This window comes from Lathyrus oleraceus, chromosome 1 (genome assembly GCF_024323335.1).
Source record: "Lathyrus oleraceus cultivar Zhongwan6 chromosome 1, CAAS_Psat_ZW6_1.0, whole genome shotgun sequence".
Classification (NCBI taxonomy): domain Eukaryota; kingdom Viridiplantae; phylum Streptophyta; class Magnoliopsida; order Fabales; family Fabaceae; genus Lathyrus; species Lathyrus oleraceus.
The window spans coordinates 335986370-336058458 of record NC_066579.1 but is presented as its reverse complement, the minus strand read 5'-3'; the positions used below and the strand labels follow the sequence as shown (position 1 = coordinate 336058458).

General features: G+C 39.1%; 2 protein-coding genes across 3 annotated transcripts; one reads left to right on the top strand and one right to left on the bottom strand.

Moving 5' to 3' along the window:
* The first annotated feature begins 18801 nt into the window (after positions 1 to 18801).
* Positions 18802 to 19512, top strand: LOC127134614 (VQ motif-containing protein 17). Its single transcript, XM_051061813.1, has one exon. It carries the CDS (start codon positions 18879 to 18881, stop codon positions 19410 to 19412), a length of 534 nt encoding a protein of 177 aa, XP_050917770.1. The 5' UTR covers positions 18802 to 18878; the 3' UTR covers positions 19413 to 19512.
* Positions 19513 to 20999: 1487 nt separating this feature from the next.
* On the bottom strand, positions 21000 to 24617 carry LOC127134588 (GTP 3',8-cyclase, mitochondrial). 2 transcript variants are annotated; one of them, XM_051061812.1, is made up of 7 exons: positions 24390 to 24617; positions 23594 to 24006; positions 23014 to 23181; positions 22728 to 22919; positions 21875 to 21943; positions 21446 to 21530; positions 21000 to 21338 (listed from the first exon to the last, which is right to left on the bottom strand). In XM_051061812.1, exons 1-6 carry the CDS (start codon positions 24490 to 24492, stop codon positions 21447 to 21449), a joined length of 1029 nt encoding a protein of 342 aa, XP_050917769.1. In that variant the 5' UTR covers positions 24493 to 24617; the 3' UTR covers positions 21000 to 21338; position 21446. The 2 variants fall into 2 exon arrangements, with proteins under 2 accessions (XP_050917769.1, XP_050917768.1); XM_051061811.1 differs by having other exon boundaries at positions 23594 to 24199; positions 24390 to 24593.
* Positions 24618 to 72089: the final 47472 nt, after the last annotated feature.

Genomic DNA, 72089 nt, shown 5'->3' with positions numbered 1-72089 from the left:
CACACACTATATCCAGTCAAGTGAGGCTCAAACAAAGGGTGGACTGCCGAGGCAAGTCATCTGTACAGGGTAGTGTTCGCTCTTAACCCTGACATTGAGAGTCAGGGTGAAGCCGATGAAAGGTGAGTGAAGATGAGACTTCACAGCTCTTATCCCTGTCCAGGGAGAGCTTCAGACAAAGGAGCGTGGGTTCAGAAAGGAGGAACCCTTCTACGCTCAAGACTCTGACTCGACTGTACAAATGTACAAGATCTTGGGTTAATGTCCCAATGCATCAACACAGTGGTGTGAGCAGAGGGACGACTCAACAGAATAGCGGGAGATAGATTGCATATCTCTTTGATCCGCCAATTGCCTCATAGAGGTCTTTACCTGCTTGGGGACAAAAGTAAACAATCACAAACATCGCCTCTTAAGGAGGACTTCAGACAGTTGCCTGGCTAAATAACAAGCCAGGTCTTCCAGACTACATGGAGACAAGAGAGTCTACCTCAACTGGTTTATACAACCAAGCAGCAGCACAACAAGTTCTTAAAGAACTAAAGCGACTATGGTACCTGGAATCAATCAAGTACAGTCAGTATACCAGACAAACCAACAGTAAACAACAAAAGTTAACAATTAATCTGTACAGTCAACCAATGCAATGTGCAAAGCACAATCAACTCAAGCGAGCCAAGCATCCTACAAAATACACAATGTTAGTTTACAACAAACAACCAAACTCAATCTAATCAACTTTCATTTTTCTCCTTAAGGCCTTTGCATCTCAACCTGAAAATCCAAACCAAACATGAGAAACAAGACCACTAGGCCAAGCCTAGGGTCCAAAGGAGATGAAAAAATCAAAACAGCAAGTGAAAATTAATCAAAATCAAGATTTATCAAACAAGAAGAGAATCCAATTGGTCCCATGCTCATCTCATTCATTATCATCATTTCATAAACAAAATATCACAAAGCATGCCATTTGCAACTTCAAAAGACCAAACAGAATGATCACAATCAAATCAATATCAAAACAGCTCAATAAATTCCACAAAAATTCAAGTCTAAACAAAACACATTCAATGAGTAGCATATCAATGTTCAGCTCATTTGGATCAATGGAAGTATGGAAATTAAATTCATAAAGTTCAGACAAGTTCAAGCAAGCCAACACAAGGCATCAAAACAATCATCAACTTCCAATAATCATAAAACAGTGACAGTACATGATAAATGAATGGGATCAAAACCACAATGACCTATAATGTGTCTAGAATGCTCATGTCAAATTTCACATCCATCCAATTAACCATGAGAATTTCACAAATCAAATGCCAACATGTGTCACAAAAAATCACAAAATGACCCAACAGAAGAGAAAATTCCAATCAAATAGGAAATGCCATTAATAAATCCAGAAAAACTCACATGTTATCTCAACATACACATGCTCATTCATGCAAAAAATTAGCTCAATCCAATATTCACAAGCACCTCAAATAAAATCATGAAGTTCATCAAGCTTGGTGTGACACAAATTGTCACACCTCTTATCAAAAATTCATATCTCCTCAACCAAGTATCCAAAAATTACAAACTACATACCAAAATCACCATCAAAGAGTCCAGAATAAGCACAAAAAATTTCATCAATTTATTTGGAAGCATCATCATTTCATGAGTGATATGGCAAAACATGTACAAAATGAACACATTCTACCAAACCCTAGGCATTTTTAATTTTTACACGTGCACAAAAATATTAAAAATCATCATTAAAATCTACACATCCTAAGGAGCATGTTGAAAAAAACCTCACAAATTTTGTACTATTTTTGAATTAGATATGATTTTTTGAAGTGGTGGATCAAAATGAAATGGAAATTGAAAAAGAAATGAGAAATAATGAAAATAATATGTAATAATGGCATAAGCGTAATTTTTAATAACACAAGCAAAACGACGTCGTTGGCATTTAAACGCTGGCGCGTTCTGATTGGCTCTGAGGCGCGGGAAACAGGTTTTCAAACACAGGCCATGGCATTTGAAGATCAAACACGCGTATTTCATCATCTTCTTCGAACAAATTTCCAGAAAATTGGCCATGAACATTTCTTAACCAAAATCAACAAACTATATATCATTGGAACCGTATAATCATGCACATCACGAATATGTAATTGGTTTGACCTAATTCTTCCTAGGCTAAGCAAATCGAACGAAAATAGATTGCACATCAAAACTTCAATTCAAGATTTCTCATCCAATACTCAACCAAATCAAAAACCAAAAGCATCATGATAATCTACATCGCGAGATCTACCAGAACCATATCACGATTTAATCAATGAAGAATTTCGAATCCTAACCTTATGGAGGATGCAGTGATGAATTCTTGCTTTTCCAGGTGTAAGGAGGTGAAACAGATGAAGATTATTGTTGTGGAAAGTGATTGGAATGAATGCCCTAGCTCCACGATGTTCCAGATCCAAGATTCATCAATTTGCCATGGAAGTGTGAGGTTATGACAGTCACGATTCAGTAATCTTTTGGCCTTGATTTGATGAAACAGCTCCTCAATGATGCATGTAGAGGATGATCAATGCAAGAACCAGCACGATAGTTGATGAATTTAATGAGAAATGATGAAAAAGTGTAGAAAAAGTTTGAGAGAATTTGGAGATTTTGGAGGGAAATTCTGTTATGATCTTGGAGAATGTGAATGTAATTAGCAATTTCTGTTACAGTTAAGGCTTTATACCACTGCTTAATCAACTTCTTAATCCAAATTATCAAAATCAAAGTGATTAGCAAAAATGAGTTTTCAAGTGAAAGTCCAAAAAGTCCTTTTGCATTTTAGGCCAATATGACAGCAAATGACAGTTCACACAACTTCTAAATGGTATTTGTGATGTGTTAGAAAAGGCCTTGTGTGCAAAATCCTTGTATTTCACAAAGTCACTTATTTTCCCACCAAAAATGCTAAATAGTCCACTTGAAAAATGACTTTTTGCCATGACCATTTTTGATGAATTTTGACCATGCATCATGAAAGTACATGTGAAATATGGGTTTCTCAAAGAAAGATCACCCAAATTGGCCATTCCATGTGAAAGTTATGCCACTTTGAATTTAGGCATTTTTGGAAAATGATTGGATCATATCTTGCCAACCATACATGAGAAATTCAAGTTCTTGGACTTTTTGGAAAGGTGAGAGCAATATCTACAACTTTCATGTTGAACAAAATTTCATTTGAAGCATTTTTTGGACATGTAATTTTGTGGTGAAAAACTTTCCATTTTTGGAAACTTTCATTACAAGTCACTTTCTATTTTTGGAAACTTTTCTCCTGATTTTATTTTCTTCATTCTTGATGTTTGAAATGTAAAATGAAACTTGTTTAGACATGAATGAAGTGTATCCAACTCTCTCCCACCTCCAAATCCATAAAATCAAGCACAGTTGACCACAGTTGACTTTTTTCAATTGATAGATGAATTTGGCTATGCATTGATCAAGTTGAGCCTCAAACTCCTGATGAAATGGCTCAATGATGATACCCTAGCTTCCATAAGCTCAAAATAATCACATGATGATCCCCATATCCAATGTAGACCCCATCTCCATGCCATGCCCTGACTGGCCCAATGCAACTGATTAGGGTTGACCAATGGTCAAAACCCTAATCTCAAGGTATCTGATCAATCTTCTGAATCTCTAGATGATATCAAGACCATGATGATGATGATGTATCATTTCAACCAAGATGAAGACCAATCTCCTTGAGAAATCATGAAACCCTAATTTAGACCCCACATCCTCAGATGATTAACGATCAGTCCATTCAATCAATGAAACCATCAACTTGCATCATGACCTCTTCATCTTCTGATCAAGACTTAGGAGGATGACTTACATAATGTAACCACATGATATGCAATATGCAATGCCTAATGCTCTACGAATGCAATGCAATATGTTAAGCTAGTCCCAAGAGAGGAGGGCAAATTTTGAGGTGTTACAGTTGCCAACATCACCGCCAGTAGGTATCTGGGATTTAATGAAGCAAAGTTACCTCCTGAGGGAAAGGCCCACAACAAAGCACTACATATTTCGGTCACATTTACTGACTCTCTCTTATCCCGAGTCCTTGTTGATACTGGATCCTCGCTTAACGTACTGCCAAAGTCCACATTAAGCCAGTTACAGTTCAAGGGGCCTGAAATAAGAACAAGTGCATTGATCGTTAGAGCTTTTGACGGTTCCCAAAGGCAGGTAATTGGGGAGGTCGATTTGCCTATCTGTGTTGGGCCACACTAGTTTGACATCACATTCCAAGTCATGGACATCAATCCAGCCTACAGTTGTCTGTTGGGTAGACCATGGATTCATGCCGCTGCGACAGTCACTTCTACTTTGTACCAGATGCTGAAGTACTTAATAGATGACAAACTGGTAATTGTGTGTGGGGAAGAAGATTTGTTGGTCAGTGAGCTATCCTTCTTCAAATATGTTGAAACAGATGAGGGGATTGTCGAGGTTCCTCTCCACTGTTTAGAATTTGAAGATGTTAGTTCCGTCTCAGCCAACAACAATCAATCATCCGCTACCATCCTATCCTCAGCGAAGACTGCCAAGCAGACATTGGAGAAAGGCATGCTTCCCGGTTGGGGTAAGGTCGTCAATATGGCAGAAAAGCGCGACAGGTTTGGTATCAGTTATCACCCGACAACACGCAAGGTGGGTCCGAAGAAAAAGCAATTCAACCCGGTCAAGTTCAGCAGCGTCGGCTATCAAAGTGAGCATACCGTGGCAGTCATTGGAGAGTCCAGTGGTAACAAGCCAGGGGCACCCAGCCTCGTTCGCAGATTCAAGCTTCCCAATTGGACAACCACCGTGATCCCTATGGTGTACTCGGAAAAAACGTAATGCATTTTGTTTTCTACATCCCTCGCCCTCGCCCGAGGCGAGAGTATGGCTTGTAAGGCCCCCCATGTTTAAAAGTATTATGTGAATAAATAAAAAGTACTTTTTGCATGCAAAACTGGTGTTCCCTTTCTTTCAATTATTTTCCGTTTTCACTAAAAATAACGAAATGGTAAAAGATTTCTTTTTCTTTTTTCCACTTTTTCTAAAAAAAAAAGCATACTAAAATAAGCTCATCATATGCAGAGCAAATAAAACCATTGATTACGACATGGCTAAAATCAACTATGAATCTGGACTTCCAATCAACCAAGCTGAAGACGACAATGAGGAAGATTGCGAATTACCAGCTGAACTAGCACGACTCCTTGAGCACGAAGAGAAAGAGATTCATCCATACAAAGAACCAGTGGATGTCATTAACTTGGGTTCTGAAACTGACAAAAAAGAGGTAAATTTTGGGGCATCTCTTGCCAAGCATGTACACTCCGAGTTGGTAGAATTGTTACGTGAATATGTTGACGTCTTCGCTTGGTCGTATTAAGATATGCCAGGGTTAGACACCAACATTGTTGAACATCACCTACCTCTCAAGCCCGAATGTCCTCCAGTCAAGCAGAAGCTCAGAAGGACCAGACCCGATATGGCACTCAAGATCAAGGAAGAGGTTAAAAAGCAGCTAGATGTTGGCTTCTTAGCCATTTTCGAGTATCTGCAGTGGATTGCTAATATCGTTCCAGTTCCAAAGAAGGATGATAAAGTCAGAATGTCTGTAGACTATCGAGACCTCAATAGAGCCAGCCCAAAGGATGACTTCCCTTTGCCTCATATTGACGTTTTGGTCGACAACACAACTCAATTCTCCGTCTTTTCTTTCATGGATGGGTTCTCCAGGTACAATCAGATAAAGATGTCATCAGACGATATGCAGAAGAAAACTTTTATCACACCTTGGGGAACTTACTGCTACAAAGTCATGCCATTCGGCTTGAAGAATGCAGGGGCAACATATCAGCGCACCATGGTAACACTCTTTCACGACATGATTCATGAAGAGATTGAGGTTTATGTGGACGACATGATTTCCAAATCCAGAACTGAGGAAGATCACCTGGTAAATCTGAGAAAGTTGTTTGTCAGGCTCAGAAAGTTTAAACTGCGTCTGAATCCGGCTAAGTGTACTTTTGGGGTACGATCAAGTAAACTTTTGGGTTTTATAGTCAGTCAGAAGGGTATCGAGGTTGATCCCGACAAAGTTCGAGCCATCCAAGATATTCCAGCTCCCCGAACAGAAAAAGAAGTCTGAGGTTTCCTTGGGCGACTTAATTACATCTCCAGATTCATATCTCACCTGACGGCTACCTGCGAACCGATATTCAAATTGTTGAGAAAGAACCAATCGATTGTGTGTAATAATGATTGCCAAGCGACATTCGATAAAATAAAGAAATACTTGCAAGAACCACCAATCTTGGTACCACCGGTTCCTGGTAGACCACTCATTATGTACCTCACAGTGCTTGATGAATCCATGGGTTGCATTTTGGGTCAACACGACGACACAGGCAAGAAAGAACACGCCATCTACTATCTCAGCAAGAAATTCACTGAATGTGAGACCCGATACTCGCTTTTGGAGAAGACTTGTTGTGCTCTAACTTGGGATGCTCGATGCCTGAGACAATATATGATCTGCCACACTACTTTATTGATATCCAAGATGGATCCAATAAAGTATATATTTGAGAAGCCTGCTGTTACTGGTAGAATTGCCCGATGGCAAATGATGCTAACCGAGTATGATATACAGTACGTGACCCAGAAAGCAATAAAAGGGAGTGTTCTGTCTGACTATCTCGCTCACCTGCCTGTCGAAGGTTACCAACCGTTGAGGTTTGACTTCCCAGATGAGGATATCATGTTTATCAAAGATTTTACTATGCTAGGCTTCGAGGTAAGCCCTGAAGAAGACCCCGAACCAGGATCGCGATGAACGCTCGTATTCGACGGTGCTTCCAATGCCCGAGGTCATGTTATAAGTGTTGTTATCACTTCCCCAACTGGTTTCCACATTCCCTTTACCGCTAGATTGTGTTTTGACTGCACCAACAACATGGCAGAATATGAAGCATGTATCTACGGTTTAGAGGCGGCAATCGACTTGAGAATCAAAATACTTTAGGTGTTCGGTGATTCAGCTCTGGTAATCAGTCAGGTCAAAGGCGATTGAGAGACTCGGGATAGCAAATTGATACCCTACAAAGAGCACATCAGAAAACTGATGCCCTATTTTGATGAAATCTCTTTTCACCATATTTCTAGGGAAGAAAATCAGTTAGCAGACGCTCTAGCCACACTGGCATCTATGTTCAAAGTCAAATGGAAGAATGAAGCACCATCCATCCAGATTGACCACTTAGATAAACCAACACATTGTCTAGAAATTGAGGCCGATCCTGACGATAAGCCTTGGTTCTACGACATAAAGACATTTCTGGAGAAACAACAATATCCTGAGGGTATATCCATTACCGATAAGAAAGCTCTGAGAAGACTCTCTTCCAAGTTCTTCCTAAATGGTGATGTACTATACAAGAGGAATTATGATTCGGTACTGCTCAGATGCGTGGATAGACACGAAGCTAGTACAATCATGGAGTCCATACACGAGGGCTGCGAGAGCGTACATGCGAAGGGTCCTGCTATGGCCAAGAAGATTCTCTGGGCTGGTTATTATTGGACAACAATGAAGGTTGATTGCTACAACTTTGTGAAAAGATGCCATAAGTGCCAGATATATGGTGATAAAATATTTGTGCCACAAACTCCGGTGAATGTTCTAACTTCTCCATGGCCCTTTTCTATGTGGGGCATCGTTATGATTGGGATGATAGAGCCCAAAGCTTCCAATGGACATCGATTCATCCTGGTCGCTATCGATTACTTCATAAAATGGGTCGAGGTTGCTTCATATGCTAATATCATTCGACAAGTGGTTACCCGGTTTATCAAGAAAGAGATACTCTGCTGCTATGGAATACCTAGAAAGATCATCACTGACAATGCTAATAACCTCAACAACACTATGATGAGGGAGTTGTGCGAAGAATTTAAGATCAAGCCCCACAACTCTTCACCATATCGGCCCAAGATGAATGGCACCGTAGAAGCAGCTAACAAAAATATCAAGAGAATCGTCCAGAAGATGGTCAAGACATACAATGACTGGCATGAGATGTTACCTTTCGCTTTACACGGTTATAGAACCTCAATCCGCACATCCACTGGGGCAACTCCGTACTCTCTGGTCTATGGAATGGAGGCCGTCCTAACGATCGAAGTCGAGATTCCTTCACTCAGGTTCATCATGGAAGCAGATCTTGATGAAGCTGAATGGGTTCAATCTCGGTATGACCAGCTGAATCTAACTGAAGAGAAGCGTTTGACGGCCGTCTGTCATGGTCATTTATACCAAAGACGTCTCAAACAAGCTTTTGATAAGAAGGTTCTTCCTCATGCATACCACGTTGGAGACCTCGTGCTCAAGAGGTATTTTGCTATTCACTCAGACCCGCGAGGCAAATGGACTCCCAACTATGAAGGACCTTTCGTAGTCAAAAAGGCCTTCTCGGGCAGGTCTCTAATCCTCACAACAATGGATGGGGAGGATTTGCCTTCGCCAGTGAATGCAGACATAGTCAAAAAATATTATGCCTAAGAAGAAATGATGAAAGCCCGCTAGATTAACCTCCGCAAGGTGAACCTAAGCAAAAATGGATATCCCGATGGACCAAAAAATGATTTGTCCATGCAAAAGTTAGGGAACACATATAAAGCTCGCTAAGCTGAAAACCCGAAAGGGCGGCTTAGGAAAAAAGGAGCATCCCGGTGTACAAAAAGAATTGAAAGATCCAGGAAAAAGTTAGGGATAAAGGCATTGACTATGATCCTTGAGCCTACACGCTACAAGCTAGATATCAGAGGGTCAAGGACCGATCCAATCAGCGTCAGCCGAAGCAAGGTCTTGGGATTCAGATTATATGATAGACTAAGGCCAATGTTGTAATCAATGGAGAAAATCATACAAAAATATTTCCCATTGCCATTTCAATTATTTTTTCAATTTTTTGCAACGTCCTCATTAAGGGCGTTTGCACCCTTGTAGTCACCATGTGTACAGATTCTATATCAATAAAATTCAGTTTATTCATCAAACGTGTTTGTTCTATGTTTTGTATGCAAAATAACTGGCTTATCTTACTCACATAATGCTTTAAAATTCCGGGGAACAATAACAAGCTACATTAAAGAGAAACACTTTGCATTACCGGTAAAACCCGATAAACCTGATAGGTGATCGGTGACTCAACAGTGGTGTTACTTGGATACCTGTAATGTTCAATCAGCTGGGGCACCGTAGGGGACTCCAGCCTTTTAGTATTCCTTAACAGGCGGGGTTTCGTAATGGCAACATTGACACTAAATAAAACTTCTCGGCAATCATGACGAGTTGGAGTTCCCACCACAATAAAGACTCATCCCTACATACGACAAACAAAGAAAAAACATGCATCATGCACTGCATAAAACATCTTCCCCATGCCATTAATAAAGTCAACCATCCGGTCCGACAAATTTCGGGCACATAGGTATTTAATCCACTTCTACCTTGAATACGTGAAAAGCTTCCGCAATTCCTATATTCAGGTCCAAGAAGATTAAATAGGGGCATCTGTTGTACCCCTAAATTTGCCCTCCCCTTTCTCACCTATGCATCCAACCACTTGATCAGGAGATGACTTACATACATCCATAATTCATTAACATGCATCATTCAGCATGGATTCAAAAGAGACTTGGACCCATAAAGCTAGGGTCTACACAGATATCAAAGTCCAAAGGCATGGTTTGATCATATCATAAACACGGGGGATATAAACTCCCAATGATGGTGGTGAAGGTTTGATTTCAAAAAAGGTGTGACCAGACAGTCTAGGGCCTTCAAAACCCTAATTCCTTAAGGCATGACTGCATGGAGCTTCACCCAGGCCTTATCTTGGTCTCCAAAACCCTAATCAGGAGATGGTGAATCAGATGAATTTGGTAGCTTGACTGTGCATTCATGACCCCTCAATCTTCACCCATTGTCAACGTGCTTGACCTAACCTTGCTTGGAGCAGTGGTCTGGGTTCAAAGCCTTTGGTGCTATTCATTTGGTTATGGACACATCTTTGATCCTGGTCATTTAAACAACCAAACCCCTTGTGTTTCAGGCCACTTGCTAGTCATGCCATGGATTCATAAATGTCATAACAAACCCTAATCTATTGGTCTCATTTCATGGCCTTGTTCATGTACATTATAAGTCAAGTTATTTTCTTTCCAAAAGTCAAACATTCAAGTCATGATTAAATCAATTGCAAAAACAATTTCAATCACTTTTTAAATCATTTCAATTCATTCCATGACATCTTAAACCATTACATCCGATTCTACACTAGAAAATACAAATATTGACATTTTTAACCAATTATTGATTTTGGTCAACAATTGACTTTTTGGTCAACTTTGACCAAAACTCAACCCAAAACCTAATGCCTTAATTTTTCACCCTAATCATCAATCCATTGTCCATTTACAAGGAAAACACCAAAAAAAAAAATGAATTTTTGCAAATTGTTGACTTTGGTCAACAGGTGACTTTTAGGTCAACTTTGACCAAAGTCAACCCTAGGTCCTTGGTCACCCCTAATCACTAAATGACTAGTCCTAACTCTCATTTAATTCTCCATGTCCATGTTGACTTTGATTTAACCATTTGAACTTGAATTTCTTCACTTTGGTGCCAACATGCTTGGTCATGTCTTGAACACTTGAATTTCTTGCTTTGACAACCAACCTTCACCCTGCTGCACAGACTCTGCATTCACCACAAAATAGACACCCTAATCACATGGTAAAACATGGTATATGCATGGTTAATTCGACAAGGCAATGCACATGGATGTTGGTTTTGTACTCACTTTGACACACCTTGCAATCGTGGTACTGCAGCAGCCAAATCAAAGCATGAATTCCATAAGGTCATGACATGATGACTAAAATTGGAACAATGGTGTGAGCTAGGCCACACAACCATGAACCATGTGAAATAATGCCGCACCTGCATCAAGTCCTGCAATGATCAATCATTTGCCTAACCAAGTCTAACTTGACCTGCAACAATACAAAGTTGCAGCAAACACCACAAACCTTGGCCTAAGTCAATGCAGCAGCCAACAACATGTACACAGATACCTCAATGGACAATGTTGCCGAGTTAAAAGCTTCATTATGTGCCAAGGAAAACCATGATAGAGACAACATGACTACCATACCATGGGCAGACCAAGCCACCATATGGGACTTCAACCTAGCAGCTAACACAACCAATACCTGCAGTACACACAACACATTGCCAACTCAAAGCCATTTGCCCTGTTGTACCTTGCTGCAATGCTAAACATGCACATGTTCAAACCAAACCACAAGGAACTGTAACAAGCTGCACACAAGAATTTCAACTTAAGCCACAAAACATTATGTAAGCAGTCCTGCATATTTTCAAACCAAACCATGAATCCTGCAGACTGCAAGCACCCCATGTGGACCTACTTGCAAGGACCAAGATAAAATGCAAAACAAGCCATGGAACCAAGTCAAGGCTGAAACATAACAGGAGCAATGCATCACCTGAACCATTGGATCAAGGTTCAAGGAACAACAAACTTTCACAATGACAAACAGAGCCTGCTGCAAGCTTCATGACAAACTTACAAGACAAACCATGAACAAAGGCAATGCCTGTTGTACCTGCATCAACCACCAGTTGCAACAATATTGCACCAAACCTGCAACATCAAAATAATTTCATAGTAGAACCCTATCCATGTACATGTGTAAGCTCACATTCAACAGGTGCATTAAGACCAAAACTATCCAAAATCATGGATGCAAGCTGCAGCATAACACAAACATACATAACAGTCCAAGCCTTTGCAAGTTGGCATGATAACATTGAGAAATGCAAGCAGATGGAAGGATCATTACAAGAGGGTCATGGCAAGGCATATGCTAACAGAGATTTCACCAAGACATTCTATACCAGTTCTCTAACATTTGCTTTTCAACCAACCATAGCAGGAAAAGCAAATAACATCCACACATAAGATTTGCCTACAACCAAGCTAACTAAAAGAGAAACTTGTGCAGCCAGTCATTATGCAAACTTTTGGAGTGCAATTCTACTTAAATGCAACCTCCCATAGCCAGTCATTAATCAATTAACCTAAAACACTAAGTAGCTAAGTTCATTAACTAACGCTAACTAACTGAGTTATGCATAACCAACTGAGTTAACTATTAACTCAGTAAGTAAATGTTAACTAACTTCTAACCAAAGGCCAACTGAATTCAAACCTCATTCCAAGCCTACCAAAGCTCCAAGCCTCTTCTCTATTTAAACAACTTCACTATCATCATTTGAGGCTCTCAAACACTTTGCTCAGAAAATTCTCTCACTCTGCAATTCATTCCCTCACCCTCACTAGAGCTCTTTTTCTCTCTTTCAAAGAAGCCATTGAAGCTTCACATCGAAGCTTCAATTTCGCTTGAGCTAAACCACCACACTCTCACTTTGCATTGGTTCATTTCAGAAGAAGAAGAAAGGGACGAAAAGAAAAAGAAGAAGAAAGAATCAAGGTCCGAAAGCTTACCGGTGGATTCTCCGATCATCTTCTCCGATATGTCATCTATTATTCAGTACCATTTTCTTGCTCTGAGCTCACAAAGATGTAGTACCTAGGTTAGGGAGTGGAACCCCCATAGTATTGGGGATTTATCTCCACCGAGTGCCATTTAATTTGGCTTATAAGAGGTTAAGGTTCTTCAGCTTATCCGCGCGATTCAACGGATGCAAAGATCGTTTCCCCATTCTACTTCCATATTAATGCTTGGCTTGTCATGGTGCGTCGATTGATGGTGTAATTTTGGTTATAGGCCACTACCGGCGCCGGCGATGGACGTCGGCTAGGTGGCCCACGGTGGAGGAACGGTGAGACAGAGTTGAGAGTTTGAGTGCGCGGTGGAATCAGTTTGAATCTGTTGACTTGAACGAGTCAACAGGGTGGATGTAGTTGGGCTTACCACTTCAAGCCCATTGAATTTCGTTTAGTACACCAATATTTCTAATACACCCCCAGCGTTTACAAAGGAAAGTGAGTTTGGGCTTAACGTTTTAGGCCCATTGATTTACTCATTACGCTCATATTTTCACTACTACACCCCCTGGATGGAGTGTTGAGACGTTTTGGGGGTCAGAGACCCATTTCCCTTTTTGTACTGCGAACACCCCCTACTTTTGGGGTTTCTTTGGCTGACCAAAAACTTAGTTTGGGCTCAATTAGCAGCCCAATGACCTGAATTTCGTTTGCACCACCCATCTAACATTCACACCTCCTTTATCATTTTTTTTATTGTTTTACATTTTAATTATGATAATTAGTATAGCTTAATTAGGAATCATTGAAATTAGCATCTTGATTTTAGGATTTAATTAGCATATTAGACTTTTTATTAGGATTAGTTCACACTATAGAATTTCTATTAGAGTTTAATTAGGATTAGGCATGGGATTAAATTCTAACTAGCTTTTGATTAAATTTGTAATCATACCATTTTCAACATTAGGATTTATTCAACTTTAGGTCTAAACTAGAATTTAATTTTTGTGATATCTTAATATATTTTGCAAATGACAATTTTGCCCTTATGGGCTTATTTTGATATTTTTGTTAGAATTTGCACATGCTCCCTTAGAACTTCTAACTTAGAATTTCTAATCAATTTCTAATGCATGATCCCTTAGGTTAGTTTCTAACACTTACTAATCTCAATTTGATCCAAAATTAGTTCCCCACAAAACTAAAACCAAACCCCCGATTAAATTGATCAAAAGCAATTTTGATTAATTAAATCCTTTGAACTTGTATGATCCCATAGTCTAAATTGAGTGACCAAAAAACCCTTGGTCACTTAATAGACTTTTCTTCCAAGCTGTGGAGCTCAAGGCATCAAGACAAGATCTTCAATCAAGGCACCCTCAGTCACACCAAGCAACGGATTATACAAGACAAATCAAAGGTCAACACTTGGTAAATACGATTCAAATTATACGAAACGAGCCTTAAGTAATGAGGAATGATGAGAGGGAGTCTCTCCTACCCTTGTCTAGAGCGACTTTGCGTATGGGGCGTATGCCCCAAATATTCAAAGCGTTCGCCATTATTCATAGACTTTAGTACAATACGAATCGATTAAACTACCAAGTCTTCTTCATACAAAAACAACATCAACACAAGGATCAACAACAAAGGTTCTTCACCAGCAACTTGTCAGTCAAGATAAGTATCATACACTTCAAGTCCTAAGTAATGAGGAATGATGAGAGGGAGTCTCTCCTACCCTTGTCTAGAGCGACTTTGCGTATGGGGCGTAGGCCCCAAATATTCAAAACGTTCGCCCTTATTCATAGACTTTAGTATGATTCCTATCAATCGACTGTCAAGTATCTTATCACTTCACTCTCTTACTTCATTCACCATTCCATTCTAATCAATTCAATCTCTATCATCCATTTCCTCTTGCCTCCAGTCAATTTCTTTTCAACCCTGGTGGGCTGAACTACGAAAGCTCTGATTTCCTCATTGCACAATAAGGGTACGTAGGCGGAAGAACCTAGTTTCTTCACGGGCTACCCTATTTATTAATCCATCACTCTTTCATCAATCTCTACCATCTTTTGAGATCGATCATACTTCTCCTCGGACTCCTTGTCTATCCTTTTAGGACGTCCTAATGACTGTCCATCTCTTCAATCGAGAGTTGTTTGAGCAAACAACCCCAAGCACTTAATTCAGTCATTCTTTTTGGCTTTACCTTATAGTGGCGACCTGCTAGTCCACGTATTGGTAAATGCCTACCTTGCTCTTCGATTAAGAGTATATCCTTCTCTTGGATCCAAGATACTATCCTGAGTTGATCTCGAATTGCCAATTCCCCAACAAGTGATACACAACTCCTTGCGTTCCAGTACCACAATCATTCCTTGACTTGGTGTTTGTCTTGTGAGCCCCCGTTGCTTAGACAAATATCTCCCTCTCTCTATTCTCGTAGTTCCGAACTACGATTGCTCTGACTTCCTCATTGCACGATGAGAATACGTAGGCACGAGGATGCGAATCCTTGGTGAGCATACTTCTTATTATTCCTTCTTTCACCTTATGGCATCTTTCATATATTTCACTATCCATTATCTACCTTCGATTATAAATCGTTCACCCAGTAACATGTTATCTCTTTGACATCGAAATACACTCTCTTTGGAATTCCATATGCACCCTTTTAGGACACCTAATGTAGTCCGCCTTTCTACCTAAAGTTGTTTAGGCAAACAACCCCAAACACTTAATTCCTTCCCTTTTTAGCCAAAACCCTACAGTGGCGGCCTGCTAGTCCACGTATCGATTAACGTTGTTTCCCCCTATGGTAGAAACCCCATTTCTCTTATGGATTCCAATACACTTTCACCTTTCAATTTCAAACAATACTTATTCAGTCACTTGTTACCAAGTTCTTCTATTCTGTGACTTCGGTCACTTCATTTCGTTCATCCCATGATACACTCATATACTACCTTCTTTCACTTCATGTGATATACCTATTATTTGAGCCAAATACACTATACCTTTGAGCTCCATCTTGCACCCCTTTTTGTGAACCAAGAGCAGGGTTGTTTGTCTTGTCAGACCTTGTAGCTTAGACAAACCTTTCCTTACTTACTTTGCAGCCGTACGTAGGCAACCCTTTCTTTTCGGTTATTCCAATACAGTGATACAAGTGCTATACGCCCTCACTTGTTGGTTCATACCAGTTTTACTCTTGGGTTCACGGTTTCACCCCTTGTTGGAGTTCAAACAATACAATCTTTTGGTTCAGGTCATACCTTCTATCACTCCTTTCCACCTTCTACCTCTAGTTCCTTGAACTATGAAGCTTTGAATTCCTCATTGCACTATAAGGATACGTAGGCATGAGGGCCCCAATCCTCAGCGAGCACTTTATCTATTTCTTTTCCTTTCCCCTTTCTTTTACGAGTAATCTTTAGATATAACACCTATCCGAGCGAGAACGATAAAAACGATTCCCATGGAGTACCATGGATGTTTGGGGTGTTAATACCCCCCCCTTGCATAACCGACTTCTTTACCCAGTATATCTCTTCCCCCTAGGTTTTATCGATGTTTTCCCTTCTCTTTGGAGATAAATAAAGTTCGATGGCAACTCTGTTGTATGTTCGAGCGTGCAATACGTTCAAGTATATTTCCGCTAGCTTCAGGCTTCACTGGTGGTTTTTTGCATCGATAGAAGGAATGATTTGATCACACATGTTATTGATGCGTGCTTGAACTTTGAAGAGGGATGATTAGGAGAGGTAGAGACTGAAATCATTTTCCAAGGTTACCGGAATGATATATTTTATATTTTTGATGGAGAAGGCTGAGTGAGTTTTGGTGATGGTGTCGTGGGGACAGATGAGCCAATCAAGGGTGAGAGGGTTGGTTCAGTAGTTGTGGAGGTAGTTATTGATGTAGCCATGGATGGAGGTTGAGAGTGAAAGTATAGACAAACAGGAGGTGGTGGTGTGCAACTAGGAGTGTTAGGAGATGATCTAAAACCTAACTGATATCATATAGGAAAATAACTAAATGCCTTTCATTGTTAATCGAGTGTATTATATACATCGATTTTCCATCATTCTCTTAATGACTAATGCATACAAATATGAATGACTAATTACTACAAATAAACACAAATGAATGGTTATTATTATTTTCTAAATATATATGAATTATATCAGTGCTAATCTAGACAAGTCATAATTTGGCTTTAAAATAACTTTCATTTTGAGTCAACCTCTAGCCTATAAATAAAGATCTCCTCCCTCATTTCAAACAATTCAGAATCGTGTTTCATTTCAAATTTCTCCATCTCCCTCTCTAAACTTTTATTTTGTTTACTTATTCTCACTAAGAATTACCTGAAATGCTTTTCGAAAAAGTCTTTTTGCGAGTGAGAAAACTGTAATTTTGGAAGGTAGAATTGTAAGCTCACTAAGGAACTTTAGTTTACACATTGATTGAACATTTTATTCAATTAGGGATTGTTTGTTTGGGTTCAAAGGTAAACTCGTAAAACGCTTTGGTTTGAGGATTGTGTGATCAAGCCCTTGTTTAGGTTCGAAAGTTCAGCCCGTGATAAAAGCTTTCATAGATTTTTAGTTAGCCCGTGGTAAAACCAGAATTAAGTTAAATCTTAACCCGTGATAAAAGCGTGTTTCGATTCGAGATCAACCTAGTGGTAAAATCTGACAGGTTATTGGTTAATCTGGTATAAAACCAAGGGTTAGGTTCGAGAGCTCATCCTGGTGTTAAAAGCTCTTAAGGTTTGTTTAGAAGCTTGAAAATTAACCAATCCAAGATTCTTGTGGAAAGAGGACTGACCGATTCAATCCGTCGTTTGGAAGGAAGACTCACAACTTCATTCAATAATTTTCTATTTAGTTGGAAGTTAACTATAAACTTCATTCTTCTTGTATAAGGGGGTTCAAGAGTTTAACCTACTAAAAGCTCTTAATTTTATTTAATACTCTCAAGATCAATTCTTAGGGAGAGGAGTAAGTTTTTTATTTGTTTGAATGAATCTCTATAATTTCCGATGTCTTCTTTCTTCTCTTAAACCTTTAATTTTCCGCAATTTACATTGTGTATTTTTATTTTCTACTGCTAAAACTTAAAATAAAAATATTTTCTAATTCTGATTTCAATTCCAAAAGTTTTTTAAATATAAGTTTTTCAGAAACACACAATTCAGTCATTTTTCGTGTGTAAAGTCACATATCCAAGATACTTAGGGCAACTCTACCAACTCGACGATTTTATTTTAAAATTTATAAAGTCCATTTTAAAAATGTGATTGACTTAATCATAAATATCGTTGTTCTCATCCGTGTTATCGTGTTATCGTCTCTTCGATTGTCGATTTAGGTCAATTTCAATAACCAATCAAAACTATTTATGATTTAATGATTCAATTGTAGCTATGACATGGTCAAAATGGTGAGAAACAAACAGATCAAGCAGCTTGATCATATGATTCAAGTAGTGCAATTGCTAGCTCTAATAGAACACAATGTAGGCCATATTGCATATGATAGTAACCGTGACTGACACAACCTTTAATTACCACTCACGTGCAAAACAGAATGGACCACCACTTCCACACGTGCACGTGGTATACTGCAAGAATATTTGTAAACTAGGACACACAAAACTCTCGTGTGCATAGCTGATTTTCACAAACACAACAGATATTCTATTTTGGCAAATTTTTGTGTACGCCTTTTCCACTTCTCTCTCAGAGTTCATACACATTTTTGGTCATGCTGTCACATTCACAATCTTCACTTTATCAGAGATAAATCATAGAGAAAGTACATTCATTAATTGCTTCTATTATTAATTACCCATTATTCAATGATTAGCAAGTTTTAAATAGCGGCTCTCAGTCGCGAAAAGACTTCCCAATTTCGATTGATATAGATGTTACAATATTTTTTCTTATAAGCAGGTGCAAGAAAGATACTTTTACAATATTGATTGCGCGTCGCGATGAACAATCACAATTTTTTTCCATCATAAAATCTGTGAAAATATTAGTAACATTTCTCGATTTCGTTTTGTTGGAGTCATTTTCGCGTTAAACTACTGTTTATTAAAAACTGAATAGGAGGGACCCTTTTAGGCTTTCTTTATTAAATTATTTCATTGACTATAAATTTGGTGAATTGTTTATGAAAAACACATATGCATATAAACTTGTCACAAATTGTACCTTGTTTTCTTGCAGGATATTGTTACATTTTTTTTTCTGTTGTTCAACATTCAGAATCAAACATGAAAAAGCAACACACATTTTACTCAACCTCATCATCTTCTAAGCTAGGAGTTGGCAAAGATTCACAAGTCATATCAAAAGCGAAGCCGAAAATCCGTATAATTCATATATATGCTCCAGAAATCATAAAAACTGACGCTGCGAATTTCAGAGAGCTTGTTCAAAGACTCACAGGAAAGCCAGAAGATCATGAAAAGAGAGGTGCAAGAAGCAAATCCAAAACTGCACTACCTCAAACCAGAGATTCGATGATTGTGCAAGAAGATGAAAAAGATTTTCTTAGTCTGCAAAATGGGATCATAAGTGTAAAGAATGAAAGTGAAGAGGAAGAAATATGGAGAAGATCAAAGTCAAATGAAAAATTCAATGGTTTCTTAGATGGTTTTTCAGAATATGATGGTTTTATGGAAGAGTTAAGTACTACTATGCCGCTACTTAATTAAAATTAAGATCTTATTTTGATGTTTTGTTTGTTACTTTTCTTGCTAATTGATGTATGGATATTAATTACAAATATTAATCACAGAAAAAAATTTATGGTTATTGAAGATTGACAATTAATTATATATGAATGTGTTGTGATTTGAAGTGGCCCTTTTGATGCTAAAGAATCACTACAATGAGCATTTATGAACATTTGTTGATTTGGTACTTTGCTCTGTCTGTAATTGTTATAGTCATGCATTACTTTTCTTATTAATGATTGCAAAATTTAGTACAATTAATAGTCTGCCAAAAAAAAAAATCACATAATAACAATAAGTTGAAAATTTAGAACAATTGAAATTGTCTAGATCAGTTATTCTTTTTCTCCTATCTCTTGTTTTATTTCCTTATTATCATTTTATATAAATTGGAAAATGTTATTCAAGAGATCAATTAACAACATTGTGTTTTGTAAGCATTTTGAAATCAAGGTTTACAGAGGAATTAATAACGACACGTATATCTTTAATTTTTAAGACACATACTATTGTCCTGAAAATTAAATACAGACTAGTTATTCGTTATTCATTCTCTTTAATATTAGAAAATCAAAAGTATTAAAATAGTATATTGATAATCGAAACACATTTTATTTTATATATGACCATATTTTTAAAGCTATTTTAAAAATTGTCTGTCCCTTAATAAAATCTTCGATTCTTTGTTAAAAATCCGGCTCAAAATAATTAAGTTATTTAATTATTCCATAGGAGAATATATATAATTTAGTTTCAACTAGTTATCTAAATGTTAATGAATGGGATACCACTTTGGTGGCTTTTATAACTTAATGTAATGTCAAGGTTTGGCTTGTATAATTTACTTTTGTTTTACTCAAGATTGTGACAACATTTAACTTTGGATGGCAAAAAGTCAGCTCCTAATACAAATCTGAAGGGGCAAACCACATATCATAATACTCTTAAGTAGTCTATATATTAAATAGCAAAAGTCTTTTATTTATTTATATAACAATAATAACATTATTTTCTCACAAAGTCGGCAACATAAATTATTCATTATCATTGTCATTTGTTCCATTTTTTCTTCTTCTTTAGGATCTACTTGTGAGTTGGTTTTTGGAGGAATTTTAAAGAGAAAGACTTTATAAGATTACTTCTATATTTTAAAATAGATTTGTTAAATTTCTACTTTTTTTTTTAAATATCAAACCTACATCAAAATATATCAAAAACCAACCACTAGCAAATATATGTCATAAATATATCATAAGAGACTATCTCAATTTTATATACTTTGAGACTATCTCATTTTATATACTTTAATAACTTTAATTAGTCATATTGATTTTATCTCTATCTTGATGAACGGTTTTCCATAAAATAAACTCTTTCAACTAAGGCTTCTATCATTCTCATATCACCAAAACGTGGGAAGCACAATTCTAACATGTCTTTCTCAATAGATGCATGTAACTACAATTTGCTCTTTAATACATTAATTGACTTTAGTTATAATCTTTTTTATGTAACATCACTCTGTCCCTATAAAATATGTGCTTGTCTATATGCTGGCAAACAATCTTATCAATCTTATCAAAATTCCAATTTGCTATATAAATACAACAAGAATCCACCTTCAAATTTTAAGCTCAATATTTAAATAAACTATCCACTAAGAAAGATCAACATGATCTGAATATAAAAGACCAGATTGGCATTATTCACTAATATACTCATCATCAATGAGCTTTATTCTTCAACCCTTTCATATTTGCTAAAAGTACATATGATCAACAAAATTTGTGCTAAAGGTATCGCCGGTTGTCGAAGATCTCGGTCAATGCTTAATTCAGATTGCTTTTGTTTGGCGGTGCTATGGTGTTTGGTCATATGAGCGAGTTTTACCAATATATGATATACCTGATATCAATGACAAATCATTTTGTGCTTTAGTAAATTGTAAAACGAATCTTCATATAGATTGAATGCGAAAATTCTATGAAGAGAAGAAAAAATAATGACCAAACCTTATCCACCAATATGTATCATAGGCCTATTTGCTGTCTTCGCTATGTCAAACATACCGGCATGGGAAGGTTTCTTCCTCTTCACCTAAACCAAATAATAGGAAATGCTAAAGAAACATGAAACCTTACAATTTTAGTTACTATACCAGCATCCACTGTTGACTATTGTGCTAGGCAGGTTTCATGGTTTTAACCAATATTGCAGCCGCGACATAAAGATTTGCAGCATAATAGCAACTGCTGCCGCAGTTTAAAACCAATCACATTTTCAGGGAAGAATTTGACAAATTGTATTAGAATAGCAAGTAATATAGTTCTATTACTAAATCATCTTATTAAAGAGGATAACCAATGTTGGCAAAGATGCTAAATTTTTTCTAAATCGTCATGCTGAAATTCTGAATCTTGGTAATAATAACAAGAACATACCGCAGCACTTATTATCTCCCTAAGCTCATGATCCTCTGCACCATTCCGCATGGGATCTCTTAAGCTTACCTGCAGTGCAAGACAAGAAGCCCATGTAAGACCGTCACAGTAATCCATTTCTGAAGTTACACATGAAACATGTTATGTATATTTAATAGGAAGCAGAACAGCCATCATTTCACCCAAGTTGTGGCTTAAAAATGAGAAATAGTTTATTTTCATGACTGCAAGGAAAGGGTATGATTCATATGAATAATCCCTTAATTTACAAAATGACAATGTCATGCTTAATTTCCATGTCTTCTGTCAAAACCATATACTAACAAACTTCAAGATGGACAAACACCCTGAACCATACCCAACATTCTCATAGCTAACTATACGAATACGAATCTTTTATACACTTTTTAAGATCTTATCATGCCAAAGGCTTAAGCTATGAAGTATTGACACAAACACTGACAAAAAACTGACCCAGAAACAGTGGCCCTAGTAATAATCTGAAAAAATGGAATAGTAAAATGTAAACGCATATCTCGGTGTCGATACGTGTCAGACACCGGGCACACCTTCAATATAAAGTGTTAGTGTTACGAAAGGTTTACGTTCCTACTTTACTCATAAAAATCATTTATGTGCCTTAAATACCAATCCCTTTATCCTCTATTTCCCATGTGATCTAATTATCAGATTCAATACTCTTTTGGATTTAAGAAGCCTCCAATTTATCATCACCAACTATAACCAGATTCACTAAAAAACATAAACAAGAGTGTAACAGAATTGCGATCACCAAATTTAAGTGGCGTGCAAGATATACTGAACTATGATTGATGGTTAGAATATATCATACCTCTGAAGGTCCAAACAAACAAACTTTTAAGTTTCCATCGGCTAGTAGTCGCAATCTATTGCAACCAGCACAAAAATGTTCAGTCATTGATGTGATAAATGAAACTTTTCCTTTATGGCCATCTATGGTGAAATTCTTAGCCGTTTCTGTCGGGTGATCCTTAACTCTTTTTAAGCTAGTAAACTGTTTCGCCTGTTTGACAATGATGGTTATGAAGGCTCTCAACTATAAGAAAGCATTACAAAAAACTATAAAAACGAGATCTTCAGTACGAATTCTACCTTACCACTGTATCCAACATTTCTGAGTAAGGTACAAGTTTCTTGACATTCCAAACATTTCCATCAAAAGGCATGAACTCAATGAACCGAACATTAATTGGCTTTTCACGCGTCAGCTCAACAAAGTCACAGATTTCATCGTCATTGAATCCACGCATTACAACACAATTCACCTAGAATGCACCAGAAACATACAAGACACATTCAAATGTATAATCAGCAATATGCGAATGCCTTTATGAGTTAGTCAAAAAGGAAGATACTGATAGGGAGGTGAATCCAACGTTGTCCGTCGCAAATCGCAATAAATAGCAGTCAATTCAGATTTCAACATGCAATAGTGCTATAGCGGCTATTTTATAACATTTTGCACAAAATAACATATCGCAGAACAATAATGATTTGTTCAAATTCCGCTTTCTCTATAGTTAGTATTTGACAACATTCTGTACTAATAAATCGTATCCAAAACAAACAGTTGTGATTTGTTCAAATTCCCCTGCACTATAGCGCCGCTATTTAACAACACTTGGTGACCAAACCGAAAAATGTTTAAAACGTAAAGAAACAAGACCAAACATATACCTTAACCGGATCATAACCAAGATCAACAGCAGCATTAATTGAATCCATTACTTTGTTATGCCCTTTCCGTCTCGTCATAAGCTCAAACTTTGCCGGTACAAGCGTATCTACACTAATGTTCAAAGAAGTAAGTCCACACTCTTTAAGCTTCGGAAGTTTTCTCGCAAGCACAATCCCATTCGTAGTCATACACAACGTCTCCAACCCCTTCAAACTCGACAACTCAAAACATATATCTTCAATATCCTTTCTAATAGTCGGCTCACCACCCGTCAACCGTATTTTATTCACACCAGAACTCACAAACAAACCAGCCAATCGCAGAATCTCGTCTTTCGTTAAAACCTGAGAGGTAGGAGTCAGGTCCACACCCTCAGCTGGCATACAATACTTACACCTTAAGTTACATCTCTCTGTTAAGGAAATTCTCAAATAAGTATGAATCCTTCCAAATGAATCAACCAACATATCAGAAACAGAGTTCTCTTTCGGCTTTTCTTCTGATAACAAATCACAAGATATTACTGAAGTTTCTGTAGAATAATAATGACTAGAATTTCCTTTGATTAAGGTTTGAAGATTACAAATTCTCGACTCAAATTTCACCTGATATAACAAAATCAGTTTTACTAGCTAATCAAAATTTCATCATCACAATTTGAACATAAATATAACTATCAGAAGAGAACAATTAGACTAGATTAGATCTAAGTAATATCGATTGAAGTTGAAGAAGAAATGAGGTATAGTATGTTGTGATAGGTAAAAGAAAGTCAAAGATAGAGGGATTTTTTACCGGAATTGAAATTGATGTGTTGAATCGAATTGCCGAATGAAGGAATTTGGAGAAGTAGCGTCTCATGATGATGGATAGAGAAATAGCGAAAGAGGTGAAGCATAGAGAGAGAGTTTTTACGTGTTGGGTTTGAAGTGTGAAGATAAAAATTCAGCGAAAGAGACAACACAATCTCGAGTTGTTGACTCAATCTATATCCATATGGTTTTTATATGGTATCAGACCTATTAAATCGATAAATTCAGTCCAGAATGAATTCTTAAATCAACATCTTATTCCAATGCTTACATCAACTTCATCCGTGTTTTTTTAATAAAATAATATTAAAATTTTATTTTAAATAAAAAGTATTTTAAAAAAACATTTTTATAAAAACTAATTCTATAACAAATATATAATATTTTTTATTAATTATATTAATCATAAAAATACATGTTATTAATCATATATTTTCTTGATAATTTATTAATAAACTTCATTACTCTATTAACTAATAAAATAAATAATATAGACTAAATTCTGACATTAATTTATAATATTAATCTATTTTATTTTATTATTTATAGTTTTTAATTTTTAAAATTTATTAATTAAATTATAAATTAATTTTAAAATTTAATTAATATTATATATTTTATTAATTAGTAAAGTTGTGAAGTTGATTAATAAATTATCAAAAGAATAAATAATTAATAATATATATTTTTGTGATTAATATAATAATAAAATTGATTAATAAAAAATATAATATTTTTATTACAAATTTAAAGTTTTGAAAAACATTTTTTATAAATAATTTTTATTTAAAATAAATTTTTAATATTATTTTAGTAAAATAATATTATTTATCGTATAAATACGACAATATTTGATATAAATATTGATGTAGTATTACTCTTATTTTAATTATTTTATTCTATGTTTCATTTTATTTTAGGTTTTATTATGTAGGGAATTTTATTCCATGTTTCTGTACCGAATATTCCCACGTAGAATTCGGGTTTATGACATGACGAAAAGACTAAGACACTATTAAAAGAAAAATCATTCTAATTTATTTAAACTATTTTCTCTTCTAATTAGACACATCTTAATGACAAATGGTGTATAATTTCTAAGTTTGGTTTGTCCGTGTCTCTTTCTTATCTTCTTATTCTTTATTCTTTTTATCAGTATCGAATTCATGCATAATAATGAACACAAAAGAAATATATATATATATATATATATATATATATATATATATATATATATATATATATATATATATATATATATATATATATATATATATATATTAGTTATAGTGGTATAATATATCTAATGTGTATCATCTACATTGGATTCTAACAAGAAAGGTTTAGACAAGAGAGATTTTGTGAAAAAATCTACAGGTTGACAATGTGATAGAATTGGGGGAAGCTTCATGATACTTGTCTAAAAAATTTCCCTTACAAGTTGGCAGTCTATTCTTTCATGGAAGATTGATTGACAACAATGTGCAATACACTTTAAGTATCATATGAAAGGACAAAAGATTTGGCACAAGTAACGAAATAGGAACATGATCCATTGAAGTTCACGTGTGGTTACAGCTAATGCTCGATACTCTACTTCATAAGCAGCTAATACTCGATACTCTACTTCAGAAGAAGACCTAGAATGTGTGTGCTGCTTCTTTGTTATCCATGAAATTAAGGAGTGACCAATGAAAATACATGAGCTTGAGATGGATCTCCTTGCGTCTCTACGTCCTGCCCAATCAACTTCAGAAAAACCAAGGAGATGAATAAAGGAGCCTGGAGAAAAGAATAAACCTTTGTCAGGGCTACGAAACCATGTTTTGCAGGTGATATATCTTTAACAAGGACAACAACTTTTCTTGAACTTTTGATGATGAAAACTAATTGATGATGACTCAAATGTCTTAAGTCAAGCATAAGTGACGAAGCAGATAAAGAAGTAAACCTAAGTATTAGAGTTTGATGGACTTGACTATCTGATGATGGCAACCAAGTGGAATATAAACTCAAGCCTCATCTCATATAAACTCAAGCAAGTGCCTACAAAGAAAGCATATAACAAAGTCTTGAAGTACAAGATAAACCCACCTTAGTCTGAGTGAATATTGTGTAAAAGTAAAAGGGCATTCTCGTAAAGTGAATTGCTAAAGCGCACACACACTAAAACTTATTATTAAACTAATTTCTCTAAAAAAAATATTTTATAAAACGTCTTGAAGTTGTGCCAGGTAAATTGGGAGCATGCAAAATTCTTATGGGCAAAGTTTTTTCTTTTCTAATCGATTAGAGCACTTGTTTAATCGACCGGATCAGTTCAAAATTGAGATCTAAGCGATTACGACAGCATCTTAATGAGATATAACAACTAGATATCTTTTCTTTTCTTTTTGAAATTGGTAATCAATTACCATTGAAGTATATAATCGATTAGCATTAGTTTCTAATAGATTAGATTGTCTTAAAATGCATTAAAACCAATTTCCTTTTTGAGGAAGCCTCTACCCTACAAATAGAGGTACATTCCCTCATTTCATTTCATCCATAATCGTGTTTTGACACCTCTCTCTCTCTCTCTCTCTCTCTCTCTCTCTCTCTCTCTCTCTCTCTCTCTCTCTCTCTCTCTCTCTCTCTCTCTCTCTCTCTCTCTCTCTCTCTCTCTCTCTCTCTCTCTCTCTCTCTCTCTCTCTCTCTCTCTCTCTCTAATGTTTTAGCTGAAGTGCTTATTTGAGAAAGTTCTTTTGTGAGTGAGGATATTTTGTAAGTTTGAAAGGGTAAAATTGTATTCACCAAGAGAATATTATATATATATATATATATATATATATTATATATATATATATATATATATATATATATATATATATTGGTTGGATATTATCCATTTTATGAATTATTTCGTTGAGTTAGAGTAAAACCCGTAAAAGTTTTTGGTTTGGGGGGATTGTGTCATCAAACCCCTATTTAGGTTCAAGCTCAGTTCATGATTAAAAGCTTAATAAGTTCGATATTAACCCATGGTAAAATCTCATAGATTCTTAGTTAGCCTGTAGTAAAACCAAGATTAGGTTAAAGCTTGATCTATGATAAAATCTTGGATAAGGTTTGCGATTAGTCAAATATTAAAATCTCAAAGGTTATTGGTCAGCCCGTATAGAACCAAGGTTTAAGGTTCCTGAGCTCAACCTGTGGAAAAAGCTTACAAAGTTTGTTTGAAAGCTTGAAGACTAACCTTTCCAACATTGTCATGGAAAAAAGACTAACCGCTTCGATATACTGTTTTTGAAAAGAAGACTAACTTCTTCAATCCACCGTTTCGAAGAGAATACTCAATTGCCAAATTCCAAGTCTTACTGTTTAGGTTGGATGTCAACATGTTTTTCTTGTCGGGTTCTTGAGTTTTACCTATTAAAATCTCTCAAAGTTTATTGGATACTGTAAGACCCCAATTTTGACCCTAAGATCCCCCATGGCATCATAACATTGCATTTGCATAGCCTAAAGGATCATAAGCATCTTGGTTCCCTTTGCCTCTGGGTGGGACTCCTTGTGATTGGTTTGAGATCACCAAGCATGCTTGAATTATATATCATTGTTTCTCTTACTAACCAAAAGCACAAAAATGTGTCACTAACATCTTTTATTTGAAGCTTGAGTATCATCCAAGACACTTTGTGGATTCTATTCGGGTGATCAGTCAATACAAGGGAATGACGTGGGTTACTTCCAACATGTTCCAATGAGATCTATTCATCATTCAAACGTTAATCTTGAAGGAGCAAAAGTTTGTTCATGAGCTGTCATGCTCGCTAGGCGAGCAAAATGAGTCGCCTAACGAATCCCAAGAAAAGCCACCAGAATCACCTACGCTCAGAGGAATTTCTTGAACTGTCATGCTCGCTAGGCGAAGCCCACGTGTTTAAAAAAAACGAAAAAAAAAACGAAAATAAATAAATAAAATATAACAAAAAAAATTTGGACTTGGGTCTCTCTCATTTGAGTCCACAGGTCCACAAAAATCAGGTTATAAATTCAGAGTTTCGGTGAAACAAAAGGGATTCTATTCCTATTACCCTGGAAGGGAAAAAGATAGTGAGAGAAGAGCTAACAGAGTTCAGAGCAACCTCCAGAGACTGAAGGGAACTCATCGGCAAAGAACCAATTCCCTCTCATATAAACCCTCAGATTGCTTTGCAAACCCAACCGGGCAATTCAATTTCATTCGATCTCTCCAGTCAGGTTTGCCTTATTCCCATTACTTTATGCTTTTAATTTGAATTCTCTGAATGTATGAGGTATTATGGGTGAATTTGATACCCTTTTGATGCATGTGTTTGACAAGAGGTTTAGGCCTCCTACCCTTGGTTGCTTTTTGTGAGCTTTTTGTGAATTTTAATGGCATGATTCATGTGGTTACATTTTGATTTGGGGGCAACTCTTGATTACCCTATCTTGTTTCTCTAACCTGTTTGTTGAGTTTTGTTTTGTGAGGGCTCATATGACTCTTGCAGAGATGGCTTGCCTGGTGTTCCACTTTATTTGTGGGATACCACCTGGAGCTTTATTCCGATTACCTGTACTGACTCACTTTCTTTGATGGTGCTAGCTTGAGAGATCTTTGGGTTTCTTATCTCTTTAATTGTTGTTACTTCGGATCTTTATCCGTACGGTAGATCTCTCGATCCCTTTACTTTTCCCGCATGTTACCGATTTCTTAGGTTTCGTATAGCCTCTCGTGGCATGTCAATTAAGGTAGCGCGGTTCCTTCATCTAGGACTGCCTTTTTGCATGAGCATCCCTAAACACCCCAAACTCATTGATTTTTCTTCTCCTAAGAACACGTTATCTCCTTCTACTACAGGCAAGTAAGTCTCCAAAGGTCGAGCATCCGGTAGATTGCGTAGTAACGTCGTTCACCCCAAAACACAACCCTTACCCCATAGGTGGTCGAACTACGTTTTGCTTTGATTTTCATCCCAAATGAGATACGTAGGCATAAGACGCGATGTCTTAGCGAGCACACTCCTCTTTAACCCATAGGTAGCCGAGCTACGAAGACTCTGATTCTCAGATTCAGATGAGATACGTATGCAGTGGATGCGACGTCCGTGCGAGTCATTTTCTTTTGACCCTTATTTTAGTAAGTAGTACATTAGATAAACATACACGCTTTTCTCATCCCTTCAATCATGTTTGCACAAATAAATTTTCAAAAAAAAAGCAACAACCTTTGCAACAAATGGGAAAAGGGTTCCCTATGAGTACCTAGGATGCTTTGGGTGCCTAACACCTTCCCATTGCATAACCAACCCCCTTACCCAGATCTCTGACATTTTTACTAGTTTTTGATTCGATAAAACTTTTAGGTTTTTGTTCACTTTCTAACCATTCCTTTGGATAAATAGAAGTGCAGTGGCGACTCGACTTGTATGATTTACCTTGGATTTAGTCAATATCTCTAATGGTAATGAATACCCTGAAGGAGAATTGCGGTCCAAAACGCAGCGGAAATTAAAATTTCTCCTTTAGAGATCCTTACGAATGGTCATGATCAGTGATAGAATATTTACCTCTTGTGACGATTGAAACCTTTGGTGCAGATCTCTTGTAACGATCAAAACCCTTTGATGCAGATCCACGAAACGATCACGAACGTTGAACGATGACAACGTCTCTACTCAGTCCACACGAACGGATTCCTTCAATCTCAGTGCTAGCTGGTATGAATGAAGGCTTTGAGTGAGAGAGAGAGAGAGTGAGAGAAAACGAAAATAATGCAACCGCAAATTTTTGCTTCTGCACAAGGGTTCTATTTATAGAACCACTTGTGTGGGCTTCAAGCTAAAAGCCCACTTAAGTGTATTTTGGCCCATATCTTATAATATGCCCAAAATCACTTAAGCCCATGGTACCTTACCATATTTCGTATTCTACTCAAGTACACCGTACCTTACGATGTTCTATAATTCACTTAAGGGTACCGTACCTTACGATATTCCTTAGTTACTCTATCTCTCATCAATCCGTCCTTTGTGTGTGACCCTGTAGGTTTTCGTGACGTTGGCAATTATATTAAATCACACATTTAACATAATAAACAGTGAGCGGTATCTAGCAACACATCACTGCTACCCAAGACACGAAAATGTCAAGTGATCTGACAATTCCTTCCGTGATAATAATTATGTGTATAATTACCCTTTTGCCCTTATGTCTATATTGAACACAAGGCATAGACCGTGTCATCCTTGTTCAGTTCAATATTGGGCCCATAGACATTTATCCTGTTACGCAGGATGGGCAAATTCCATCTAGGACACTCATGTCCCTCAGCATGCTTTGTGGAGTACCCATTAACTGCCTTTATGGTTATCCAGTTACGGACAACGTTGGATCAGCAATAAAGCACTCGACTCTACATCTAGGATCCATAGTGGTTTCAGGTCGAAGAGTGGAATACACTATTATCACCATGAGAATAACTTATGACACTTTGCATAACTTTCTATATAGTATTCTCATAGCGGGTCAATCCGGTATAAATATTACTCCTAATATTCATACCTATATTTAAGACTTGATAACTCTTTATCCATGATCCATGAGATGTGATCATCAGTCTACAAACATAATAGTCTTAATGCTTTAATGTTATCCCACTTCACACTAAAGCTCGACTACGGATACTTTAAGAATAGTGTCCTTATGTTTAATGTGTTCTCATGATTAAGTCACACTTAATACATTAAACGGACTAGCTATTCTAGGGACTTTATTAAGCAAACGTAATAAAGAAAATGCCTTTTATTATTAATAAATAATTCGATACAAGTACCAAAAGTATTGGCCTCTAGGGCTTACACCAACAATCTCCCACTAGCACTAGAGCCAATCAGGCATACCCCTTATGCCCATTGATCTAGTATGGCCATCATGCTTCTGCTGCGCAAGAGGCTTTGTCAATGGGTCAGCTATATTGTCAAGTGTAGGTACCTTACATATTTTCACATCTCCTCTATCTATTATCTCTCGAATGAGATGATAATGCCTAAGTATGTGTTTGGATCGTTGGTGAGATCTAGGTTCCTTGGCTTGTGCGATAGCACCATTGTTATCACAGTAGAGACCAATGGGATCCACAATGCTAGGAACTATGCCAAGTTCACTAATGAACTTTTTGATCCAAACAGCTTCCTTCGCTGCACTTGAGGCAGCAATATACTCGGCCTCAGTTGTAGAATCAGCAACTGTATCTTGCTTTGAACTTTTCCAGCTCACAGCGCCACCGTTTAAGCAAAACACATAACCAGATTGCGATCTAAAGTCATCCTTATCTGTCTGGAAGCTAGCATCGGTGTATCCAATTACAGCCAACTCTTCCTGACCTCCATATATCAAGAATGATTCCTTAGTCCTTCTCAAATACTTAAGGATATTCTTGACAGCTACCCAGTGAGCATCACCAGGATCAGATTGGTACCTACTCGTTGCGCTTAAAGCATACGAGATATCTGGTCGAGTATATAACATGGCATACATGATAGATCCTATTGCAGATGCATATGGAATCTTATTCATGCGATCCCTTTCTTCCTTAGTTAAAGGGGATTGTGTTTTTGATAGACACAGGCCATGTTGCATAGGTATGAATCCTTTCTTGGAATCATGCATATTAAAGCGTCTCAACACTTTGTCTATGTATGTACTCTGACTTAGGCCAAGCAGTTTTTGTGATCTATCTCTACAGATTCTGATTCCTAATATATAGGCTGCTTCACCTAGGTCCTTCATAGAAAAGCATTTCCCCAACCAAGACTTTACTTGTTGTAGGGTAGGGATATCGTTTCCAATGAGTAATATGTCATCTACATATAATACCAGGAAAACGATCATGCTCCCACTAACCTTCTTGTAGACACAAGGCTCATCTTCGTTCTTGATGAATCCATATTGTTTTACTGTTTCATCAAAACGAAGATTCCAGCTTCTGGAAGCTTGCTTCAATCCATAGATTGATCTTTGTAACTTACATATCTTTTGGGCTTCCTCTGGTATGTCAAATCCTTCAGGCTGTGTCATGTACACATCCTCAAGAAGATTCCCATTAAGGAAAGCAGTTTTGACATCCATCTGCCATATTTCATAATCATGATATGCAGCGATAGCAAGTAAAATCCGAACAGATTTAAGCATTGCAACTGGTGAAAAGGTTTCATCATAGTCAATCCCATGAATTTATTTATATCCTTTTGCCACCAGTCTTGCCTTATAGGTATGTACCTTACCATCCATGTCAGTCTTCTTTTTGAAGACCCACTTGCATCCTATAGGGTTAACTCCTACAGGAGGCTCTACCAAGGTCCAAACTTGGTTTGTGTACATGGAATCCATTTCAGATTTCATGGCTTCTAGCCACTTCTCAGACTCGGGACCAGTTATGGCCTCTTGGTAGGTCACAGGCTCATCTTGATCCATGAGTAATACATCACCTTGATCAGTTATGAGATATCCATATCTCTCAGGTAGTTGACGTATCCTGCTTGACCTACGCTGGTTTTGTTCTACTTGAGCAGGTTGCTCTTCCACAACTTCCTGCTCTAATTCCTCCATAGGTGTATCTATGCTTTGTGATTCTTGAATTTCTTCAAGCTCTACTTTCCTCCCACTGGTTCCTTTGGAAATAAAATCCTTTTCTAGGAAAACTCCAGTCCGAGCGACAAACACTTTGCCCTCAGAAGGATTGTAGAAGTAATACCCTCTTGTTTCTTTAGGATACCCAACAAATAAGCATTTGTCAGATTTGGGCTCAAGCTTAGTTGAAATTTGTCGTTTCACATAAACTTCGCAACCCCAAATCTTCATGTAAGACATATGTGGTCTCTTACCACTCCATATCTCATATGGTGTCTTATCAACCTTTTTGGATGGAACACGGTTAAGTGTGTAAGCTGCTGTCAATAGCGCATGTCCCCAAAAGGAGTTTGGAAGATCGGCGTGACTCATCATGGATCGGACCATGTCCAACAGGGTTCGATTTCTTCTCTCAGACACACCATTCCATTGGGGTGTTCCAGGAGGAGTGAGTTGGGATAGAATTCCACACTCTCTCAGATGGTCATCAAACTCTAGGCTTAAATATTCACCACCTCGATCTGATCGAAGAGCTTTAATACTTTTACCTAGTTGGTTTTGTACTTCATTCTTGAATTCTTTGAACTTTTCAAAGGACTCTGATTTGTGTTTCATTAAATACACATAACCATATCTACTGAAATCATCAGTGAATGTGATGAAGTACTGAAAACCTCCTCTGGCTGGTATGTTCAATGGACCACATACATCAGTATGTATGAGGGCCAAAAGATCATTAGCTCTTTCACCTTTTCCTGTGAATGGAGACTTTGTCATCTTTCCAATTAAACAAGATCTGCATGTCTCATATGATTCATAATCAAAAGAGTCCAACAGTCCATCTTTGTGGAGTTTGGAAATGCGTTTCTCATTTATGTGGCCTAATCGACAATGCCAAAGGTAAGTTGGATTTAACTCATTAGGTTTCATCCTTTTAGTATTAATGTTATAAATAGGCATTTCAAGATCAAGGACATATAGTCCATTGTTCATTTGTGCAGTAGCATAGAATATATCATTCGAATAAATTGAACAACAATTGTTCTTTATTATGAATGAAAAACCAATCTTGTCCAAACAAGAAACGGAAATAATATTCCTGCTAATTGCTGGTACATAATAACAGTTCTTTAACTGAATTATTAAACCACTAGGTAAAGTCAATTCATAAGTTCCTACGGCTAAGGCAGCAACCTTTGCTCCATTACCAACTCGTAGGTCGACTTCACCTTTTGCCAATTTTCTACTCCCTTTTAGTTCTTGCACATTTGTACAAATGTGAGAACCGCATCCGGTATCTAATACCCATGATGCAGAAGTAGATAAATTAATTTCAATAACAAAAATACCTGAAGTTGGAGTCTCTACTCCATTCTTCCTATCTTCCAGGTACTTTGGGCAGTTCCTCTTCCAGTGTGCGGTCTTACCGCAATGGAAGCAGGTGCCTTCCTTTTCTATGCTTCCACTAGGCTTCAAAGCAGCAATAGTGGGTTTGGGTTTGGCAACTTCCTTGCCTGTCCCTTTATCATGTTTGAGGACAATCCTCATGTTTCGGTGCCAATCCAGAAAATTTGTCCCAGACAATTTTTCTTTCTCAAGGTTTGATCGCAATATGTTGTTAGAGGTGTTTGCTGTCATGGTAATCTACACAAGGATTAATGAAAATATAAGTATCATTGACATATTTAATTAGGCCTTTAATTAAATATGCTCCCACTATTTTACTCAAAACAAATGACCCTCATCATTTGATTCGGAAAATCCCGTTGGAAGATTTTCTAGTGGGTCGAGATCCATATTTCACTTCGTTCTAAGTCCGCGTAGGCGGATTACACAAAACTAGTGGGTTTTGCCGACTTTTCATGCTTGTTGTATTGTATTTGTTTTGTGACGTATTTTTGTGCAATTTGGGATTATTGTATTGTATGTAATGATAGAATTGTTTGAATATTAATTCCTTGTATGCTTGGTGATCTTTGTGAGATGAGTTCTACACCCGAACTCGAGTGCACTTAGGATAGGAGAATGGCATAGTCTTGTCGACTTGTGTGGAGTTATTCCTTAGCAAGTTGACTTGCAAGACCATTCACTTGGTGGAGGTCATGTTGGGATCAATAATGTCACACAAGTAGTTGTGGTTAGACATTACTTTTTCCAATATAGACCTTAGAAGCCAAGGACCTTAGTTTACCAAGCCCATCTTGGCCTATTCTTAGGATGTAGTGCGAAAGTCGTTCAAGTGTAAGATTTGATACAATTGTTACGCGATACTACACTCATAAGAGTCTCTCTTGAGAATATTTTCGGAATACGAGTAGTCGTTTCTCCAATAATATCCGAAAGATGGGATGATGACTATGGGAACCTCTTGTAGAACATGTTTGGCAGGTTTAAACCCTAGTACACTCCCTTTTGGGTGGTTCTTAAACTAACTCCATGCTCGTGACTTACAACAAACCCTTGATTCATGGTTGATCCGTTCATGAATCCTTAATATCAATGGAACTTGGGTGTTGATAAGGTGTAAACCATAATCCACCAAAATGGATGATTGATATTAAGGATAACATGATCCATCCCATGACCTTTGTTTGGTGTGCTTTGCTTGATCCTTGAGTGTGATTGTTGCATTCATGCATTCATGCACCCATTTGCATCCATATCATCAATAAATAAGAAAATTTTCAAGGAACTTAAGAGGTCTATTTGCAAAATTATCAGACATGGAAAGACAAAGAAGGAATACAAAGAAGTACAACTTCAGGCAACCAGACTTGAAAGAGTTAAGGAATCTGACATCCTATGTATTAGATCCTTTGGGTTTCAAGGCTCGTTTTGGGAAGCTTCTTCCTCTTCTGACTACTCAGGTGGATGAAGGATTGGTGAGTGTATTGGTGCAGTTTTACGATCCTTTGTACCGTTGCTTCACGTTTCCGGATTTTCAGCTTTTGCCTACACTTGAGGAGTATGCTTATCTTGTGGGTATACCTATTCTAGACCAGTTGCCGTTCAGTGGCATGGAGAGTATTCCTACTTCTCAAGAGATAGCTGACATGTTACACATAGATGAATCTCTGGTTGATGCTCATATGACTACCAAAGGGGGAATTCAAGGTCTCCCTTCTGAGTTCCTCATTGCTCAAGCTACTGTTTATGGGAAGACCATGAGTGAGGACGCCTTTGAGGCCATATTTGTACTTCTCATCTATGGGCTAGTGTTATTCCCCAACATCGACAAGTTTGTGGATGTGAATGCTATTAGGATTTTCTCTACTCTTAATCCCGTTTCGACTCTGTTGGGCGATACCTACTTCTCTTTGCATATGAGGAATGCAAAGGGTGGTGGCGCCATTGTGTGTTGTTTGCCTCTGTTGTATAAGTGGTTTATTTCTCACTTACCTCAGACGGTCGCTTTCAAGGAGAACAAGGAATGTCTACGGTGGTCCACGAGACTTATGTCTCTCACTAATGATGATATCTCTTGGTATAACCATGTGTATGATGGTGCGCAGATTATTGACTCTTGTGGCGAATTCTCCAATGTACCTCTTCTTGGTACATGTGGTGGGATTAACTACAATCCTATTTTGGCACGTCGGCAGCTTGGGTTCCCCTTAAAGGATAAACCCAATAACATTTTGTTAGAGGGTGTATTCTTTCAGGATGGTAAAGATCCCCAAGGCTTGAAAGCTAGGATGGTCCGCGCTTGGCGCAAGATTCATAGGAAAGGAAGGAAAGAGTTGGGTCCTAAGAATTGCATCGCTTTGGAGCCTTACACTATTTGGGTTAGGAAGAGGGCGTCTGAGTATCTCATGCCTTACGAGTATCCGAGACCTACACCTATGATTATGGATGGGCCTTCAACCCTCCCTAATCAAGGAGTAAAGGAGTTGAGAGACGAAGACCGTTCACGTGCCTGGATCCGTGAACGTGAAGAGTTGCTTCAGTAGATTAAGGAGAAGGATGCGTTGATTGAGTTTCTTGAGCATCAGGTTATTGATGACCCTGATGATGTATGTACTTCTCTACTTCCTCATGAAGGTGAGAAAAACAAGAAAGGGGGGGTTTGAATTGTTTGAAAAAAATAAGCGCTTTTGCTAAATGAAATCACACAATGATTTTATACTGGTTCGCTTATAACACAAAGCTACTCCAGTCCACCCGGCCAAGGTGATTTCGCCTTCAACAAGGACTTAATCCACTAATCTTGAAAGATTACAAACAACCCCTAAGAGAGAAGAAAATCTCTTAGTCCTCTCAAGTCTACAGACTACAAAGAGTCACTTGAGGAAATCAAATAAAAATTAGATACAAGATGTGTAATCTAGAGTGCTTCTAAGAAAGCAAATATTACAAACTTAAGAACAAATTTTTCACTTGATAAGCAAAAGCTTAGTGAAAATCTTTGAAGAACAAAGATGTTTTTCTTGAGCGTGATATGATTTCAGTATAGTTTTGGCTAGTGATTTCTTCGTTTTTACTGAATGAGATTTCTTCTCTATTTATAGGAGTTGAAGTAGAGTTGAAGTAGCGTTGAATCTGTTGGATATTGAGATGTAGTTACGCCATTCCATTAATAGCTTCTGCAGTAGACTTTTTCTCTTAGAAGTGACTACTTACCACAATTAGTATCTTCTCTCTTGGAAGTGGAGATTAACGTCTCTTTTTAATTGAGGAAATCCATTTGCAGAACATTAACTTGGCTTAAACGTTACTTCATCATGATTAACAATTCTGATTAGAGTCTTTGTGTATCTGGAGAAACTGGCTTCTGATGTTATCTCTTGAAAGTTCAGATGGCGCTGATAACTTCAGAATTTACAGAAGACATTTGTTCAGAGTCAGAGCTTCTAGACTTTACTTCATGTTCAGATGCTTCTGATACTTTGCAGTTTTGTCCAGAGTCAAAGCTTCTTGAATGAGATTCCACTTTAGATGCTTCTGATACTTGATAATTTGTATCTGATCTTGTTGTGCATCTGATGACATCATCAGATTTATTTCTTCTTTCTTTAGAACCCTGCACACTTAGAAACTTTTCGTTAGGGTGCCATTTTTGGTTTCATCCTTTGTTATCATCAAAATCATGGAGTCTGTTGTAGAACACTTTTTGTTCTTACAATCTCCCCCTTTTTGATGATGACAAAACAATTAAAATTATCAGATGAAACATGAAAAATATTAGATCAGATAAACAAAAGCTCCCCCTGAGTTAGCGCTAGGGAGTTCAGAAGTTCTTACCAGAGCTTTCCAAGTAATTAGGTTTCTGAAAACTTTCTGCAAATGCTTAACTTTAAAGTTAGAGTTATTTAATCAGAGCTATTATTTAATCAGAGCTATTTATATCAGAACTAATTCTATAATTGTTGCAGAATGCTTAAGGTTTTAGACATAATTTTCATCAGAGCTATTTAATAATTTCTCCCCCTTTTTGGCATAATCAAAAAGGCATAAAAAAAATGAAAAGAAAAATAAAGAGAAAAACACTTCATTGAAAAGCACAAAGGCAAACAGCAGTCAAAACATTAGATTCAACAGAATATCAGAGCTAAAAAGAAAGACAGAAGCAAAAACACTTAGGCAAACAAACAAAAATAAATCCTAAGTGCCTAAGGGTTTGGAGGTTGAGGAAGTCTCTGAAGCAACATGGCAAACATGTTCTGGATGTTTTCGTTCAGAGCATCTTGCTTGTCCATCCTGGCACGAAGCTCATTCTGATCTTTCTTTATCTCTTGCTGATCTTGCTTGATCTCCTTCAGAGTGTTAAGAATCAGAGGGATCGCAGAGGAAGACTCCCCCTGAATCAGAGCTTGCTGAGCTTCAGCTTCAGCAGCAGCTTGGGCTTCTGCATCTGCCTTAGCCTTGGCTTCAGCTTCCTGAATCCTTAGAAGTTCTGCTTCCTTTGCCAGGCGTTCTTCTTCCAACCTCTTAGCTTCTTCTTCAGCTTCCCTAGCCAATCTTTCTTCCTCTAATCTCTTGGCCTCAGCTTCTCTAGCCAGTCTCTCTTGGAGTCTTTCCTCAGAGTCTCTGATGTAGCCATTTCTGACTTGTTCAGAGATACTCTTCAGCCTATAAGACTCAGAGGTCATCCAACTAATGACTCTGTTCCAGTGTGTCCTAACAGATTTAGGATCATCACTTACTTCAGAGTTTTTAGCCAGAGACTTGATCTTCTGGACTGAGGCTTCTGCAACCTGTATAATGGCCTCCTCAAGGGTAGGTATGGTAAGTTCAGGTTCAGGTTCAGGTGAATGAGGTGGAGAGTTTTGAGGGCTGAGATTTAGAGGTTGAGGTTCAGTTTGTTGAGGTTCAGATTGTTGAGGTTCAGTTTGTTGAGGTTCAGATTGTTGAGGTTCAGTTTGTTGAGGTTCAGATTCTGCTTGAAGTTCAGAATCTGCGTCTGGTTGAAGACTAGGGGATGAAGCATATAGTGGATTTAGGTCTAAAGGGTCAGAGTCTGGTCCAGGTACAGCGGGAATAAATGGTGGAGTGATATTAGAGGTGAAAGGATCAGATGGTTGAGTTTCAGAGGGTAAGGTTGTTGTTTGTTGTGGAAGGGAAGTTTGATTTTCAGAGGAGATGGTTGTTGTTTGTTGTGGAATAGAAGTTTGGAGGGTTGAGGTTACTTCAGTTTGTGTTTGAGTTTGTGGGGCGAAGTTTTTAGCATAGATTTCAGCTATTGTTGGGGAGTTTGGGTCAGAGTGTTCTTGATCAGAGGACTCATGATCAGAGAACTCTTGGTCAGAGGAAGGGGAAAGGTAAGGGGGTGATTCATATTCAGAGGATGAGGAGGAGCTGTGGTGATATAGTTGATTAGGGTCAGAGGTTGTTGTGAAATTTCGAGCAATTTTTAGAACAGGTGGAGGTTGAGAGGTTCTGGTGATTGAGGGTGGTATTTCAGAGGTGGTATATATTGGTTGAGAGGAGAGAGGGTTAGAGGAAGCCATTACAGATTCAGAGGAGACAGGAGGAATGGACTTACCAGAAGAGACATTCAGAGGTGCTGAAGCTTTGGTGCCAGAGGTTTCTCCAAGTCTGGCTTTCTTTGCCTTCCTTGCTTCCTCAGCTATCTTCTTCTCAGAAAGACCTCTTTTGTATCTGACCAAATCTTCTACAGAGTCCAGACAGTCTTCAAGGCGGAAATCAGAAATATCAATGCCTTCATCCAGACGATCCTGAAGGTAGATAGCAATGGCATCTCTGGGTTCATTCTTGAAGAACCTTTCAAGGCCATGAGGCATCTTCCTCTGATCCTTCAGAGCTTCCCAGGTTACTTCCATAGTGGGCTTGACTCTGATGTCTTTGATGATTCCCATACTCCTCAGATTTTTGGCATTCAGAGGCTTTCCCACATCAATTGCCAGATCATCCATACATCTGGTCTTCTCCAGAGCATCTACCAGCCCATGCTCAATGAAGATGTCAGAGAGCAATCTACCCAGAGGAATGTAGGATCTGGGCTTCATATTATTCCTCGTTTCTCTGACTGAATCCCTCAGATATCTGAAGAGGAGAACAGGGAGGTTGATTGGAATACCCTTCTGAATACAGTAGAGGATGCATTTCTGGTCAGCATTTATGTAATCTGAAGAGTTGGAGGCTGGACGATGATGGATTGTTCCCAGAATAATCTTCAGCCAAACTCGGAGGTTCTGATGAAGCTCCTTGTTCTTAGATGGGTTTCCTTCAACATTTGCTTTGAAGATTGTAGGGTTAATGACTTCTGTGATGCGCTTGGACCTTGGAGGAATGTTGTAAATCCTTTTACCTCCAGCTTTCTCCATGTTTAGCAAGGAAGCAATAGACGCTTCAGTGATGACAATCTTCACACCCAGAACAAACGAGACAATGAACTGGTCATCAGCATCTGCACATCTCCAGAACTCTTTCACCAGAAGAGGATAGATTGGACCATACAATCTGTTGAAGTAGGTTTCCCAACCTTGCTTGTGAAGATCTTCAGTAAGATCAACACCGTTTCTTCTCAAGTTCTCAAAATCCACCAGCGATTCACACAGTACATCTAAACCTTCAAAGGGAGTTGAAAGGTTTATGTGTTGTTCGCGTTCCAAAATGTGAGGTTCTTTGTAGACTGGGGTTGTGGTAACGTCTACAACCATGGGTGTTTGAGTGTTTGAGGTTTGGGGATTAGAAGCGGCTTCCATTTGTTGGGAGAAGTTAAAAACTGCTTGCTCTTGAGGATTCATGAAGAAAATTGATGAAGAAGATGAAGAACTGAAGGAGTTGCAGAGAAAACTTCGAGAGAGGGTTTAGGGTTTAAGAGTGAGTGAAGAGTGATAAGTGTGTGAAATGTGAGAAAAGTGTTTATATACTAAGGGTAAAAACACATGCAAAACGACACATTTAATTGCGTTGGAACAGAACACAAGAATTGCACGCTAGGGGAGGAAAAATGATTATAGCTAATAAATGAATGTCTAATCCCAACAGTAAGCACACTGCTCGAGGAGATTTCAAGCGTTCTGACCTTTGATTTCTTTTGACAGCTGTCTAGAAGTTCTAGGGTTAGACGCATGTTCCCCACGTGTTGATGTTTCTGATCTTCAGGAATACCAAAGGATTTCTGAAGATTTCTAACTCAGATATCTTCTTAACTTGGTAGAAGTATCAGAGTCAGAGGCAGAGGTGTATTTGTTTTTATCAGAGTCTCATTTTACATGTTCAGAGCCAAATTTTACTCAGGACAATTTTTAATGTTCAGATTTTCTAAGATGAAAAGAAATCTATCTTCAGCTAGAGGCTTAGTAAAGATATCTGCCCATTGATGTTCTGTATCAATGAACTTCAGCGTTACTATCCCTTTCTGAACATAGTCTCTAATAAAATGATGTTTTATTTCTATGTGTTTGGCTCTGGAATGTAGAATGGGATTCTTACTTAAACAAATAGCAGCAGTATTATCACAAAAGATAGGAATGTTACTCTCAAAGATTTGTAGATCATCTAGCTGATGTTTCATCCAGAGCATCTGAGTTGTGCACAGTGATGCTGAGATATATTCTGCTTCTGCAGTTGATAGAGCGATAGTTGACTGTCTTTTGCTAGCCCAGGAGATTAGATTGTTTCCCAGAAGCTGGCAATTTCCAGATGTGCTTTTTCGTTCTATTCTATCTCCTGCATAATCTGCATCACAATAACCAGAAAGCCTATACTCTGATGTTTTCTCATACATCAGGCCCAGGTTAGGAGTTCCTTTCAGATACTTAAGAATTCTCTTAACAGCTGTTAAATGAGATTCTCTAGGATCTGATTGGAATCTGGCACAAAGACAGACACTAAAGAGAATATCAGGACGAGTAGCAGTCAGATAGAGAAGAGAGCCTATCATACCTCGATAGAGCTTCTGACAAACCTTGTTGCTTACCTCTTCCTTTTCCAGAATGCAAGTTGGGTGCATAGGAGTCTTTGCAGAGTTGCATTCAGTCATGTCAAACTTCTTCAGAACATCTTTAATGTACTTGCTTTGATGAATGTATGTGACTTCTGGAGTTTGATTAATTTGAATTCCCAGAAAGAACTTTAGTTCTTGCATTAGACTCATTTCAAATTCTGCCTGCATTAACTTAGAAAATTCTTGGCAAACAGAGATATTAGCAGAACCAAAAATAATGTCATCAACATAAATCTGGCATATCACGAGATCATTTTATGGTTTTTACAGAAGAGTGTAGAATCAACTTTCCCTCTGATAAAATTTTGTTCCAGAAGAAAATTGCTCAGACGTTCATACCAAGCTCTGGGAGCTTGTTTAAGTCCATATAGAGATTTTTTAAGTTTGAAAACATGTTCTGGAAAGTTTGAATTTTCAAAACCAGGAGGTTGATTGACATACACTTCTTCTGAGATATAACCATTAAGAAATGCACTCTTGACATCCATTTGGTATAATTTTATAGAGTGATTAATAGCAAATGATACAAGAAGACGAATAGACTCTAACCTTGCGACTGGAGCAAAAGTTTCATTATAATCAATACCTTCTTGTTGACTATAACCTTGAGCTACCAGTCGTGCTTTGTTTCTGACAACTTCTCCTTTCTCGTTCAGTTTGTTTCTGAAAACCCATCTGGTTCCAATGACATGAGTGCCTCTGGGTTTAGGAACGAGATCCCAGACATCATTCTTGGAGAATTGATCTAACTCTTCTTGCATAGCTGCCACCCAATCATTATCTTGAAGAGCTTCATCACAGGACGTAGGCTCAATCAGAGACACTAGTCCCAGAGGAATATCTTCAGAAGTTCTGAAGGTAGATCTGGTTCTAACAGGTTCATCTTTGTTTCCCAAAATCAAATCTTCAGATACGTTGCTACGACTCTTGACTTTCCTTGGAATTTTTGGAGATTTAATTTCTTCAGAGTCTGGAGTGACAGTTGCTTCTGGAGTTTTCTCAGATTCTACCAGAGTGATCTCTAAATCTGCAAACTTTTCAACTAGCTTTGACTTTTCAGGGTCAAGCTTATCATCAAATCTAACATGAATTGATTCCTCCACAATTTTGGTTTCTGTGTTGTATACTCTGTAGCCTTTAGAGCGTTCTGAGTATCCTAACATAATACCTTTCTGTGCTTTGGAATCAAACTTGTTCAGATGTTCTTTAGTATTTAATATAAAGCAAATGCATCCAAAAGGATGAAAATATGAAATGTTGGGTTTTCTTCCCTTACACAGTTCATAGGGAGTCTTATCCAGAATAGGTCTAATAGAGATTCTATTCTGAATGTAACACGCTGTATTTACAGCTTCTGCCCAAAAGTGCTTTGCTACATTTGTTTCATTGATCATGGTTCTGGCCATTTCTTGGAGTGTCCTATTCTTCCTCTCTACAACTCCATTTTGTTGTGGAGTTCTAGGGCAGGAGAAATCATGGGATATTCCATTAGAATCAAATAATTCTTCAAAATCTTTATTTTCAAATTCTCCACCATGATCACTTCTGACTCTAACAATTTTAGAGTCAAATTCTTTTTGCACTTTAGAACAGAAACTGGTGAATACAGAGTGAGACTCACTCTTGTGTTTTAGGAATTTTACCCATGTCCAGCGGCTGTAATCATCAACGATTACTAGTCCATACTTCTTTCCATTGACTGATGCTGTTTTCACAGGACCAAATAAGTCAATGTGAAGAAGCTCCAGAGGCTTGGAGGTAGAAACAACATTTTTCTTTTTAAAAGATGTTTTTGAAAACTTTCCTTTCTGACAAGCTTCACACAGAGCATCTGAAGAAAACTTCAGTTTAGGTAGGCCTCTGACTAACTCAAGTTTAGTTAGCTGAGAAAGTTTCCTCATGCTAATGTGGCCTAAGCGTCTATGCCATACCCATTGCTCTTCGTGAACTGACATTAAACATTTAACATTTTGATCTTTTAAATCAGAAAGATTTATTTTATAAATGTTGTTTTTCCTCTTGCCTGTGAAAAGGACAGAGCCATCGTTCTGACTAATGGCTTTACACGTTTTTTGATTAAAGATTACATCATAACCGTTATCACTTAATTGACTTATGGATAACAAGTTATGCATTAATCCTTCTACATAAAGAACATCAGATATAGAGGGAAGAGTACCATTACCAATAGTTCCGGAGCCTCTGATCCTTCCTTTCTGATCTCCTCCGAAGCCTACAAAGCCAGCGTCTTTAAGTTCCAGGCTTTGGAACATAGACTTTCTTCCCGTCATATGTCGCGAGCATCCAGAGTCCAGGTACCATGACTGGTGTCTGAACTTTGCTGCATAGGATATCTGCAACATAGATAATCTTATCTTTCGGTACCCAGAATCTCTTGGGTCCTTTCAGATTAGTTTTCCCAGAGTTTCTTACAACTTTGGGTCTTCTAGCATTTTTAAATTTGTGTTCTTGTGTGTGTGTGTAGTGGTATGAAAAAGGCGATTTAATTAGGTTACTGGTAGAAGTTTTATCAGAATCAGAATCATACCCAATTCCCCTTTTATTATTCTGACCTACTCCATAAATCATGGATGCCATAATACTCCTATTTATCCCATTCTTCAGAAATTGTTGAAAGGCTTCTTCATATTTATAAATAATTTCATTTGAAGTTTGTGGTGCTTGAGACAACACTTCTTCTAATTCTAAGCTTTTCGTTTTAGCTTCATCTCTTTCTAACGTTAAAGATGTGATTGTATCATCTCTTGCTAGAATTGTTGTCTCAAGTTTACTACACTCTTCAGATTTTGCTTTAAGAAGGCCTTTAATGTTTTTAACTTTTTGTTTTAATTTCTGAAGAGAGGTAAGAGTTTCTGATAAACATGATTCTAAGTCAGATCTAGAAAGTTCAGAAAATACCTCTTCAGATTCTTCATCTGAGCTGCTGGATGTGGTAGCCATGAATGCTACGTTGGCTTGTTCATCAGAGTCAGATTCTGATGATCCTGATTCACTATCGTCCCAGGTGGCCATTAATCCCTTCTTTGTTCTGAAGGCATTTTTCTTGAAGCTTTCTTTCTTAGAGTTATCTTTCTTCAGCTTGGGGCATTCATTTCTATAATGACCTGTTTCTTTACATTCAAAACAGGTAATATCTTTATTAGGTTTACCTTTTGAAGTTGACTCTGATCTATCCCCTCTGGGTCTTGATCTTCTGAAGTTGTTGTTGTTCCTTCTTTTCCAGAGTTGCTTAACTCTTCTGGTTAGTAAGGACAGTTCTTCTTCATCATCAGAGTCTTCAGGTTCAGAGTCGTCAGTATCTGCAGTTTCTGCCTGGAGAGCTTTGGTTCTGTCTGACTTCCGTCTTTCAGGTCTGGACTTCAGCGCCACTGACTTGTTCCTTTTCTGAGGCTCATCCTCCTCTAGTTCTATCTCATGGCTTCTGAGAGAACTAACAAGTTCTTCAAGGCTGATATTGTTCAGATCCTTTGATAACTTCAGAGCAGTAACCATTGGTCTCCATTTCTTTGGCAGACTTCTGACTATCTTCTTAACATGATCTGCAGTCGTGTATCCTTTGTCTAGCACTTTAAGACCTGCAATAAGAGTTTGGAATCTGGAAAACATAGCTTCTATAGCTTCGTCATCTTCCATCTTGAAGGCTTCATATTTCTGGATCAACGCCAGAGCCTTCGTCTCCTTGACTTGGGAGTTTCCTTCATGGGTCATCTTCAGAGAGTCAAGTATATCTTTAGCCGTCTCTCTGTTGGTGATCTTTTCGTATTCGTTGTATGATATAGCATTTAGAAGTATTGTTCTGGCCTTGTGATGATTTTTGAACTCACGTTTCTGATCTTCTGACATTTTGCTTCTGGGAACTTCAGCTCCATTTAAGGTTGGAGGTTTGTATCCATCTGTGACAATGTCCCAGAGGTCAGCATCATAACCAAGAAAGAAACTTTCGATTCTATCTTTCCAGTAATCAAACTTTTCTCCATCAAAAACAGGAGGCTTGGCATTGTAAGAATCTTTCTCATTTGAGTGGGCCATTTGTTTTTCTCGCACTGGATCTCTCTACACGGTTAAGTGTTTGATTTGAAAATCAATAACAGAGCCGGAGCTCTGATACCAATTGAAGGTGAGAAAAACAAGAAAGGGGGGGTTTGAATTGTTTGAAAAAAATAAGCGCTTTTGCTAAATGAAATCACACAATGATTTTATACTGGTTCGCTTATAACACAAAGCTACTCCAGTCCACCCGGCCAAGGTGATTTCGCCTTCAACAAGGACTTAATCCACTAATCTTGAAAGATTACAAACAACCCCTAAGAGAGAAGAAAATCTCTTAGTCCTCTCAAGTCTACAAACTACAAAGAGTCACTTGAGGAAATCAAATAAAAATTAGATACAAGATGTGTAATCTAGAGTGCTTCTAAGAAAGCAAATATTACAAACTTAAGAACAAATTTTTCACTTGATAAGCAAAAGCTTAGTGAAAATCTTTGAAGAACAAAGATGTTTTTCTTGAGCGTGATATGATTTCAGTATAGTTTTGGCTAGTGATTTCTTCGTTTTTACTGAATGAGATTTCTTCTCTATTTATAGGAGTTGAAGTAGAGTTGAAGTAGCGTTGAATCTGTTGGATATTGAGATGTAGTTACGCCATTCCATTAATAGCTTCTGCAGTAGACTTTTTCTCTTAGAAGTGACTACTTACCACAATTAGTATCTTCTCTCTTGGAAGTGGAGATTAACGTCTCTTTTTAATTGAGGAAATCCATTTGCAGAACATTAACTTGGCTTAAACGTTACTTCATCATGATTAACAATTCTGATTAGAGTCTTTGTGTATCTGGAGAAACTGGCTTCTGATGTTATCTCTTGAAAGTTCAGATGGCGCTGATAACTTCAGAATTTACAGAAGACATTTGTTCAGAGTCAGAGCTTCTAGACTTTACTTCATGTTCAGATGCTTCTGATACTTTGCAGTTTTGTCCAGAGTCAAAGCTTCTTGAATGAGATTCCACTTTAGATGCTTCTGATACTTGATAATTTGTATCTGATCTTGTTGTGCATCTGATGACATCATCAGATTTATTTCTTCTTTCTTTAGAACCCTGCACACTTAGAAACTTTTCGTTAGGGTGCCATTTTTGGTTTCATCCTTTGTTATCATCAAAATCATGGAGTCTGTTGTAGAACACTTTTTGTTCTTACACCTCAGTCTTCTAAGTTCTGGAAGAGGAGGTATAATCGACTCGCCAAAGAGAAGGCCGATATGGAGGCAGCCTATGAGAGGGAGGTGAAGAGGCTTCGCGCATCTTATCTTCCTGTGTCCCGAGCTTTAGATGATTGTTTCTAGGGATCCATAAGACGATTATTTTCCTTTTCTCCTGTATATAATTGACGATGCTGCACTTCTTTTCCCTGATATTATTTGATGAGATATTTCCATATGTGATAAAATGTTTAATATTTCCAAAATTTGGAAATAAAACTCTAAAGTTCCTTTGAAATAAAAAACAAATCATATGCACAAGCATTGCATGCATCATACACATAAGCAAGTTCTGTTTCCAGTCCCGTGCCCTGTGGTCTAACTCTGTGTCCTTCATTTATTTTGAAGACAAGCTGACTCACCGGTACTACACTAGAGCCAATATTTCAAGACTAATGGATCACTTAGAGCAAGAGAACCGCGAGCCCATGAGGCAGAGTGGAGTAGTTGTGAAGGCTTTCGATGGGTCTCGCAAAACTGTGATTGGGGAAGTTGATCTCCCAATCAAGATTAGACCAAGTGATTTCCAGATTACCTTCCAGGTTATGGACATTCACCCATCGTATAGTTGTCTTTTGGGCAGACCATGGATTCACGAAGCAGGCGCCGTGACATCCACCCTACACCAGAAGCTGAAATTTGTGAAGAACAAGAAACTGGTAGTGGTAGGGGGAGAAAGGGCTCTCCTGGTTAGCCATTTGTCTTCCTTCTCTTATATAGATGCTGAGGTTGAAGTTGGAACTCCTTTCCAAGCGTTATCTATAGCTGAGCCTATTGAGAAGAGAACTCCTTCATTTGCTTCCTACAAAGATGCAAAGTTGGCCATTGAGCGTGGTGCAACCACTGGTTTAGGAAAAATGATTGAGTTAGAAGACAACGAGTCCCGGGCTGGCATAGGTTTTTCTTCTGGTACTTTCAACAAGCAAGGGTTGTTCAAGAGTGGAGGTTTCATCCACACTGGTCTAGATGAGGAGGCTGCTGCCGTTTTACAAGAAGATACAAAGGAATCTGGCAATTTCATCATCCCTGGAGGGGTCTGCAACAATTGGGTCGCTGTGGATATTCCAACAGTTGTCCATAAGTCAACGTAATAATCACTTTGTTTAAAAACCCTTCTCCCATGCCAAAAGGAGGAGTGATGACATTGTTGGCGCATAAGTACAATGATATTTTCATTCAATAAATTCATGTTAAATGTTTGTTTTTCCATTTATTTTCCCTTTTTTCTTTTGCATGAAATTGGTGATCACATAAAACCCTAAAAAATAGAATAAAATTGATCTTTTTTCATATGCATAATGATTTGCCTTGTTTGATTTCTAAAAAGCTTTTCATATCCAAAATCATTATGCAGGTTGATCAAACCCATTGAACATAATGACCTAACACCATCTCCCAATTTTGAATTCCCTGTATTTGAGGCAGAGGAAGATGAGGTTGAAGAGATTCCTGATGAGATCATCCGGATACTTGAGCATGAAGAGAAGATCATTCAGCCGCATCTTGAGAATCTGGAAACAGTCAACTTGGGGTCTGAAGATTGTGTGCGAGAGGTAAAGATTGGGGCACTTCTGGAAGAATCTGTTAAGAAGGGGATGATTAAGTTGCTATGAGAATATGTTGACGTCTTTGCCTGGTCATATGAAGACATGCCTGGTCTAGATACTGATATTGTGCAACATTTCCTATCTCTAAAGCCTGAGTGCGTGCCTGTGAAGCAGAAGCTCAGGAGAACTCATCCTGATATGGCAGTGAAGATCAAAGAGGAAGTTCAGAAGCAAATTGATGCGGGGTTTCTGGTGACCTCTACATATCCTCAATGGGTGACCAATATTGTGCCTGTGCCTAAGAAAGATGGAAAAGTCCGGATGTGTGTGGACTATAGAGACTTGAATAAAGCTAGTCCGAAAGATGATTTCCCTCTACCACATATTGATATGTTGGTAGACAATACAGCTAAATTCAATGTCTTCTCATTTATGGATGGATTTTCCGGATATAATCAGATTAAAATGGCACCCGAGGATATGGAGAAGACAACATTCATCACACCTTGGGGAACATTCTGTTATCGAGTGATGCCCTTCGGTTTGAAGAACGCCGGAGCCACGTATCAACGAGCTATGACCACCTTGTTTCATGATATGATGCACAAGGAGATTGACGTATATGTTGACGATATGATTGCTAAGTCAAGAACGGAAGTTGAACATGTAGAGCATTTGTTGAAGCTTTTCCAGCGTTTGAGGAAATATAAGTTTCTTCTGAATCCCAACAAGTGTACATTTGGAGTCCGCTCTGGCAAGCTATTGGGCTTTATTGTTAGTGAAAGAGGTATTGAGGTTGATCCTGCAAAGGTCAAAGCAATACAAAAGATGCCTGCGCCTAAAACTGAGAAGCAAGTCCGAGATTTTCTTGGCCGCTTGAATTATATCTCCAGATTCATATCCCACATGACTGCCACATGTGCGCCTATATTCAAGCTCCTCCGGAAAGATCAGTCCCATGATTGGATCGAGGATTGCCAGAAAGCTTTCGACAGTATTAAAGAATATCTGTCTGAGCCTCCGATTCTGTCTCCGCCTGTAGACGGAAGACCTTTGATCATGTATCTGACTGTTCTGGAAGACTCGATGGGTTGTGTCCTTGGTCAGCAAGACGAATCAGGGAAGAAGGAGTATGCTATTTACTACCTGAGTAAGAAGTTCACTGATTGTGAGTCTCGATACTCGATGCTTGAAAAGACATGCTGTGCTTTGGCTTGGGCTGCTAAGCGCTTACGCCAGTATATGATAAATCATACGACTTGGTTGATATCCAGAATGGATCCAATCAAGTACATCTTCGAGAAGCCTGCTTTAACAGGGAGAATTGCGCATTGGCAGATGTTGTTATCTGAGTATGATATTAAGTATCGAGCTCAGAAGGCTATTAAAGGTAGTATCTTGGCTGACCATTTGGCACATCAGCCTATTGAAGATTATCAGTCAGTTCAGTATGACTTCCCGGATGAGGAAATTCTGTATTTGAAAGTGAAAGATTGCGATGAGAGCCTACACTTGATGAAGGGCCAGAGCCTGGTTCCAGATGGAGTATGGTGTTTGATGGCGCTGTAAATCAGTATGGAAATGGTATTGGGGCCGTGATTATTACTCCTCAGGGCGCGCATATTCCTTTTACAGCAAGGCTAACTTTCAAATGCACGAATAATATGGCTGAGTATGAGGCCTGTATTATGGGATTGGAGGAATGTATTGATCTAAGGATCAAGCATCTTGATGTATATGGTGATTCGGCCCTCGTTGTTAATCAGATTAAGGGTGAATGGGAAACGAATCAGCCTGACCTCATTCCATATAGGGATTATGCGAGGAGGATTTCAACGTTCTTTACTGAGGTTGACTTCCATCATATTCCTCGAGATGAGAATCGGATGGCAGACGCTCTTGCTACACTTGCTTCGATGATTGTGGTTAAACTTTGGAATGAAGTCCCTAATATCACTGTAATGCGCTTGGACAGACCAACTCATGTGTTTGTAGTAGAAGAGGTGAAAGATGATAAGCCGTGGTATTATGATATCAAATGTTTCCTTCAGAACCAGTCTTACCCGCTTGGGGCATCTGTGAAAGATAGGAAGACTTTGAGGAGATTATCAGGAAGTTTCTACCTCAATGGTAATGTGCTTTATAAGAGAAATTTTGACATGGTGCTGCTCAGATGCGTGGATAGACACGAAGCAGACCTGTTGATGACTGAGGTCCACGAGGGTTCATTTGGTACTCATTCCAATGGGCATGCCATGGCTAGAAAGATGTTGAGAGCAGGCTACTATTGGCTGACAATGGAGTCTGACTGCTGCAAATTTGTGAAGAAATGCCACAAGTGTCAGATTTATGCTGATAAGATTCATATTCCCCCGACACTTTTGAATGTGATCTCATCACCATGGCCTTTCTCCATGTGGGGAATTGACATGATTGGCATGATAGAGCCGAAAGCGTCCAATGGACACAGATTTATTCTCGTAGCAATTGATTACTTCACCAAGTGGGTTGAAGCGGCATCATATGCAAATGTGACCGGGCAGGTGGTCGTGAAGTTTATCAAGAATCAACTCATATGCCGATATGGTGTGCCAGATAAGATCATTATTGATAATGGATCTAACTTGAACAACAAAATGATGAAAGAGGTGTGTAGCGAGTTCAAGATTGCACATCATAATTCTTCTCCTTACAGACCCAAGATGAATTGGGCTGTTGAAGATGCTAATTGTAACACCTCAAAATTTGCCCTCCTCTCTTGGGACTAGCTTAGCATATTGCATTTCATTTTTTAAGACATTAGTCCTTGCATATTTGCATGTCATGTGGAAACAATGAGTAAGTCATCCTCCTAGGTCTTTCTCAAAAGATGGAGAGGTTAAGAGATGCAAGCCTAAGGGTCTTATTGAATTGATCACTAGCCACCTGAGGGTTTGTGCTTCAATTAGGGTTGTTGGTTCCTCAAGGAGATTTATCATTATCTTGGTTTCAATGGTACATCACCATCATCATGGTCTTATCATCACTAAGAGGTTCATTATGTCTGATCATGTTCCTTGGGATTAGGGTTTTGACCTCTGGTCAACCCTAATCAATTGTATTGTGCCTATCAGGGTTTTGCAAGGAGATGGGATCTTTATGGAGAGGGGGATCATTACATGGTTTTATTGAGCTTGTATAAGCTGGGGTTTAATTTTGGAGCCATTTCATCAGGAGATTGAGGCTCAAATTCATCTGTGCATGGCCAAGTCAACAGAAGTCAACAGAAGTCAACCACAAGTCAACTGTTGGATTTAGAGGTGGGAAGTGGTTAGAAATACTTCATTCATGTTTAAACAAGTCTCATTTGAAATTTCAAACATCAACATTGAAGAAAATAAAGTCAGGACAAAACTTTCCGAAAATAGAAAGTGACTTGTAATTCAAAATTGCCAAAAATGGAAAGGTTTTCTCCTCAAGATTACATCATCAAAAATGCTTCAAATGAAATTTTGTCCAACATGAAAGTTTAAGATCTTTCTCTCCCCTTTCCAAAAAGTCCAAGAACATGAATTTCTCATGTATGGTTGAAGAGATATGGATCAATCATGGCCAAATAAATTTGAACTTCACAAACGCATAACTTTTAAACCATAAGGCCAATTGAAGTGGTTCTTTTTGAAACATTTCTCTCTTGACATGTACTATCCAATTCATGCATCATAAGCCATGCATTTTGATCACAAAAATATTTGCATTTTCATTTGAATTTTGGAGGGAAATTTCCAATTTGAAAATGGTGCATTGTTTTTACATTTTAACACTTGCCTTGGCTCCAAAACAACATTTGAAAGGATTTCCAATTGAATTTCGTGCACTGTAGCATTGGTCATTACATGCATAAGGTGAATTTGCACATTTGCATAAACACTTGGTTTTCACTAATCCCTTGGCATTTGCTTAATTGTGATTAACAAACATGTTTAGTACATCATATATAAGCATAACCATAACAGAAAATTGGATTAACACTTCAGAATTCTCAGATCTAGATCTATTTCACAATTTTCTTCACTTGGTTCTCTCACTTTTTCATCAAATTTCTTCATAAACATTGCTTTGTTCTTGATTGAATCATCATCCACAAGCATAATTGAGCTGGATTGAAGCAGGATCAAGAGGATTTCATGCAGATTTGAGCACTGTTGAAGCTTACATCCATCAATGGCAGTTGGAATTTCTGGACAGATCGAGCAAGATTAAGCTATTGTTCTTCATCCATTCATCCATCTAAGCATTGGAGATCATCTGTTTCTGCTTTCCAGGACCTGAATCAACCAATTCCACTTCTGTTTCTCCAACAAGGTCAGAACTCGAGTGCTTTAATTCTTGAAATTGATAGATGCTTATTGTAGATCTTTCATTGGTGGTTACACTGAGCTTTAAATCCATGAATTCCATGAAGAAATGACTTAGTTATGTTGATTTTAAGTTTAGCATGTGAATGTTCTTGGCCTCGAGTCTTTTGATATAGTTTGAATTAGCACTAACCAAGCCTTGATCCGTGATGTATGTTGAAAGATGAATGCAATGGTGTGATGATTTTCCATTTCTGAGCACTTTTGTTCTTGAGCTCAAGAACACGTATGAATGTTGAAGAACACTTAGTGTTTCGTTTCCAGGATGCGTTTGATCTTCACAGCGCGTATTCTGCATGTGTTTTCATGTTATTCTCCATGCATTGGTCCAGCGTGTCTTGGCGTGGCAAATCGATTGGCTGATAGCGCTTCCCATTGCCACATATACTTAATGAAACGGTGCGTTTCATTAAGAAGCGCGCTCATTTCAAATGGGTGCTCACTTCGAATCCCAGCCGATGCACATTTCCAAATTGCTTTGTATTATTTTCACATGTTCACCATGCCATTCACGCGCCTTGCTTTCATATTTTTTTAATTTTTTCATTCATTTCAAAAATTCATAAGTCCATAAATAATGATCCAAATGACCTGGGAATTTTTGCATCTTGTTCCTCATCATGTCTAGTTTTTTTTTTATTATTTTTACACAAATTGTGCACGGTTGAAAAATATTTTGGCCTAGGGTTTGTGTATGCATGTCCAATTTGAATCTTGCTTGCCATTTGCTTTGTGAAATGATGAATTTTAATCCAATGCCTTTGAAACTTTGCATGCTTAAACTAGACATCTTTAGGGACCGTTTAGTGTTGAGTTTGTATTTTTAGCATTTCTGGTTGTTGAGATATGATCTGGTTAATGTAGGTGTGACAATGTGTGTCACACCTTTGCTTGCTCAATTTGATGATTTTCTTTGCCATGCCAAATAAATGCCAAATGATGTGATTTTTTGCATGATGTTTCTTCTGGATGTTAGGATTGCTCATGATTGTTTATGGAATTTTTGAATTCATTTGTGATTTGTTTGAGATTTTTCTTTCTGGATGACCATTTGTGGACTTTTGAATAGTCATGAACTTCAGTGATTTGTGAAATGATGGTTGTTTATCCTATGGATTTGAAATTTTGCACATTGCTTCTAGACACATTGAAGTTTATTTTGGCTTTGGTTTGAGGCATTTATCATTTGTCAATTCTGTTTTAGGCTTGTGTTAAGTTGATGTAGCATTTTGTGCCCTATTTGAGCTTGTTTGTCCTTGCCTTGCCTTATGGAATTTATTTTCCATGCTTAGACTTGTCCAAATGTCTTGATTTTTGGTGTGTTGATCATGTTTTGTGTGCTGTTTAGACATGATTTTTTTGAGATTTATTGATTCATTTTTGAATTTATGTGGATTTGTTCATTCTGTTGCTTCAATGAGTTTCCAACTTGCATGCCTTGCCTTATTTGATTTGTGAAATGAATTTGGTTAATGCTATGGACATGAGACCTTTTGGATTAGGTTCTTATTGGATTGAGTTTGATTCATGTCAATTTTCATGTTCTGTTTTGAATTTTTTCTTCCTCTTTGACCCTAGGCCTTGTCCTAGTGGTTGGTGCTTATGTTTGAGCTTTGTTTTCAGGATAAGAAGCATATGGCCATGAGGAGATTGATTCACATTGCTTAAGTTGGATTGTTTGGTTGATGTTGAATAACCTTGAATTGTTTTGTAGGATGCTCTTAGCTCATTTGAGTTGAGCTTGTGCCTTGTACATTGTAACCTTGCCTGTTGCATTGCTTGTACTATTGACCATTGACTATTAACTGTCTGATTGACTTTGTGAGTTGTGTACTGACTGAGTTAGACTGTTTTCAGGTACATTAGTTGCTTAAGTTCTTTGAACTTGCTTTTGCTGTTGCTTGGTTGCTTAACCATTTGAGGTATAACTTCTCTGACTTCATGTAGTCTGGAAGACCTGTCCTGTTACTTGGGCAGGCACCTGTCTGAAGCCCTCCTTAAGAGGCAATGCTTGTGTTTGTTTATGTTTGTGTCAAGCAGGAAAAGACCTTTGATAAGGCAATTGGCAGATAAAAGAGATGTGCAATCCATCTCCTGCTATTCAGTGTGTCATCCACTTTGCTCACACACCTTGTGTTGATGCATTGTGGATATTAACCCAAGATCTTTGTTGTGTCAGTCATATGTGGGGAAGAGTTCCAACTTTCTGAACTCCCACTTTCATTTGTCTGAAGCTCTCCCAGGCCAGGGATAAGAGCTGTGAGGTCTTACCCTCACTTCCCATTTCATCTGCTTCACCCTAACTCTCAATGTTAGGGTTAAGAGCTAACATCACCCGATTCCAGTTGGCTTGTGTTTCACGGCCTAACCATGCGTGAGCCCACTTTATGTGTATATAGTGTGTGCTATTTGTGTGATTGATTGCTTTGCTTGTGCAAGTTAGATAGAAAACTCAACCTAGGACCATTGTGGAGTACATGATAACTATTAGGCTCGAGTCAGTCTCCCTTCTAGTTTGTCATTTCCCAGTCTCTGGTTAGGAGAAAGTTTCTCCCCTGTTAAGGGGAACTACGTCGCCCTGATCCTCATGCCAGATGAGGTACGTAGGCAGGAGATGAGCTGATCTCTCCGGGCGCCCTTTTGTTTTATTTGTGTGAGTTGTTTCTCCTTTTCTGGTTGGAGTCCGATGTAAGTCCAGCGATTGGCATTCGGTTTCCAGTTTGCTTGTTGGAGTCTGACGTAAGTCCAGCGATTGGCAGTTGGTTTCCTGTATGTGTTTGTTGGTTCGGAGTCTGATGTAAGTCCAGCGATTGGCGTTCGGTTTCCATGTTTGCATGTTTGTGTGGAGTCTGACGTAAGTCCAGCGATTGGCAGTCGGTTTCCTATGTGGTCTTGTTTGGCGTGCGTTAGCCGAGCTACGAGTGCTCTGATTCTTCTTTAGCCCAAGAAGATACGTATGCATAGGATGCGACATCCTAGCGAGCACGTTTTCCCCTAGTCCCGAACTACGTCGACTCTGATGTCTGTGCTTGACAGACTACGTAGGCCCAGGATGCGATATCCTGCCGAGTTAGTTTCTTTCGTCGTTTCTGTGTCTTATTCCAGTGTGTGTGCATTCTTTTGAGCAGTTTTAGCAACCTTTCTTCTATCCTTTTGAGCGTGGATCCCGTCGAGTACGACAGATGCGTAGGGGTGCTAATACCTTCCCTTCGCATAACCGACTCCCGATCCCATCTCTCTTTGGTCGCGAGACCATGTCTTTTCCAGGTTTACTTCGAGCGTTTCCTTTCCCTCTTTTGGGATAAATAACGCACGGTGGCGGCTCTGTTTGTTTTGTTTTTGCCCGCCGGTTGTTTTCGCGGATGCGACAGCTGGCGACTATAGAAGTTGACCTATTGCTGGTCCATCTTCCCTAAGCGAGTCTCTCCTAGCGTTTTCTAGGATAGTTTAGGTTGCTTGTGTTGCTCTATTTATTGCATTTATGATTATTATGTTGTATATATATTTGCATAAATATTTGCATGCATCATACTATCATGTTGCCGTCCTCTGTACAGGTGGTTCCTATGATTTGGGATGGGTGTTCTGAGTGGGGCTAAAACCCAGGCCCGAGTATACACCTAGGATTAGTGTGGTCTCACGTTCCTCACATGCTAGTTGGGCATGTTGTTGCGACGTGACATACCACGAGCCGGATGAGGTTCATCTGAGAGAGCTCTTCCTTTGTGGAGTTTTCCACTTTGGTTGGGTTACCTCTTTTGAGCTGTTGACTTCGGTGACCGTTCTTTCCCGGATCTTTGGTTTAAACGATCTTACGAGAGCTACAACGGCACACCCGAAAGGGCAAACCCGTTGAGTATCTTTGCCCGATTGTCGAGACCATTATCCGCCTTAGGATGACCTGATTAGAATTCACCTGTGAGGGGAGGGTTGATTCTTACAGATGCATGTTCTGATGGTGACGTTGATGGTGACTAATGGTTCCGTTGATCAGAGTTCTATTTATAAGTGGGATTTATGGACATTTATTTCCGAGACGCCGGAGTTCTGTCCGTGGTATTTATCAGTGGGGATCCGTTTATTTCAGGATTCCCTGGGCTGGTTCAGTGATTATGTGATTATCAGATCAGTGGTTCTCTGATGATGATGGTGATGTATCATTCCGATTCCGTTTATTTCGGAACTCCTGAGTTGGATTTGTAGTTACATGTACCTCAGAGGGTTGTGATCAGTTCAGAGGCCGTAACTCAGTACAGCAGATGTTCAGATGACTTGGAGGATGGCACAATGCATTGCATTCATTCATCAGCATCATTCATATTTTGCATTTATCTGCATCTAACTCATGTTTATCCATATGCAGGGACATTTTAGATTGAGATCCTAGTTGAGAGACTTCTTTGTTCCAGATATGAGGCCTGGTTTGAAGGATGATGTTGTCTACAGTTTCTTCATCGCCGAATGGGAAGCAAATCCTTGTGAGAGATCAGAGGGAATATAGAGTCAGAATCCTCATCGCCGAATGGGAAGCAAAGATGAAGGTTAAGGAAGCAGAGAACATGAAGATCATTGCCGAGAGAGATCATCATATCACCGAGAGAGATCATTATCTTGCTGAGAGAGATCATTACTTCAGACAGATGAAGATTGGCCAGAAGGAGATAGGGAGATTGCAGCAGAAGAACACTGAGCTTAGGTTCGCGGTGAAGTTTACCAAGATGGTAGATGATACAGAGCCGTCTGTGGGGCCTTCTTTAGTGTAGTCTTTTGTTATCATTTGTGTGGATTACCGTCAGGCCTGTTGACAGAATTCACTTGTTTGTATTTCCTTTCTGATTCTGGAGAATTGTATTTGACTTGTATCAGCTTGATGTATGACTATTGCACTTATTGTGCATTGTGGATATGCAGTGGTTATTTTCATTCAGTGATTGATCTTCAAGCCTTATTTGCTTTCCTGTATGCTCTCACATATCTCTGATCTGTATGATGAAATCAGACGATTGATATCAGAATATTGCCGCCGGATTATTATTTGTCTCGATGAAGCCAGGATCGAGAGACAGAGTGTTCCTCATGTGGATAGACACTGCATTCATGCATGAATCATAATAACTTGTTTTCTATTTCGCAGGTGTCAGTTTCTAACATGTTTGATTGACACAGGAATGATGAATTTCCCCAACGCCGACATTCTCGAATTGAAAGAGATGATGAGGGAGTTATTCAATGTTGTGCAAGGGCTTGCTTTGGGGCAGAAAGCAATCGCCGAGAAGGTGGAGAGGATTGAACAGTGGCTGAGAATGGGGAAAATCCAGGGAGATGCTCTGTCGTCTGGAGTAACGAAGCCCTCTGGCAGTAGTCAACACAAGAAGGAGGTTGAATCAAGGGATGTGCATGCCAAAAGGGGTAAAGATCGTTACCACCCGTATGCTGCTGCAGTGACTATTCCTGCTAGTAATTCATCTGTACCACAGCAACGGCAGTCACCTCAACAGAGAACACAGAAAGCTGGGTGCCAAGTGAGAAGAAGGACGACAGATCGTCATTTTGATAAGTCGCCCGTGACTTATGCCTCTCTGTTTAAAAGGTTGATGGATCTTGGGTTGGTGCAGCCAAGGACATTGGTTCCAGGGAAACCGGATCAGAGGCTTGCAAGTTATGATGAGAATGTCAGGTGCGAGTTCCATGCTGGTGCACCCGGACATCACATTGAGGGGTGTAAAGCTTTTAAACATGTCGTTCAAGATTTGGTGGATTCTAAAGCCATCAATTTTGCACCGACGCCAGATGTTAATACTAACCTCGTGCCGATGCATGATCCTCTGGGGGTGAATGTAATGTCAGAGGATAAGAGAAAAATAGAGGTGACGGATGTGAACCAGTTGAGGACTCCAATGTCTGTGGTCAAGAAACATCTGATGAAGAAGGGAGTTTTCCCTGGTTGTGATAATCGTTGTGTTGCCTGCACCGTCACTACAAATGGGTGTGTAATGCTGAGGGAGACGATTCAGAGAATGATGGATGAAGGACGTCTCCGATTTGAGAAAGTTGATTGGGGGAAGGAGGACATCTTTGTCAGCCACTTGTCATCATTCAAGCAGGAAGAAATGGACAGTGAAATATTTGAAACACCATGTCAGGCAACTGAGACCGTCAAGGTAAAGAATGCCATATGTGCTGAGAAAGAGAAAAAGCTGTCCATTTCTTCTTACAAGCAGGCCATGGAAGTGGTGAAGAATGGGGAAGTCCTAGGCTGGGGAAAAATCATAGACATTGTGGTGAAAGCAGATATGTTTGGGGTTGGCTATCAGCCAGACCAAGACTTGTTTGGGCAAAACAGAGGATGTCGTCCACCGTTCACATTCGTCAGTGCTGGAATGTTGGATCCAGGTCCCGCCTGTACAGTAGGTGAAGAGATTGACAGTGACTGTGAACTGGACTCGTGGATAAAATCGTGCGTACCAGGGAATTGGAAGGCCTAAAAGATCATCATTGTCACTCATCCGGAAGAGTAATATTTTCTGTTTTCAATTTTATTTGCATGGAAGCCATACGTTTTGCCCGAAACGTAATGATTCATTGTAAGGGCCATCTCATGTGTTTCATTGTGCAACATTTTGCATCATTAATAAATGGATGTTTTTCACATTAAAAACGGTGTTCCCTGTTTTTCATTTATTTTCGCAGTTTTAAAAAATAAATAAATAAATGGCAATGTTTGTTTTCATTTTTCCCTTTTTTGATTTGTCTCGTTCCGACTTCAAAACAATAATCCTCCGGATCTCGTTGATAACAATTCGGTTACACCTCTGTATGACTTCGACAATCCGATCTATCATGCCGAAGAAGAAGGCGAAGAGGATTGTGATCTGCTTGAAGATTAACCAGGTTGTTGAAACAAGAGGAGAAGGTGATTCAGCTGCACGAAGAGCAAGTTGAGCTTGTTAACCTGTATACTGTCGAGGTCAGAAAGGAAATGAAATTTGGGGCCGCTTCAGAGGCGAGTCGTGAGCAGAATGGTAGCCCTGTTGAAAGAGCATGTGGATACCTTCGCCTGATCGTGTCAGGATATGCCAGGGTCGGATACCAATGTCGTTATATGCAAGCTACCATTAGGAGAAGACTGTCCTCTAGAGAAGCAGAACGCCGGTGCCACGTATCAGAGTGACTTTGTTTCATGATATGATTTATCATGAAATCGAATGCTATGTTGATGACATGATAGCAAAGTCCCAAATAGAAGAGGGGCATCTGGTGGATCTGGCCAAGTTGGTTGATCGGGTGAGACAATTCAAACTGAGGTTGAATTCAAATAAGTGCACTATCAGAGTGCGGGCCGGTTAGCTGATGGGGGTTCATTGTAAGTGAAAGAGGAATCGAGGTTGATCTTGCTAAAAAAAAAGAAGGAAAATACAAGAAAATGCCTGAACCGAAAACAGAAAAAAGAGGTTTGTGGTCTCTTAGGTAGATCGAACTACATTTCATGGTTCACATCTCACCTAACAGCCACGTGTGAACCAATTTTCAAGTTGTTAAGAAAAGATCAAACGGTCAGGTGAAATAATGATTGCCAAGGGGCATTGAAAGATAAAAGAGTATTTGCAGGAGCCTCCTATTCTGTTGCCTCCCTATGGAGGGAGACCGTAAACCCTATACTTGACAGCCCTCGAGGGGTCTATGGGGTGCGTACTGGGGCAGCATGACGAGTCTTGTCGAAAAGAGCATGCAATTTACCTTAGCAAAAAGTTTACCGACTGTGAAACAATACATTCACTGCTCGAGAGAACTTGCTGTACTTTGGCATAGGCTGCTCGCCGACTGAGACAGTATATGCTGGTTCATACCACTTTGTGGATTTCAAGATGGATCTGATCAAGTACATATCTGAGAAGCCAGCAGTGACCGGACGGGTTGCAAGAGGGCAAATGATTTTGATTGAATATGGTATTCAGTACATCTCTCAGAAAGCAATCGAGGGGAGTGTATTGTCTGATTACCTCGCCCAGTAACCCATTGAGGATTATCAACCGATGATGTTTGAGTTCCCGGATGAGGACATTTCGAGGTGCTCAAATCGAAAGATTGTGAGGAACCGATCCCGGAGGAGGGTCCTGACCCTAAATCCGAACGGATTCTGATGTCTGATGGGGCCATTAACATGAATGGAAGTGGAGTTGGTGCTGCTTTGGTTACGCCAAAGGGATCCCACGTTCCTTTTGTTGCCCGGCTAACGGTCGAATGCACCGACGGTGTGATTAAGTATGAAGCTGGTATCCTGGGTATCGATCTTCGGTGCGTGCGCCTACTGGGGCAAAGCCTTTCTCTTTGGTATATGGAATGGAAGCCGTGTTACCGGTTGAGGTTCAAATTCCCTCTTTAAGAGTCCTGATGGACGTGAAGTTGCAAGAGGCGGAATGGGTAAAGACCCGGTACGAAGAGTTGAGCCTGATTAAGGAAAAGAGGCTGGCAGCCATTTGACATGGGCAGTTGTACCAGCAGAGGATGAAGCGTGCTTTTGACCGAAAGGTGCGACCTCGAGTGTATCATGTGGGTGACATGGTGCTGAAAAGGATCCTTCCTCCTCAAAACGATCGTAGGGGCAAATGGACACCCAATTATGAAGGTCCATTCGTGGTCAAAAAGGTTTTCTCGGACAGAGCCTTGCTGTTGACGACCATGGATGGCGAAGATTTTCCATCCCCTGTGAATGCAGACGCAGTTAAAAAATACTTCGTATAAGAGACCCGCTGGACGAAAAGAATAAAATAGTCCAGGCAAAAATGGGCATCCCGGCGAACAAAAGTAAAATGAAAAGGTTCGGGCAAAAATTAGGGATAAAAAAAAAAGACTGTACACCCGGCAAGTCGAAAACCTGAAAAGGCGACTTGGGCAAAAAAGGGTATCCCGGTGGACTGAAAACCCGAAAGGGCGGTCCAAGCAAAAGAGGGATTGAAACGAACAACTGCGTCTAGCATGATCGTTTGTACTTTGGATATGACATGGATAATCCCCGGGAGGGATCAGTCGGGAGCGTCTTGTTCAGAAGGCAGAAAGCACGGAGAGTCTGAGGACATATGGGGTGTAACCGAGTTGGAACTCGATGAGATCACGGGTTTCACGTTGCCATTAGGATAGATTTTCCTTTTGTGCGCAATTACCTCTTTCCAGGAATTGCTTCCTTTGTATTGCTCAATTTGAGCCACACATTTTCAATCAATAAAATGCATATTCAGTCAAATAATTTTGTTTTTGTTTTCATTACCGCTTTGATTGCAAAAACATCCAGTTCTTTTTGATAGAGAATCTTTGCATTATAAGACGTACATGTCCCTTCAAATGCATGTTTATAAGATTGAAAATTTGAAATCTTATTCAGAAGGTTGATTGACCCAAGTGTTGAAATCTTGACACGCCTGGGGCACGTTTTATCTAACGATCTCTTTTGCAGGTGCTGTTAGATATTTTTCACTCACTTGCAGGTTGTGATGTGGAAGCTTTTGACAAAAGAATCCCCGTGGAGTCCGATCAGGGACGAATGAATAGGAGAATGGTGGAAAGATGACAGTGAGGCGTACGACGATCCTGGATATTAATCAAGAAGACTCTTCAAAGTCTGAAGATTAAAAAGTTTGTGTGAATCTAAGGAGTTCGCTCTCCGGGGAGTACGGAGAAGTCGGGAATACAAGGTGATGAATCAGAAAAGTCCAGACGAGTCTGAGAGTTCTCAAAATTGGAAAGCTGACAGTGGATTTAGACGGTGAATACCAAGGTTCGACGAGTCGACGGGTGTTCAGTACCAGACTTTCCTGGTTTCCCCAAGCAGAGTTGGGATTCTTACCTCCTCGGCAGATCCGAGGTCTGTGTCTTCCCTAGCAGGGTCGGGATGGTTATCTCCCCCAGCAGGTTTTAGATTGGTATTTCCTCAGCAGCCAGGCCTGAAGGTTGCTATTTCCCAGCGGAGGTATCTGTGGGTGGTGGTTTCGCCTAGCAGAGTCGGGATTGTTGTATCCCCAGCAAGTCAAAGATCGTTGTTTCCCCACAGAGTGCGTTGGTGGTTTCTTCCCCAGCGAAGTCCCCAAGCGGATTGGGTGGAGAGGAGGTTATCCCTGGTGAGGGTGGCCTATTTCCCAGCAGCAGTGCTATTCCCCAACAGGGTGGAGATCGAAGCAATGGCGAGTTCCTCAGCAGAGTGCCTCGAGCTCCCCAGAAGAGTCCCTTAAGGGGGATACTTTTTTATGCATCCATCATGTAGATAAGCATAGCATATTGCATAATCAATCGCGTAGCATTTCCATGATTATGGAGCATTACGCTGAAAAAAGTCATGCATCATCATTGCAAGCATAGGCTAGTCTCAAGCCGTGGTTATCGTTTGAGATATGGTTTTGTCAGTGGGTAAAGATGCTACTCAAGCCGTGGTTACTGTTTGAGAAGTGGTTTCGCTAGTTAGACGATCAGCAGCATTACAAGCATCAGTTACTCAAGCCGTGGTTACCGCTTGAGATTTGGTTTCGCCGAATGGTGAAGATGTTACTCTGAGGAGTTTAGCATCGTGGTGTTGGGTCAACAATATTCCCCAGTAGTGCGATACTGGAGGAAATTTCTGTCGTGCGAGATAGAAGTTGGAAGATGTTACTCTGAGGAGTTTAGCATCATGACGTCAGGGTTAGCAATGTTCCCCAGTAGTACGATACTGGAGGAAAATTTTCCGTCGGGTGGAGATGGAAATGAAATCAAAGGACGTTACGCGATCAACGCGAAAATACAGTTCAAATGGAGAAAAGGAAGTGTTGCGGCATTTTCTGGAGAACGGGGTTCAATTGGAGAAAAGGAAGTGTTGAGACATTTTCTGGAGAGCGGGGTTCAAATGGAGATTGGAGTTGAAGATTATATCCGGGATCAGGTCCTCAGGATTATCTTCTGTTCATGTGTCACCTTAGACTTTGGCTGAGGTCAACAGAGGTTGTTATGGGTGTCTTCTGAGGAAGAGATGCACATGTTACCTTCCTTTTGTGAAGGTGTACCCTCTGATATGTCGCCATCAGAGTGGTGTTTTGGTGTTATTTCCGACGTTGCCAGCGGAATTATCACAAGTTTCTGGAGAGCGGGGTTCAAATGGAGAAAAGGAAGTGTTGATACATTTTCTGGAGAACGGGGTCCAAATGGAGAAAGGGAGACACAGGGTGTTTTCTGGAGAGCGGGGTTCACAATGGCGATCGCAAGATATCGTCAGGCGACTGGGGTTCAAAATGGAGAGCGGGGTTCATTATTTGGCAAACAAGACTACTATGAAGTTGTCGGGGTTCGACTGCGGTGATCCGGGATCATGCGCGCAAAAGGAAATATTGGTTCGGGGTTCAAGAAAACGAAAAAGTATCACTCAGAAAGTTCCGGGGTTCAAGAAAAAGTAAAAAATAATTATCCCCAGCGGATAGGTGGTGTTCAGGCCATGGTTATCCCTGTGTTACCATTTACTTTGGTATCCAGGTCGACATTCTGTTCGGTATTCAGGCCGACTGTCTCTGTACCAGACGGGTTCTTCTTCAGAGATTGCTTCTTTGCCGATTCTGACAGGCATTTTTAATTATTTTCCCATCAGAGTGCAAATTGTTCGTCTGTTCTTGGTATTCAATCACTCTTCACCCTGATCATCTGAAAGCCGAGGCTGTTCATATCGACAGGTTCACAGTGGATTGAATAGGGGCAGTTGTAACACCTCAAAATTTGCCCTCCTCTCTTGGGACTAGCTTAGCATATTGCATTTCATTTTTTAAGACATTAGTCCTTGCATATTTGCATGTCATGTGGAAACAATGAGTAAGTCATCCTCCTAGGTCTTTCTCAGAAGATGGAGAGGTTAAGAGATGCAAGCCTGAGAGTCTTATTGAATTGATCACTAGCCACCTGAGGGTTTGTGCTTCAATTAGGGTTGTTGGTTCCTCAAGGAGATTGATCATTATCTTGGTTGCAATGGTACATCACCATCATCATGGTCTTATCATCACCAAGAGGTTCATTATGTCTGATCATGTTCCTTGGGATTAGGGTTTTGACCTCTGGTCAACCCTAATCAGTTGTATTGTGCCTATCAGGGTTTTGCAAGGAGATGGGATCTTTATGGAGAGGGGGATCATTACATGGTTTTATTGAGCTTGTATAAGCTGGGGTTTAATTTTGGAGCCATTTCATCAGGAGATTGAGGCTCAAATTCATCTGTGCATGGCCAAGTCAACAGAAGTCAACATAAGTCAACCACAAGTCAACTGTTGGATTTGGAGGTGGGAAGTGGTTAGAAATACTTCATTCATGTTTAAACAAGTCTCATTTGACATTTCAAACATCAACATTGAAGAAAATAAAGTCAGGACAAAACTTTCCGAAAATAGAAAGTGACTTGTAATTCAAAATTGCCAAAAACGGAAAGGTTTTCTCCTCAAGATTACATCATCAAAAATGCTTCAAATGAAATTTTGTCCAACATGAAAGTTGAAGATCTTTCTCTCCCCTTTCTAAGAAGTCCAAGAACATGAATTTCTCATGTATGGTTGAAGAGATATGGATCAATCATGGCCAAATAAATTTGAACTTCACAAATGCATAACTTTTAAACCATAAGGCCAATTAAAGTGGTTCTTTTTGCAACATTTCTCTCTTGACATGTACTATCCAATTCATGCATCTTAAGCCATGCATTTTAATCACAAAAATATTTGCATTTTCATTTGAATTTTGGAGGGAAATTTCCAATTTGAAAATGGTGCATTGTTTTTACATTTTAACACTTGCCTTGGCTCCAAAACAACATTTGAAAGGATTTCCAATTGAATTTCGTGCACTGTAGCATTGGTCATTACATGCATAAGGTGAATTTGCACATTTGCATAAACACTTTGTTTTCACTAATCCCTTGGCATTTGCTTAATTGTGATTAACAAACATGTTTAGTACATCATATATAAGCATAACCATAACAGAAAATTGGATTAACACTTCAGAATTCTCAGATCTAGATCTATTTCACAATTTTCTTCACTTGGTTCTCTCACTTTTTCATCAAATTTCTTCATAAACATTGCTTTGTTCTTGATTGAATCATCATCCACAAGCATATTTGAGCTGGATTGAAGCAGGATCAAGAGGATTTCATGCAGATTTGAGCACTGTTGAAGCTTACATCCATCAATGGCAGTTGGAATTTCTGGACAGATCGAGCAAGATTAAGCTATTGTTCTTCATCCATTCATCCATCTAAGCATTGGAGATCATCTGTTTCTGCTTTCCAGGACTTGAATCAACCAATTCCACTTCTGTTTCTCCAACAAGGTCAGAACTCGAGTGCTTTAATTCTTGAAATTGATAGATGCTTATTGTAGATCTTTCATTGGTGGTTACGCTGAGCTTTAAATCCATGAATTCCATGAAGAAATGACTTAGTTATGTTGATTTTAAGTTTAGCATGTGAATGTTCTTGGCCTCGAGTCTTTTGATATAGTTTGAATTAGCACTAACCAAGCCTTGATCCGTGATGTATGTTGAAAGATGAATGCAATGGTGTGATGATTTTCCATTTCTGAGCACTTTTGTTCTTGAGCTCAAGAACACGTATGAATGTTGAAGAACACTTAGTGTTTCGTTTCCAGGATGCGTTTGATCTTCACAGCGCGTATTCTGCATGTGTTTTCATGTTATTCTCCATGCATTGGTCCAGCGTGTCTTGGCGTGGCAAATCGATTGGCTGATAGCGCTTCCCATTGCCACATATACTTAATGAAACGGTGCGTTTCATTAAGAAGCGCGCTCATTTCAAATGGGTGCTCACTTCGAATCCCAGCCGATGCACATTTCCAAATTGCTTTGTATTATTTTCACATGTTCACCATGCCATTCACGCGCCTTGCTTTCATATTTTTTTTATTTTTTTCATTCATTTCAAAAATTCATAAGTCCATAAATAATGATCCAAATGACCTGGGAATTTTTGCATCTTGTTCCTCATCATGTCTAGTTTTTTTTTATTATTTTTACACAAATTGTGCACGGTTGAAAAATATTTTGGCCTAGGGTTTGTGTATGCATGTCCAATTTGAATCTTGCTTGCCATTTGCTTTGTGAAATGATGAATTTTAATCCAATGCCTTTGAAACTTTGCATGCTTAAACTAGACATCTTTAGGGACCTTTTGGTGTTGAGTTTGTATTTTTAGCATTTCTGGTTGTTGAGATATGATCTGGTTAATGTAGGTGTGACAATGTGTGTCACACCTTTGCTTGCTCAATTTGATGATTTTCTTTGCCATGCCAAATAAATGCCAAATGATGTGATTTTTTGCATGACGTTTCTTCTGGATGTTAGGATTGCTCATGATTGTTTGTGGAATTTTTGAATTCATTTATGATTTGTTTGAGATTTTTCTTTCTGGATGACTATTTGTGGACTTTTGAATAGTCATGAACTTCAATGATTTGTGAAGTGATGGTTGTTTATCCTATGGATTTGAAATTTTGCACATTGCTTCTAGACACATTGAAGTTTATTTTGGCTTTGGTTTGAGGCATTTATCATTTGTCAATTCTGTTTTAGGCTTGTGTTAAGTTGATGTAGCATTTTGTGCCCTATTTGAGCTTGTTTGTGCTTGCCTTGCCTTATGGAATTTATTTGCCATGCTTAGACTTGTCCAAATGTCTTGATTTTTGGTGTGTTGATCATGTTATGTGTGCTGTTTAGACATGAGTTTTCTTGAGATTTATTGATTCATTTTTGAATTTATGTGGATTTGTTCATTCTGTTGCTTCAATGAGTTTCCAACTTGCATGCCTTGCCTTATTTGATTTGTGAAATGAATTTGGTTGATGCTATGGACATGAGACCTTTTGCATTAGGTTCTTATTGGATTGAGTTTGATTCATGTCAATTTTCATGTTCTGTTTTGAATTTTTTCTTCCTCTTTGACCCTAGGCCTTGTCCTAGTGGTTGGTGCTTATGTTTGAGCTTTGTTTTCAGGATAAGAAGCATATGGCCATGAGGAGATTGATTCACATTGCTTAAGTTGGATTGTTTGGTTGATGTTGAATAACCTTGACTTGTTTTGTAGGATGCTCTTAGCTCATTTGAGTTGAGCTTGTGCCTTGTACATTGTAACCTTGCCTGTTGCATTGCTTGTACTATTGACCATTGACTATTAACTGTCTGATTGACTTTGTGAGTTGTGTACTGACTGAGTTAGACTGTTTTCAGGTACATTAGTTGCTTAAGTTCTTTGAACTTGCTTTTGCTGTTGCTTGGTTGCTTAACCATTTGAGGTATAACTTCTCTGACTTCATGTAGTCTGGAAGACCTGTCCTGTTACTTGGGCAGGCACCTGTCTGAAGCCCTCCTTAAGAGGCAATGCTTGTGTTTGTTTATGTTTGTGTCAAGCAGGAAAAGACCTTTGATAAGGCAATTGGCAGATAAAAGAGATGTGCAATCCATCTCCTGCTATTCAGTGTGTCATCCACTTTGCTCACACACCTTGTGTTGATGCATTGTGGATATTAACCCAAGATCTTTGTTGTGTCAGTCATATGTGGAGAAGAGTTCCAACTTTCTGAACTCCCACTTTCATTTGTCTGAAGCTCTCCCAGGCCAGGGATAAGAGCCGTGAGGTCTTACCCTCACTTCCCATTTCATCTGCTTCACCCTAACTCTCAATGTTAGGGTTAAGAGCTAACATCACCCGATTCCAGTTGGCTTGTGTTTCACAGCCTAACCATGCGTGAGCCCACTTTGTGTGTATATAGTGTGTGCTATTTGTGTGATTGATTGCTTTGCCTGTGCAAGTTAGATAGAAAACTCAACCTAGGACCATTGTGGAGTACATGATAACTATTAGGCTCGAGTCAGTCTCCCTTCTAGTTTGTCATTTCCCAGTCTCTGGTTAGGAGAAAGTTTCTCCCCTGTTAAGGGCAACTACGTCGCCCTGATCCTCATGCCAAATGAGGTACGTAGGCAGGAGATGAGCTGATCTCTCCGAGCGCCCTTTTGTTTTGTTTGTGTGAGTTGTTTCTCCTTTTCTGGTTGGAGTCCGATGTAAGTCCAGCGATTGGCATTCGGTTTCCAGTTTGCTTGTTGGAGTCTGACGTAAGTCCAGCGATTGGCAGTTGGTTTCCTGTATGTGTTTGTTGGTTCAGAGTCTGATGTAAGTCCAGCGATTGGCGTTCGGTTTCCATGTTTGCCTGTTTGTGTGGAGTCTGACGTAAGTCCAGCGATTGGCAGTCGGTTTCCTATGTGGTCTTGTTTGGCGTGCGTTAGCCGAGCTACGAGTGCTCTGATTCTTCTTTAGTCCAAGAAGATACGTATGCATAGGATGCGACATCCTAGCGAGCACGTTTTCCCCTAGTCCCGAACTACGTCGACTCTGATGTCTGTGCCTGACAGACTACGTAGGCCCAGGATGTGATATCCTGCCGAGTTAGTTTCTTTCGTCGTTTCTGTGTCTTATTCCAGTGTGTGTGCATTCTTTTGAGCAGTTTTAGCAACCTTTCTTCTATCCTTTTGAGCGTGGATCCCGTCGAGTACGACGGATGCGTAGGGGTGCTAATACCTTCCCTTCGCATAACCGACTCCCGATCCCATCTCTCTTTGGTCACGAGACCATGTCTTTTCCAGGTTTACTTCGAGCGTTTCCTTTCCCTCTTTTGGGATAAATAACGCACGGTGGCGGCTCTGTTTGTTTTGTTTTTGCCCGCCGGTTGTTTTTCACGGATGCGACAGCTGGCGACTCTGCTGGGGACTATAGAAGTTGACCTATTGCTGGTCCATCTTCCCTAAGCGAGTCTCTCCTAGCGCTTTCTAGGATAGTTTAGGTTGCTTGCGTTGCTCTATTTATTGCATTTATGATTATTATGTTGTATATATATTTGCATAAATATTTGCATGCATCATACTATCATGTTGTCGCCTCTGTACAGGTGGTTCCTATGATTTGGGGTGGGTGTTCTGAGTGGGGCTAAAACCCAGGCCCGAGTATACACCTAGGATTAGTGTGGTCTCACGTTCCTCACATGCTGGTTGGGCATGTTGTTGCGACGTGACATACCACGAGCCGGACGAGGTTCATCTGAGAGAGCTCTTCCTTTGTGGGGTTTTCCACTTTGGTTGGGTTACCTCTTTAGAGCTGTTGACTTCGGTGACCGTTCTTTCCCGGATCTTTGGTTTAGACGATCTTACGAGAGCTACAACGGCACACCCGAAAGGGCAAACCCGTTGAGTATCTTTGCCCGATTGTCGAGACCATTATCCGCCTTAGGATGACCTGATTAGAATTCACCTGTGAGGGGAGGGTTGATTCTTACAGATGCATGTTCTGATGGTGACGTTGATGGTGACTAATGGTTCCGTTGATCATAGTTCTATTTATAAGTGGGATTTATGGACATTTATTTCCGAGACGCTGGAGTTCTGTCCGTGGTATTTATCAGTGGGGATCCGTTTATTTCAGGATTCCCTGGGCTGGTTTAGTGATTATGTGATTATCAGATCAGTGGTTCTCTGATGATGATGGTGATGTATCATTCCGATTCCGTTTATTTCGGAACTCCTGAGTTGGATTTGTGGTTACATGTACCTCAGAGGGTTGTGATCAGTTCAGAGGCCGTAACTCAGTACAGCAGATGTTCAGATGACTTGGAGGATGGCACAATGCATTGCATTCATTCATCAGCATCATTCACATTTTGCATTTACCTGCATCTAACTCATGTTTATCCATATGCAGGGACATTTTAGATTGAGATCCTGGTTGAGAGACTTCTTTGTTCCAGATATGAGGCCTGGTTTGAAGGATGATGTTGTCTACAGTTTCTTCGACCCAGAGATCAGCGTGTTGAGACATATGATAGCATTGATTACACCCGACCATGTGGGGTTGTTCCGTGAGACGTATGGGGGTATTCTGAAGATGGTTTTCAGGCTCACTGACAGGGATAGGAGCGCCGTCCATACGTTTCTCCAGTTTTATGACCCTGGTTTGAGGAGTTTCGTCTTCCCGGATTACTTATTAGGGCCTTTGATGGAGGACTATGCTGGTATTTTGGACATTCAGATCAGAAATCAAGTTCCTTTCTATGCTACTAAGGAAGAACCTGATATTGGTGGGATATCCCGTGTTCTTTATTTGAGTCCAGAAGTGATTAAGGGGGGTTTGAAAGAGAAGGGGAAGTTGCCTGGTTTTCATCTGAGCTTCCTAGAGGTAAAGGCCAAGGAGCATGCTGAGTTGGATAACTGGAAAGTTGTCTGTGCTTTGATTGCTGTGAGCATTTATGGTATCGTCCTATTCCCTAACCAGAAGAACTTTGTGGATATTAATGTCGTCCGTTTGTTTGTTCAGAGGAATCCTGTTCCTACTCTGGTTGGAGATGTTTATTACTCGGTCCAT

Coding starts and splice junctions, on each gene's coding strand:
- LOC127134614 (XM_051061813.1), top strand. CDS start 18,879: ATGCATATAAACTTGTCACAAATTGTACCTTGTTTTCTTGCAGGATAT.
- LOC127134588 (XM_051061811.1), bottom strand. CDS start 24,455: ATGAGACGCTACTTCTCCAAATTCCTTCATTCGGCAATTCGATTCAAC. Junction 24,200..24,389: donor ACACATCAATTTCAATTCCG/GTAAAAAATCCC, acceptor TTGTTATATCAG/GTGAAATTTGAGTCGAGAAT. Junction 22,920..23,013: donor CAGAAATGTTGGATACAGTG/GTAAGGTAGAAT, acceptor ATTGTCAAACAG/GCGAAACAGTTTACTAGCTT.